The sequence below is a fragment of the Benincasa hispida genome, chromosome 11 (genome assembly GCF_009727055.1).
Source record: "Benincasa hispida cultivar B227 chromosome 11, ASM972705v1, whole genome shotgun sequence".
Lineage (NCBI taxonomy): Eukaryota > Viridiplantae > Streptophyta > Magnoliopsida > Cucurbitales > Cucurbitaceae > Benincasa > Benincasa hispida.
The window spans coordinates 60,958,284-61,030,372 of record NC_052359.1 but is presented as its reverse complement, the minus strand read 5'-3'; the positions used below and the strand labels follow the sequence as shown (position 1 = coordinate 61,030,372).

Here is a 72,089-nt window from a genome sequence, read left to right as displayed (position 1 = left end):
TGATTAGGATCAGACCATCTGTAGCAAGTCACAACACTTGTAACTATTCTACAAAGCAGGCCGCATCTGTAGTGTTACCAGGATAAGGTTTCCCTCCTATATTTATATACTACATACCATTTTGGTTATCACTTAAGACATGATCCACTTGTATGACTCCACATACATGCTTAAGTTACATAATGACAACCAGGGATTTTAATTTATTGGTTTGTGGTAAAGTAAATAAAACATCCAATGTTCATAGATAAGTAGTGAAGAAAATATCATATATTATACATCACAAATGTTTGTTCAAAACCGTGTTTACAAACTACAGGACACGAGAGTTTAGGGCATCATCCCCAACAAATATGATGCCGCTAAAATTTTCTTCAAAAGTAAAAGAGAAGAAAGTTGAAAAGAAAGACAATGGACGCAAACGACGTCGCCTAACTTTGAAGAAGATGCAGGAAAAAGTATATTTGTTTCCTGACTTCGATGTTGCAGATAAGGTAAATGATCCTAACTACTGCAAGTATCACAGGGTCGTTAGCCACCCAGAGGAAAAATGTTTCGTGCTAAAGGAGTTGATTCTAAGGTTAGCTCATGAGAGGAAGATTGAGTTAAATCTGGATGAGGTTGCTTAAACAAACACGCCACGGTGGCAGTAACTCCGAACGCTCTAACATTGGTTATATGTTATGATGAAAGAGATAGTTTGGTCCAGTTTGGGGCCCTCAAACCTGTGGTTTCAACAAGAGATCCAAATGATAGATTTTCAAAATAGAGAAGAACATATTGATAGTGATGATGACGAAGGATGGGTCCTCGTAACATGCCAAAATAAGAGAAAGTTGAGTCCTACCCAAAAAGAGTCGCGCTCCTATCAGAGTTACATAAAAGGGAGAAAAACTCAAAAAAGGAAAGAAAAAAAAGAAGGCTTAGAAACCCAAGCTCGTTGAGGAGGAAAATAAAGACTTCCCTCAACCCAGGTGACATGTGACGTTAGCAGATTTTCTTCTGGAGAACTTCTATGGCTACAATTCAAGGAAAATGCTAGAGGTTATTACATGTCATGCTAACAGCATGACAAGAGAAGAGGATACTTAAGGAACTCTTATATAAGAGTACCTCTGAGTGGAAGCGAGATCGTTCCAAACTCATTGTGACAGAATTACCGCATTTATAATCTACCAGAATAGATATGCAATATTCAACAAATTACCAGCATGCTTTGAAACTTTAATAACAAGAGAACAACAAATACGTACCAGTTGAAGAACCCTTCTTCACAGACAATCTCGTTCTCGCCAAGGACTACTTCTCTCGCTCTCGCTAAGCACATCCAAGAAATCGTCCACTAAATCACCCGGTCGTCTACCCACAAACGGCCTCCACACGAACACAGCAACGGGGAGGACACTACCATTTAGACCCCTCGGTATTTTCGGTATGAGAATCCAGGAGGTGTGGGTTCATTTGGATTTGGCAGAGGGAATGAGGAAGAGAAGATTGTATACAATGACCAAGCAAGTGGGAGAAGGTTGATGTCTATCATATAGACAATGCTTGATCGTTTAGGAAACGATACACGATCGTTTAGTAAATAAGTCGCGATCATATAGACGATCGTTTAGTAAACGCTCGAGTGTGCGATCGTTTAAGAAATAACTAGACGATCGTTTAGCAAATCCTATGCGGTCGTTTAGAAAAAAAAAATGCTCGTGTATAAATGTTGAGCTATCGTGTAGGCCCTCGGTTTGCTATGCGATAGACAATATACACCAAACGTGAGTGAATGACCGATCTCTTTGCAAAATGAAAACGATTTTCATTTTATTCTTCAGTTACGAAAACTGAGTGAAACCTCCCACTATCACACGGTTACGGAGAAAACACCGGCATAATTATCCCATAATTGTCCAAAAATGAATAATAAATATAATCATATTATATTCATTAACCTATGGTTTAATATCACATCATATGTAATACATTAACCATAGTCTTTTCTCCTCCACTAGATATAAATCATATTTATATCATTTTTCTCCAAATAATGTATCTTATACATAATGTTAATCATATCATATATAATTAACCAGTTCAACCATATAATATATAATCGAACTCCCTCTTGTCAATTTGAACACTTCAAACTGACCCAAAAACTTATTCTCAACTTGAAACCATTGAGCTACCAAGAGGGCCTTATGGACCTGTGGCTTGAAGCTCCAATGGTACGTGAATAGCTGACTAGACTTTTTAGCCACGAGATCCACCATCCGTTAACTGCCAAGCATTCCACTAAAGATCGATAACTGAACTCTTCTTACCACAGATATATTTTCGTGTCCATTGGATATAACCAATCAATAGTACGATAACCCTTCAAAGATGCTCGTAAGTATAGTTGGGTCAATTTATCGTTTTGCCCCTGTAGTTACATCTAACTTCTTAAATACCACGGATCCCTCTAATGAACAATACAACATAGTCCTACTATGTATGGACACCTCTCGAGCCATGAGAAGGTGTGTGACGCCACATCGTTCAAGCCTCAGGATCAGCCTTTAAGGGAGCAATCTATCTACTTACCCATGCTTCGGGGAAGAAGGGAATTCCATCTTGTGTAGCTGAGTTCCCAGCTCCTAAATCAGACGAATTCCCAAAGTGGTAGGTTTGAGTTGGCGATCTAGCCACTCGCACCCATGCAAATCAAATGATCGCCTTCAAAGGCAGGAGTTCCCAACTTACTCAGGATTGTGGTCATATTACTTATGGTCATCCTAGTGAAGTGAAGTCTCTATCATGAACGACGTTATATAACGAGACGTTAACACTTCGTGGTTAGGTCTTATACAAACTCTTTGTATAGGACACCTCCGCTCGCATGTCTCCACATGAATGATCAGGATCAGACCATCTGTAGCAAGTCATAACACTTATAACTATTCTACAAAGCAGGGCACATCCATAGTGTTACCAGGATAAGGTTTCCATCCTATATCCATATACTACAGATCATTTTTGTTATCACTTAAGACATGATCTACTTGTATGTCTCCATATACATGTTTAAGTTACATAATGATAACAAGGATTTTAGTTTATTAGTTTGTGATAAAGCAAATAAAACATCTGATGTTCATAGACAAGTAGTGAAGAAAATATCATATATTATTTGTCACAAATGTTTGTTCAAACTGTGTTTACAAACTACAGGACATGAGAGTTTAGAGCATCATCCAAACAGATACTCCTCTAAGTTCATAAAAAACAAGGGAAGAATCAAAAGACTCACCATCGTTTAGTATGGATGACCTAATATCACTCCCTCAAGCAGCCAAGACGGCTCTCATTAACGCATTGTTAGAATCCAATGCATCTAGTGCACTGGCCTCTGCAGCACACGTGTATGCCTCGTGTTGTACGTTCATAGGTTTCTCAAATGAAGACCTACTTCCAGGATCGAAGCTTCACAATAGGCTTTTATACATCTCGGGATACATTCGAGAATAGAAAGTTGGTCGAATTCTCATCGATAATGGATCAGTCATCAATATAATGCCCAAGACGACTATGGAACAATTGTTTCATGCCATAGACTTGAAGACCACCTATAGGTTACTGCTAAGACATCCTTGGATTCATGGAAATGGTAACGTCGATGTTGCATCAATGTTTCAAATTCTATTAAAATGGGATTAAGAAGGTTGAAGTATATTCTAATCCATTTTCAGAAGTTGAGTCTCACTTCGTAGATGAAAAAATTTAATTAAAGAGTGAGAATATTGGTGAGGCAATACCCGTAGAGACTCTGTTAATAAGGGATGGAGGTAAATCCCAGTCAAAATCACAAGCCGATGCAGGGAGAGAAACGAACGACAAGGAATAAGCCTCTGGCTCAAAGGAAATGAGACATCCCCCAACATTACAAAGACACTGGTTTCAAAAGATGAAAAAGCTCTAAGTCCTCCGATCTTGCACTATGTTCCTTTGTCAAGGTGTAAGAAAGGTGAATCGCCTTTTACGGAGTGCTCAAAAGGCTCGAAGGTCAAGGATATTGAAATCTTAAAAGAAAGTTTGTTACACCACTCACGCCGATAATGAAGCAGGAAATCCAGGAATCTAAAGGAGACTTGACGAAGGTAAATTTGCTCGAAATATGAACAAAAGACGGGTTCGATCCTAAAGATTACAAATTGCTCCTAAAGATTACAAATTGCTAGCAAAAGTGAGGTATGACTTCATAACTCACATTGAATTTAAGAGTTGAGCATTTATGAGCGACCCGAGTTTTCTTCAACCCAGAAGAAGCTTTTGATGGGGGGGGCATGCTATATCTGTGTCGAGGAAGGGCATTGGATATAAGTCGTCAGAGCCAGTTTGCATAACCAAAAGAGTGAAGGAAAAAGTGGTCGACAGCAATCATATAACTGCAGAAGAAGTCAATGATGCAGGAGAAAAGAAGGGCAAGGATAAAAGTACCTCAGTCTTCGACCATATCAACCGCCTGTCGCACGCATTTTGGTTTTTAAGAGATTGAGCATGACGAAAGTGGTGAGAGAAAGTCTTGTACTACCTCCCTATTGGGATTGATAACCTAAATCTCGTAGGGTCCTATAGTTTGTAAATGTATTCAACAAACTCATTGTTTATTTAATAAAATATCTGATATTTTATTCAGACTCATTATCTATTTAATAAAATATATGATATTCTATTCATTTTTTTAGTTGCATTAACCACAAACCAATAAACTAACATTCAATGTTATCTTGTAACTTAAACATGTATGTAGAGACATACGGGTGGATCATGTTTAAGTGATAACCTAAATGGTCTGTAGTAGATGAATAAGGTTGGGTACCTTATTTTGGTAACACTACGAGTATGGTCCATTTTGTAGGTGTTACAATTGTTGTAAAGTACTACAAATGATCTGATCCTGATCGTTCATGTATAAACATGTGAGCGGAGATATTCTATACAAAGGAGTTTGTATAAGACTGGACCATGAAATGTTTAGTCTCATTATATAACACCGTTCATAATAGATACTTACATTTCACCAAGATGACCATGATAACATGACCTGAATCCTAGGTGAGTTATGAACTTTTGCCTATGAGGGCGGTCCTTTGATTTGTATGGGTGAGAATGGCCAGATTGCTAACTTAACAAGCCTATCATTTTGGGGATTCGTTTGATTAGAAAGTTGGGAACACAGCTACACAATAAGGAATTCACTCATTCCCCGAGGTCGGGGTAAGTAGATAAATTGCTCCCTTAAGGGTTGATTCTGGGGCTTGAACAATGTGGCACCACACCCTCTCCTGGCCCAAGAGAAGTTTAGTCATAATTAGACTATGATCTATTGTTCATTAGAGGGATCAATGGTACTTAAGAAAATAGATGTAACTATAAGGGCAAAACGATAATTTTGGCCTACATGTACTTATTAGCTATTTGTGAAAGATCATCGTACTATTGATTGGTTATATTCAATAGACATAAAAATATATCTGTAGTGCGAAGAGTGCAGCTGTCGATCTTTAGTGGAGCGCTCGACAGTTAACGGATGGCGAATAATTTAATTAAAGAGTTTGATTAATTATTCATGTACAGGTCCATGAGGTCCTCTTGGTAGCTCAATAAGATTAAATGGGAATCAATTTTTGGATTAATTTGCATTCTTCAAATTAAAAGAAGGATTTAATTATATATGATACAATTAAGTTATTTTAATTATATGTGATATAATTATTATAATGTATTTGATACATTATAGTTTTAGTGAGGAAATAAATATTTGAATATGATTCATATATTATTATATAAATTGGATTCATAATTGTTAAATTTAATATGAATATGATTTATATTAAATGTCATATGAGAGAGAAAATAAACTATAGGTTATATTTTATATGATACAATATTAAAATTATAGGTCATATGTTATATTTGATATAACATATAATTTAATGTGTATATATATTATATATATATATATATATATTATTGATAATTTAGAGGGTAAGAGAGAAACTTGAGTGGAAACAGATGGACCAAATTCTATTTTCATTGAATATAAAATTTACAGTAAACAAATAACAAGATATGCATTTATATCTAAATTACAGCATGCTAGAAAGAATTAAAGGGTTTCATGAAACCTCATCTTTGAAAGAACTTTTCTTCACGTTTTCCCTCGAACAAACTACGAACTCCTTGAAGACTTTTCTCAAGATTAATCTCGAACAAAATCGGACACTACCACAAAAGTTACCTTACTCAGGGTGAGAACCTGAGAGTGATGGGCTTTGATTATTTTGTTAAGGGGAAAAACTTAATGTGTAGAGAAAAAAGCTTGAGAACTCTCAAAACTCAAGACAAAACAAAGAACACTTCTGTATTTTTTCTTTCTCAATCGTCCAACAATAACAAAACAGAAGAAGAAAACCTTTTTCTTTTTATTCTCCTTGTCATAAATAACCACCACCTACTTACAAGATGGAGAGAAAATAATGGGAAGAGAGTTGTAACTCCCTTCCTTATTTATTAAAATAATAATAATAATAATAATATAAATATAAAATATGATAACTAACTTATCATATTATATATATATATATATATATATATATATATATATTAAATTATATGTTATATCAAATCTAATATATAACCTATAGTTTAAATATTGTATCACATATAATATAACTATAGTTTCTTTTCTCTATTATATGGCATTTAATATAAATCATCTTTATTATTAAATTCAACAACTATGAATTCAATTTAATAAAACTTATTTTAAATCTCATTTAATTATTCCTCCCATTAAGCTATATGTATCAAATATATTATGGCAATTATATTCACATATAATTGAAACAAGTTAATTATATCATATATAATTAAATCTCTCTATTAATTTGAACAATTCAAATTAATCCAAAAACTGATTCTCAACTAAATCCTATTGAACTACCAAGGGAACCTCATGCACTGTAGCTTAAAACTCCAACGATACATGAATAATTAATTAAACTCTTCGATTACATTATTCACCATCCGTTAATTGTCGGGCACTCTTCACATTACAAGATATATTTTTTGTGACCATTAGATATAACCAATCAACAGTACGATGACCCTTCACAAATTGCTCGTAAGTAACAGCTAGGCCAAATTTTGTTTTGCCCCTGTAGTTACATATTAATCCCTATAATGAACAATAGATCATAGTCTAACTATGACTAAATCCCTCTCGGACCAGAAAGAGGTAGGGCCAGAAAGGGTGTGGTGCCACATTTTCAAAACCAGGAATCAGCCTTTAAGGAGAAGCAATATCTACTTATCCCTATTTCGGCGAAAGAGTGAATTTCATCTTGTGTAGCTGTGTTCCCAGCTCCTCAATCAGACAAATTCCCAAAATGGTAGACTTGTTGAGTCGTCGATCTGGCCACTCTCACTCATACAAATCAAATGACCGCCCTTATAGGCAGGAGTTCACAACTCACTCAGAGTTCAGATCATGTTACCTATGGTCATCCTGATGAAATGTAAGTCTCTATTATGAACAACATTATATAATGAGACTAAACATTTTATGGTTCAGTCTTATACAAACTCTTTTGTATAGAATATCTCTGCTCGCATGTCTATATATGAATGATCAGGATTAGATCATTTGTAGCACTTTACAACATTTGTAACACCTACAAGCCATACTCGTAGTGTCACCAGGATAAGGTACCCAGCCTTATCCATCTACTATACACCATTTAGGTTATCACTTAAACATGATCTACCCATATGTCTCTACATACATGTTTAACTTACAAAGATAACCTCAGATGTTAGATTATTGGTTTGTGGTTAATGTAACTAAAATATCATATATTTTATAGACAATGAATAAAATATCAAATATTTTATTAAATACATAATGAGTTTGTTCAACAATGTTTACAAACTATAGGACCCTACGAGATTTTGGGCATCAACCCCAACACTTGAAGACACCTGAAGATACAAGAACTCTTCCAAGACTTCAACTTCAAGAAAATCACGCGCTCTGTTTCTTCAAGTCAAGTGTTTGCAATCAATTGAGAGAGAATCAGATGATCAAGTACTAGAGATCGAAGCACATTGCATCAAATCAATATCAACATCAACACCAACTCAAGTTCAACTCCACAAAACAAGTTTCTCCAGAAACCCCGTGCGAACAATAGTGACATTTGGTGAATCTTGAAGATGTATGCATATTGGTGAAAAATTCAAAAAGCTTGGAGAAAAATTCAATACAATTTTAATTTCCTATATTATGTTATTTTATTATTTTGTTTTGTTTTAACATATTATATTATATTTTTTCGATATCCGTGTTGTCGTTTTGCTCTTCATTTAAAATTGATAATGGGATATTTATATTTCAATTAAATTGAAGTATTTATTAAGTCACTAAATTTGAAATTATTTTGTTAATAACTTCAGGGATTTAGAAATTTATATTGTGATATTGGCAATTAACCTTTCAAAAGGAGATTTTTATGAGAAATATGAACCTTCCAATTTCCTATACCCCATTAACACCCATACTCTTTACTCGGACTAAACTAAGGGGTTTCTCTATGAGTGGACCAATATAGGATTCGATATTATACCAATGTTAATAACTTCTAATAAACTTTCAATGTTGGAATCTTTATTATTTAAAAAAAAACATATTAAAAAATACTGAAAAGGAAAAAGATTCTCATAAAATAACTTCTATCTATGTAATTAGAGCTGTTGAAATTTTTGAAAATTGAAAAACAAAAATCCATGAATATAATTTAGAGTAATTATTTTAAATGGTAAATTACTAAAAATATTTACAAATATAACAAAAAGTCATTATCTATCAATAATAAACAGTGATAGACACTAATAAACCTATCGTTAAAATCTAAAAGGAAAATAATGCGTAAAAACAATACTTTGAAGAAAAAATTCTAGAAAAATGAAAACAATATGAAATCAATGTATAAAATTATTTATTTATTTGTTTATTAAAAGTAAAATATTAACCCAAAAAAATCGACGGCTTTGTAATTTTCCATTACCCAAAATAAATAATGTGTTTGAAAATTTGCAACTGACTTTTTTCTTAATAATAAAACTTCCTTGTATGTCCCAAACCTGCTAAATTCAAAATAGTTCATATAATAAAAACAATCAAAACTTCCAAATTAATAATAAAAAACGATAATAACTATTTATGGTAAAGATATTTGATACGATAAAAATAAAGAAAAGATGGGTTTAAAATAATAATAAATAATAAATAATAATAAAATTATTTGAGACATTTTCTAATGTATACATTAAGGTCTAGTTTATATGACTTTCTAAAGGTTAAAACATTTAGCTCATGTGGTAACAATTTTTTTAAAAAAATATTAAGCTTATACATTAGGCTTTCACCTCCAATTTTCTTTTATATTTTCTACATTTTACCAATAGTTTAAAGAATTAAGTTAAAATTTGAAAACTAAAAAAAGTAGACCTTGATTGGTAACCATTTTTTTTTTATTTTTAAAAATTAAGTCTACATCATCCACATTTTTTACTATGATTTGCATGTACAATGATTGAATTCTTAACTAAATTTCAAAAATAAAAGCAATTTTTTTAAAGATATTTTTTTTAGTTCTCAAAATTTGATTTGATTTTTTTAAAATAATATTGAAAAATAGATAACAAATAAAGAAATTTGGAGGTGAAAGTAGTGTCCATATGCTTAATTTTCAAAAACAAAAACAAAAAAGCAAAATGGTTACCAATCGAGTCGTAACTTTTAAAAACTTATTTTCGTTTTTGAAATTTAACTAAGAATTCAACCATTGTATACAAATCATGGTAAGAAATTGGAAAGAAGTAAGCATAATTTTCAAAAAGTAAAAACAAAAAACGAAATACTTAGGCCCCCATTTGGTGACCATTTTATTTTTTGTTTTCATTTTTTAAAATTATGCCTATAGACACACTTCCACCTCCAAATTTCTTTTTTTGTTATCTATTAATTACAAATAGTTTAAAAAACTAAGCCAAATTTTGAAAACTAAAAAAAATAATTTTTAAAAAGTTGTTTTTGTTTTTAGAATTTGACTAAAAATTCTATCATTATACTTAAAAATAGATGCAAATTATGGTAAAAAAATATATATGATATAGGCCTAATTTTCAAAAATAAAAACAAAAAACAAAATCATTACCGAACATAACCTTAATTTTTAACTCACCATTAAAGTTTATACGAAAAAATAACCATCTTTCAAAAAAAACAATAATAAAAAATAAAAAGTCTTAGTGTTGTGTAGTTCTAAGTTGAAACTCAAAAGAGAAACACAAAAGCAACTCTCCAACTTGAAACCTTCGAACCTCCAAAAAGCCTCAATTTCTCTAAAGTTTCTCTTTTGAATTCTCATTCACGGGAGAACCCTTGTTTTATTCAGCCTTCTTCTCACTGCAAAACGATGATCCGATCCCCCCACGTGATCCTCACGTGCTCAAACCTACCCCTTCGTTCATCGCAATGGCTGCCGCTGCCGATCGTCATTTGAACTCTACTTGACCCACCAAACCAAATCAAACAAAACCCATTTCCTAATTTCCCTTTCAACTTTATATAACGTTTCCTTGATCCAATCATCGCCTCCTTCTTCTTCACTCTCTCTCTCTCTCTCTGTTTTACTCTTTCCAACAGAACCCATGTATCTCTCTGTTCCTCACTACCCCTCTCTCAAATTCCCCGCCCTTCAATCTCATAAGGTTTGTTTTCGATCGCCCACAATTCCCTTTTCGAGATTGCCCCAACTATGTGTTTCTGTTTCTGGGTTTGATCTTTGCTACAAATAAGAGCAATGTTCATACCCCTTTTTCCCATTTCAGCTTTATCTTTGGGTTTCTCTTCGTTTTCTTTTCATTGTTTTTGCTGATGTTCTGCTTGTTTTCCGTTTCTTTTAGAGGGATTTTCGAGTGCTTGCTGTGGCTACAAATGAGGCCTCCAACTATTTGCCGGAGGCTCCGATTTTGATTCCTGATGGTCCATGGAAGCAGGTCAGGGACTGAATTTCCTCTCTGTATGCTTCAAGATTTGTTGTTCGTTTGGTTTAGTTTGAGTTTCTGGGGTTGAATGATTACTTTAGTGGTCTTCTTGTTCTTCTGTTCTTTTCTTTATCTAAAGATTTTGTTTTGGTTTCCTTATCTCCTCTACATGAGTTTTTTCAAAATGTCAAATTTTAGAATCTAAAGGACATTTATTTTTGTACAAGTGTTTTTTGGAACATGGTGGCCACCTAATCCTATGAGTTTTCTTGACATACAACTGTTGTAATGGTTTTTCGTAAAAAAGAGTGAGTTTTTTTTTTTTTTTTTTTTTGGAAGTGATAGACTGAAGCAAGAAAGTATAGGTATTCTCAGTTTTCATCCTACTATAAGTTCAAACTAAAAACAAATTAGTTCTAGACAAGACATTGTTGTTGTGTATTCTTAATTTGTTAACTTTTTATAAGTTAAAACCAAAAATCAACGTGTTTTGTAGATTGATGGAGGAGTTACTGCTGCTAAGGGGTTCAAAGCTGCAGGGCTATATGGAGGACTACGAGCAAAGGGAGAGAAGCCTGACCTTGCACTTGTTACTTGTGATGTTGATGCCATTTCTGCTGGTAAGAGCTCACTGTTGACTGTTTAGTTCATCTGTGTTATATAATAACCAGTTTTTGGTTATTATACAGACTAGAGAATGATTGTTACAGGAAAAGTTTTGTTGGTTTTTGGGCGTGTCCTTGGGGATTCTGAACTTTTTATTGTGCCAATTGGTTTGGAATGCGAGTCAAGCATATGTGACTTAGTTAGCTGTACACTCGAGAAACATTCTTTATACTGACTGTGAGTTTGCTCATTTTCATTTCTAGGAGCATTTACAAAGAATGTAGTTGCTGCAGCACCAGTGTTGTATTGTAAAAAAGCATTGGACATTTCACAAACGGTAGATTTTCTTGCATCTCGGGTTGAAGTTATGTTTAACTAGCAGCAGAACATTCAGCTATTATAAAACCATAACTATACAAGTTCACTGATCTTGCTCCTTTTATATGGCCACCCTGGTATTAGCTTGCTATGTTCAACAAACAGTGCTTTTAACTTATTTGCTAACAACAATTTGATCTATTCTACAATTTGTTAGGCACGTGCAGTGCTAATAAATGCTGGTCAAGCCAATGCCGCTACGGTAAGCAGTTATCTTTACCACACCAATTCAATGTTGTTTGGACTTGAAAAGATAAAAGTCTATGCCTGTGTTGGATGAATATTTACGTAGCTAAGAGACCTTTTGTTGCTGTAGGGGGATGCTGGTTATCAAGATATGATAGAATGTGTGAACAATCTTTCAAAGGTAGGCACCTTCATAGGTTCATAACAAATTTATTAATCTATTTTCAGTAGAACTTTTAAGTTGTAAGTAACTTTAATTGCAGATCCTTCAAATAAGGCCAGAGGAAGTACTAGTTGAATCTACTGGAGTGATTGGTCATAGAATAAAAAAGGTACGGAGATGTATTATATTATGTATTGTAATTTAGCTGAAAATTATACCTACTGGATGTCTTGTCTTGAATTTTAAAGTTATCCAACTTCAAATGCAGGATGCACTTTTGAATTCTCTTCCAAAACTAGTCAGGTCCCTTTCATCTTCAGTTGAAAGGTAATCGTCAATCTTTTACTTAGCTTTATTTGTACTTTCTCCGATTACATGTTCGGCTCTATGCTGTGGAGTCTTTTCCTTGCCAACTTTTTGGGCTGTGACATAACTTTATCAGTCTGTTTACAGTGCAGCTTCTGCAGCAGTGGCAATTACCACAACTGACCTTGTTAGTAAAAGCGTGGCAATCGAGTCCCAAGTATGTGAAAACCATTTTATATTTTCCTGTCTGCCTGTGGTCTATACAATAGTCTCGGTCTAATGCCGACATAAAAGGCACTTGCAACATTGCCTTAGGATAAAATCATTGCAGAAAGGATTAACAGTTGATTAAATGCCTAGGTTGGGAGTTCAACCATAAGAATTGGAGGAATGGCAAAAGGTTCGGGCATGATTCACCCGAATATGGCTACTATGCTCGGTGTAGGTATCTTCAAACTTGCCAGCTCGTTCTCGAACAAGTTAAATGGCTGTGATTGTCTTTATTAATGTTGATTTGTTACAATGTGGCAGGTTGTTACAACAGATGCCGTGGTTGCTAGTGATGTTTGGAGAAAGATGGTACAAATCTCTGTTGATCGAAGCTTCAATCAGATTACGGTATGATTGTTTAATGTGTTGACAATTTCACTTGTCTGATTAGTTTTCGTGTTTATTTATTTACTGTTCTGCTCTTTCATAAATTTGCTGAGGGTAAATTTACACATCCTATTACTCGATATAAATCAAATTAAACCAAACTAGCTAGTCTTGAAAATTGGTTCTGAAATGATCCATTTAGTCTGGGTTTGTAAATGGTATATATGGGGAACCTTGTTGTATCCTTTTTTGTAAATTTCAATGAAATTGTGAAGTGACATCTCAAATCATTGATACAATAATGGTATATATGTTTCCTTTTTTCTTTTCTTTTTGATTTTAATTGGGTTTGACAATGTAGGTGGATGGGGATACAAGTACCAACGACACCGTCATTGCTTTGTCGAGTGGCTTGTCAGGATCCAGATCTAATATAATTTCGTCATTGAAAAGCCGAGAAGCAGGACAGCTTCAAGAATGCCTTGATGTGGTATGTATCTCATTGTCAAAATTTTAGTGTATCCTTATGAGATTCGGGACAGGTTCAAAAGAAATTTCAGAAAAAATTGTTAATAGGGAGGGGAAATTATTTTGACATTACAATTTATAGGACTCTTTCTCCTTTCTATTTTCAGGTGATGCAAGGCCTTGCCAAGTCAGTAGCCTGGGATGGAGAAGGTGCTACCTGTCTGATTGAGGTCTGCCACTTCGATAAACAAAATCTTTTACATAATCTATGCATTTTGATATAAAATTACCCAATCTGCCAAATGCCACAGATTACAGTGACTGGTGCAAATTCAGAAGCTGAAGCAGCGAAAATTGCTCGTTCAGTAGCAGGCTCGTCACTTGTAAAGGCACGATTTTCATTCGTAATCATCTTTCTCTCGCACACCTTGTGCAAGCATGTTTCATCGATATCTTTTCATGCTGCAGTCAGCCATATATGGCCGAGATCCAAATTGGGGACGGATAGCAGCGGCTGCTGGATACGCAGGGGTACCATTCGAGCAGATGAAACTCAAAGTGTCTCTAGGAAACATTCTCCTCATGGATGGAGGAGAACCCCAATCTTTTGACAGGTTTAAAAGACTTCACACATTGTTTTTTCTTTCTTTTTTTTTCTTTTTGAAGTTCACATTGTTTTTTTCTTCAATCACCAAATCTTATACAATTTTATTAACCACTTTTTGACTGTTCTAAATTGTATGTTATATCTTGTTTTCAGGGCTGCAGCAAGTAACTATCTCAGAAGAGCTGGAGAAACCCATGATACAGTCAGAATTTACATTTCCATAGGCGAGTTCTTCAAATAACACATTACATTTTCACTTCTTTACTTAAGGTTAAGAAAAGATGATTTCACATATTTCTGAATCACGATATTCAAACAAATATCATATGAAAACTAAAATCAAAAGGGTTTTCTAAAAACAGCCTCATAGCTAAGCTAGATTAGTTGCTTCGATCGACAGGTGATGGGCAAGGAGAAGGACGAGCATGGGGTTGCGACTTGAGCTATGACTATGTTAAAATAAATGCTGAGTATACTACATAGATTGTTGGCAAGGCAGCTAGCTACAACAGAATAAATATATCCTGCAGTCCTTTGAAGAATTGTGTATAGACCTTTATCTATAGATACCCAAGCATGTTTGATCCTTTGGGGGAATTATATTAATTGAAATCAATTAGTTGAGTTAAATTAATTTTTCTGATTAAACTCATCTTTGGACAAGATCTAAATTATACTTGAGTTATTCCAATTTCAAAGCTCCACTGTTCTCTATGTATCTTCTTGTTTCTTGGTATTGTTAGAAAAATGCAGACCTTCCACATTCACTTGGTCATTAACAGCGTTCTAAAACAAATTTCAAACAGGCACCTACTAGAAGCAAGTCAAGCATATCTAAAAATAACATCCAAGAAGCGACAAAATCATATCCATAAACATGGTAACATATGATTTCAGTTGTGTTTATAAAAAGCGAATTTCACCAAACTTCATATAACAAAAAAGGTTTATAAATCCTTGAAATCTCTCGTACCAAACAACAAACGAGTTAAAGTCATACAATTTTTTGGTCCAAGCATCTCGGTCATCAACAATCACAAAAGAAACCAAAACAACGATTTATTTATGTACAGGAACTGTGAGAGAAGATGAAAACTTGGACAAGTAACGCTTACAAGGCTTCAGTAACAGAGTAGTGCACCTTGGTGACCGATGTTTTCAGGAAGATGCTTCCACAGTGAGAGTCGGAGCTCCCGTCGTCAAAACTATCAAACTCATTGAGAGTATTAACCACACTTGGAGAGTTAAATGATCTTTGATACCGATCAGAACTACCAACAGATTTTCGAGCCTGCCTTTTGTCCCTGCCACCACTCCCGCGCGAAGAGTTGCTGCCTTTCTGTCCTTTTTTCCCATTCTTCCTGTTCTTAGATTTCTGCTGTTTCTTGTTGTTTTTGACACAGTGGCACAACGAGGTCTGAGGAGGGTCGTACACATCAGGAGCCCATGTCACAGTCATCTTAGGTGACTCCCCATAGTGTTGTGCTCGACTACCTTTCATCGCAGATATGAGCTTTGCAGGAGCCTGGATGTTAGAAGTTAAATCAGCAAACAGAAGGGGTAAATGAACATTTACTTTTCACAAATTCATCATCTATAATTGAATATAACCACAAGCAACCTCAGAGATGTGCTGTTTTATCAGTAACAAATTCAAATCTGCACTTGGGGTGAATAAACAAAAAAGGCAAGAGAAAATCCTCTTTCTGTTATGCTGCTCGTGAAGACAATGAGAAAACCACGGAACAAAGCAACTACATACATCAATATTGCAAAATGCCACGATTTAGAAAGCAAAGCATACTGGCAACAGCAGAATTGTCTCCACAAGAACATACTAAGATTAAGAGAAAATATTTGTATCAAGGAAACAAATTGATGCTAAGTCACTATATTGGGGAAAAAAATTGGTTTTTACTATATAATCTCTAGGATCATCAATCATGTCAGCCAAATGAGTAAAGCTTGTCCTTAGAAATTCCAATGCCCACACCATATTTGCCTTTGTGACAAAATAATAATAATGATATAAATAGTTTTCATGGAAAAATAAAGATAGAGGTAGCAAATCTACATAACTGAATACAATAATACATAAACACAGGACTCTACATAACTGAATACAAGAATACATAAACACATGACACAACTGCAATTTTTTCCCTTTTTAATTTTGACGAGAGGAAAACTTACTGGTAAAGATATGGATCGTGAAAAGGCTTGATGCATAGTCTCGTTACAAGACACATCACCCACCGTTGTTTTTGGTTTCTTATCATTGTCTGGATAATCTTTAGGTGGGGATGTGGTAACAGGGAGGGGAAAGGACTTGGATTTGCTTAAACACTTCTTAGATGAGTTGTTCTTGGGAATTTCAAGCTCTTTTTGTTTGTTTTCATCATTTGAATTATCCCTGCAATTCACATTACGTTTACATTTTGAACTATGAGTATCTTCAATGCTCAAAGATTTCTTAAAAAATCCATCAAGATCATTAAACAATGCAGCATCAATATCTTTCAAAGACGACTGCAGATCATCCACCACAACGTCTACATCTTGGAGCAACTTCTGATGAATCGAAGCAATGTCCATTCAGGCTTATGTAAGACACAAGAAATCTGCTAGAACCTGCACATGTATCCAAGATATCGTAAAACATGCCCGGAAAGAAACTCAATCCAGGTGCAAGCTATATTATGCCGCCTGTAAAATTCTTAAGAAAATAATAATAAATAAATATATCTATAGCACAATACCTATGCAAAAACCCTCTCAACGAGTAGCCAATCGCCAGTGACTCGCTTTCAGAGGCTTCGACCGCCAAAAAAACCTCAAGATCAAGATGAAAATAATAAACCCTTACCGTACAATTATAATTTCTCTAGGAATTCCAAACCTCGAACGGACCAAAAAGAGCAAGGAGGAGGAAAAAGAAGATTGAAGAATACGAATAGAGCACGAAATGCACTAAAGGAACCCCATGTTAACTAAGATTACCACGCCGATCACCCTTTTCGAGCCGCTTCAGACGATGCGAGGATGAACCACCATGAAAAGAAGTCAAAGAAGGTAGCAGAGGGCGAAGGAAGAGATCAATAGGCACCGAAGGCATACTGAAATGCTCTTCGTAACCCTAATTTTCGTAGGGTCTAACAAAACCACAGATTTGCGAGCCAAGAGCTTGAAGAAAACTTTGTAAAGAAATTGAAAATGTGCGAATCAAAGCACAAAGGTTGAGAACATGAGAACCTGAAATCGTTGATTCAAAAGGAAAACCCGGAAATCATCTGATCCGTAACATGATGAAAAAGATCGGCGGAGAAGCAGTGGCAGCGGAGGCGGAGGCGGATCGGATAATTTTGGGAGGATGAGGTCGGAAATGGTGGCGGAATTGGGATCTTATGGAACTAATCCTTTGGGTCAAGAGAAAGGAATCGGTCGCGTAGATATAGCTGCGACTCCCAATCACAACTCTCCACGTATTTTACCTTTGACAATTCGCTAATTTAATTGTTTTTAGATATTTCCAACCTTACCCTATTGGGCCGGGCGGGCCTGCTTCTTTAAAAGCCCATTTCCAAATATATTTCCTGCCTTTTCTTTTATTTTGATTAGATAAATAATAATTGAAAATTATTTCATATGGCAAAACTATTTATAGATACGGATAGAAGTCTATCGGTATCTATCAGATCGTTGATAGTTCTAAAATTTTATTATATTTTATAAATATTTTGGTTCATTTTTTATATTTAAAAACAACCCAATAATAAATCATGATGCAATGGTTTTTTTTCCTTTTAATTTTCACCTGAATAACACATGGAGAGAGATGAGAAGATGAAATGCTACCTTACCATCCATCTATTCATTTTAACATCTTTCTCTAATACTAAATATATATATATATATATATATATATACTTTTAACCATGAAGGATTCTAAGATATCAAGGAAGAATTCACCCTTAAAATATCATATTTTGTTAAGCTGAATTATAAAAATTACTTCTAAATTTATGGTTTTATGGTCCTGTCTCAAAAATGTCTTTAAACACTAGCTTTTGCACATTTGAACGGATTTCACTTGTTAATAGACTATGTGGCCACCTTCTTCCACAATCCATGACTTGATTTATATGTCATGATTGTTTGGTTCACCTTTGATTCTGATTAGATTTTTAAATTTTTAGAGACAATCTTTGTATTACTAATCACATGTTTGTAGTCCAAATCTCCTACTCTAATTACAGTTAAAAAAAAAAAAAAAACCTATTTTTTAAAGACATTTAAAATTATTTCTAAACATAATATATTTGAAGTGCTACACTAACACAATAATACATCTTTATTTTTAATAAAAAAATGCGGCATGGCTAACTTGTACTTCGTCCCTCACAAATCCCTGAGTAATTTCTAATATAAAACTTTCTTAGGTTTTGAGTTTAGTTTCTATTTAATCTCTAAATTTCAAAATGTTATAGATTTGTATTTTGAATTTCGTCTCAATTTAACTCTAGGGCTTCAAAATGTTACAATTTTATCCATGAGGTTTCAATATTTTATATTTTTAATATTAATATTTCAATTAATATTCACTTTAAATTATTTTAATTAATTAAAAAAAATTGAAACAAAAATTTGAATTTAACTTTAAAAGTAATGAAAAATCATGAAATTTAACTAATTATAAGTCTCTTAATTCTTTTAAATTTATTAAGAGACAAAAAATGAAGACTGAGTGAAACTTCGAATTCAAAAGTGCAAATCCTAAAATATAATCACCAAATTGAAATAAAACTCAAATATCAAAATTAAATGGTAACATTTTGAAACGAGAAAAATTTTTCTATTGATGACCTCTTTCTAAACTTTTATATGGCTTACCTTTTTCACATGTGAAATACCAGATATACCCTTACTTTTTAAAACCAAACAAGCGTCTATTTCATCATCAACAAGCCAACTATTCGCATTCCAATTTGCATTCGAGTACTCCTCTCAATTTTCTCTCAACGCCTCTGTTCGTCTTCGACGTCATTCACTGCTCATCGGTCGTATCTACTCATTTTCGCTTTCGTTTGAATTCCTTCGACACCGTTCCGGTAACCTGAAAGGTACAGTATTCTCGTCTTTCGTCATTTGAAATCGTTCTGTACATGGGTTTGATTGGGATTTAGGGTTCGTTTGGTAAATGGATAGATCGTGTAACTGAGTACAGTCGATCGTATAGCTCTATATAACCAACCGTATGGCTTTATATAAGCAATCATATAGCTCTCTATAACTGATCGCATGGCTTTATATAATCGATTGTGTAACTCTATATAACCGATCACATGACATTATATAATCGATTGTATAGCTTTTAATACTAGATCGCATAGATTCATATACTAGGTCACATATTTATATAATAGAACGTATAGAAAAAGCAAAAAGATCGTATAGATTTATACACCCGATCATATAGATTTATCTACACGATCATGTAGTAAATTCTAAATGATCGTGTAGTAAACTCTATACGATCATATAGCTTTTGTTATACGATCGTTTAGCTTTTGTTATACGATCGTTTAGCTTTTTCTATACAATCGTTTAGCCTTTCATACTCGATATCATATATTTGAATACTTGATCATATATGTTTGCTATATTGTAAATGGTGCACTCAGTCCCAGTTGAGAAATATTTTTCTGCCACCGTAACTTGCTTGGCCCACATTGGCAAGACGAATGCACTAATTAAAAGGAAACTAACAAATACACAGTTGAGTATGTTCCGAAAAGCATGCTTTGGTCCATTATTGGACGTCGATCTTATATTGAATGACCAGCTTGTGCATCATTTTCTTCTAAGGGGAGGTCACCGATTAGAATCCATATGTTGTAAGCTTCAACATCATGGGGAAGAAGGTAACATTCATACAAGATGATTTTAATTTGATTATGAAAAATCCCTGTAAAGGGTGCCAGCGGAAGCGAATCGTCCCAATTCTAAAAAATTTACAGAACACAATTTTACAAAGAAACAAAACGATCATGCATTTAATTAAACAAAACATACAGCATGCTTGAGAAACTAAGAAGAGAAAATGGAATAGAAGACTTACCCTTGAAGAACAAAATCTTCACGATTCCTCTTCACTATGAAAATCACGAACACCAAGAAAAAGTATTGCCACAAAAGTAACCTCGGTATTCTCTGGATGAGAATCCAGGAGGAGTGGGCTTTGACTATTTTGGTGAAGGAAGATATTGAGAGAGGAGATGCGATGAAAAGCCTTAGATCTCAAAACCCTATGAGATTTTTCTGTATTTCTTTCTTCACCATGCAGAAAAGAAGAAAGTGTATAACTAACCCACATACACGATCTGGAAAGAAAAAGGGGAGGGAGTTACAACTCCCTCCCAAATAACATTAATTCAAAAATAAATAAATTAAATTAAATTTATTTATTTATTTAATATATATTCATATGATAACTACGTTATCATATTGTGTTATATCAAATATAACATACCTTTCTCTCACCAAGGTTTTAATATAAATAACATTAATATTAATTTTAGCCATATGAATCCAATTTATATAATTAATATTTGAATCATATTCAAATATTTATTTCCTCTCATAAATACTTGATATTATAATGTATCAAATACAACATAGTAATTATATCTTATATAATTAAATTAAATTAATTATATCACATATAATTAACCTCAATTAATTTGAATCATTCAAATTAATCCAAAAACTGATTCTCATTAAATTTCGTTGAGCTACTGAGAGGACCTCATGGACCTGTAGTTTGAAGTTCCAACGGTACGTGAATAATTAATTAAACTTTTTAATTTAAACTATTTACCATTCGTTAACTGGTGGACACTCCACTAAAGACCATCAGCTGCACTCTTCACACTACAGATATATTTCTATGTCCATTGGATATAATCAATCTACAATACGATGACCCTTCACAAATTGCTCATAACTACAGTTAGGCCAAAATTACCGTTTTGCCTTATAGTTACATCTAACTCCTTAAGTACCATTGATCCCTCTAATGAATAATAAATCATAGTCCAACTATGATCGAACCCCTCTCGGACCAGGAAAGGGTGTGGCGTCACACTATTCAAGTCCTGGAGTCAGCTCTTAAGAGAGCAATTTATCAACTTACCCTGACGTTAGGGAATGAGTGAATTCTCTTGTGTAGCTGTGTTCCCAACTCCTTAAACAGACGAATCCCCAAAATGGCAGGTTTGTTGAGTCGGCGATCTGGTCACTCTCACCCATACAAATCAAAATATCGCCTTCACATGCAGGAGTTCACAACTCACTCAGGATTCAGGTCATGTTATCTATGATCATCCTAGTGAAATATAAGTCTCTATTATGAACGGCATTATATAATGAGACTGAACATTTCGTGGTCCGGTCTTATACAAACTTCTTTATATAGAATATCCCCCTTCACATGATTAATGATCAGGATTAGATCATTTGTAGCACTTTACAATAATTGTTTCATCTATAAAACGGGTCATACTCGTAGTGTCATCAGGATAAGATATCCATTCTTATTCATCTCCTACAAACCATTTAGGTTATCATTTAAACATGATTCACCCATACATCTCTACATATATGCTTAAGGTACAAGATAACCTTGAATGTAGTTTATTGGTTTGTGGTTAATGCAACTAATTTTGAAATAAAATATCGAATATTTTATTACATAAATAAAATGTTTGTACATTACATTTACAAACTATAGAACCCTACGAAATTTAGGACATCAACCCCAACAGACTACTGGTTTGTGGTCAACAGAGGAAAGATTGAAAAGGGATACCAGCTGTGAAAGACTACAACATTTCGTTCTCGGACCCAAGGATGATAGCAAATCAATTCTCTGTAAGATTGTGGAGGCTGCATTTGAAAAGTTCAAATTTTCAAAGGACGAAGATGTTGTGAATGTTGCATTAATATCATACAAGAAATGGTGACGATGGGGAAAGACAAGAAAACCCAATTCGATTTGAAGACACTTCGAATTGTCGATGACACTGAAGTCTTTAGACATTTTGACTAGTCCTCCGTCCTATATAGACAAACATTGGAAAGTTTGAAGAACATTTTGCATGGGAAAAATGAGGTACACGAGTTAAGGAGATAATCAAATCCCAAACACGAAACATGTTACTGCATAAAAGGATTTGCACATGCATTTCAAGTACGTACTGATCCAATTTATTTCAATATCAATTAATTTATATGTTGTATATTAACATTATTGTCTATTCAATCATGTAGGTATGGGCTTATGAATGTCCTCATCTAATAAGTTCGTAGCTACCAAAGTTAGCAAGAATGCAATCCCACACATCTTGAAGTGGACATGTTCGGTAGCACCATCCTAGAAGCTGCTAGAAAGGGATGTCTTCCAACCCAAAAAAGTAAGAATGTATTTTTGTATACTACTAAATCGTTTAGCCTTTACTACCAGATCGTTTTGCTTATACTACTAGATCGTGTACTTACATCTATACGATCATTTAGCTTATACTATACGATCGTTTATCTTATTATAAACGATCGTTTAACATAAGCTAAGCGGTCGTATAGCTTTAAGTATACAATCGTCTATCTTACACTATGTGATCGTGTATCTGAGTAATCTGTCTTGCTAATGTTAGTTATTTTTATATACAGACTATTGTCGTGTCAAAACTTATATTGACGGCGGATAAGATAAAGTACAAAGAGGATCAACTATTAGGGATCGATGGACCCAAGTGCTTGAAGAATGAAGGATCAGGATATATTCGAAGGTGGTGATGCCGGGGCTGATCAACACTCCTCCCACCAACTCTCTCCAATGATGAATTTGAGGATTTTGATCACGGTGAGGCAACTGGACATGGTGATCATGTTGAGCACCAGATGACCAACTCCCCTCAAATTCGTCAGTTTCATATGGAGCAGTCTGACACACACAACAAGATGCAACATGCAAAGAAGCACATAAAATCCTCAAGAAAACATAAGAAAAGCAAGTCTTATAAAGTTATATGTGAGGAATTATCATAAATCCACAACACATTGGCAAACTTAATTAGCATGATTCGTCGATTGGGTGAGAAGCTAACTGAAGTTCGCAATCTTTGCGTCCATAATTTAGGGAAGGTAATAATTGTGTGTTGTGCTATTTACTACAAGATTGATTATATTTATCTAAAAGATCGTGTACTAAACTCTAAACGGTCGTTTAGATTTATCTACACGATTATTTAGCTTTACCTACATGATCATTTAGATTTGGATACATGATCGTTTAGATTTGGATAGTCGATCGTGTATCTTTATCTGAATGATCATGTATCTTTACCTGAACGATCATGTTTCATTTATTTCTATAGGATAACCCCAATGATTGCGATCATGGTGATCGAGATGATGATAGAGATAGTGACGAAGGGACCGGTCATCATGATCATAGTGATGTGGGTCACCAAACAGTTGATGGTGATCAAACTGTTGATGGGAAAACAGTTAATGATGGAGATATTGGATGAACCCCCCTTCACGATCAGTCCATTCCTATTAACAACGAGCAACCCATGTTGAGGGTCGGACTGTTGATGTAGCCAATGCACATGAACGTAGTTGTTGAAGGCCAAACAATTGATGAAGAACGAATGGTGAACCATCAATTTCATCAATCATTGAGGGTCGAGCCATTGATGAACCATTTGTAGTTGAGTATGACAACTAAAGAATATGAAGTCGATGAGACGTCAATTGCACATATACTCAACGAACCATCAATTGGACCGATCGTCCATGAAAGTCAACTTCCTGAACAGTCGTTCAATGTGCAGACCCACTTCGACATGAATTCTCCTATTGAGTTACAAGTCGATGTTGAACGATTGGAAACACAAAAAGAGGTCACTCAAAACAAGGTACGACTGTAGTATCAAATATTGACACACTCAAAACACCATAGTCACTAACTTATAATCTAATTGCAGGAAGAAGTTGAACACCCTGAGCGCCAAAAAAGGAAGGAGCCAGAAAAGTTTACACCTGAAGAGGTGCGAAAGGCAAAAAAAGGAGGTTGACTCTCGAAACCATAATCAATTCTAGATGTCCCTATAAAACCCTAACTATCTTCAAACGAGCCTCACCCACCTGCAAGGGAATTAAAACCACCCATAAGTGTTATAAATCCAAACTCATTGGTCCGATCCCTGAATTTTCCACTAAGATAGTTATGACCCATTGTTCCCCATCTCAGATGTTTTATTGTCGGCATACAAGACATGGAAAGCCAATCAAAAAAAAAAATGGATGGTGGTGTATACATTCTGGACCAAGGATTTCTTCAAAACACTCGAGAAGAACACATGGGTGCTTAGGGATGTGAGTATTTAATAGTTCGTCACTCATTTAACATAAACGATCGTGTTGTTAATCATGTACGATCGTATAGAATGATCTACACGATTGTGTTGTTATTAAGTATACGATCATGTTTGTAATATGCACGATCGTGTAGATTGATCTACATGATCGTATAGTTTGATTTACACGATCGTGTAGATAAATTTACATGATCTCGTAGATTAATCTACATTTATAATTAACTACACCGTTAATTGTTTGTATTAGGATAGGGACGTTTTAATGATGCACGTGCATCGGAAGCTACATATGCAACCTAACCCCTGCCAATATCGATTCACAGTGATGGATTCGAGCTTCATGGTATGGGTTATTTAATTTTAATTACAGTTTGAAACATGATTATGAATACAATATAATATATATGTTCTGTTTTAGGATGCCATCGTGGAATCAAAAGGTATATCAAAGAATATTTATGCAGTTGGTTTGGTAATGGAAGACAGAAACGTGGCACTCTAGATGAATCAAAGAGCACATATGAAGCACTCGGCGAACAGTCAGTTCTTTCTCAACTATGTGCTTAATGTATTCAACGAGTACAAGCCTACGTAGAATGAAGTGGACTTCGTCTTTAGGCTAATCAACATCAGACAACATTAGCTGGTGGCTGCCATCGACTCGTGCAACTGCAAGATAAAGGTGTTCAACTCCATGCCAAACTACATCCCCGATGACATCATGAATGACTATTTGCAACGGGTGGCCAGATCAATACCGTCCATGTTGATAGTCGTTGGTCATAATGAAGGTCATTCAAACTTCAAATATGGTCCGTGAGAAGTGAAACAATTGAAGGTCGTCCTTTAAACAGGAAAATCTCTATGTTGTGGTATTTTTTATGTAAAATTTATTGAATATCTTGTAACGAGAAAAGATAGTAGTAGCTTGCAACAAGAAAATATGCAACTATTTAGGAAACAATATGTTGCCCTATTGTGAGCCAATAAATATTTATGGTAATTTGAAATTCATAGTATCCGCAATAATTACATTTAATTAGTATATTTGGCCTAACCTAAACGATCTCTTAGTATAATTAAACGATCGTTTAGATCTAACTAAACAATCGATTAGATAATACTAAAAGATCGTTTATGTATAATACTAAGAGATCGTTATACCTAAACGATCATTTAGGTTATGCTAAGAGATCTTTTAGGTTTAACTAAACGATCGTTTAGATAATACTAAACAATCGTTTATGTATAATACTAAAAAGATTATTATCCCTAAATGATCTATTAGTGTTATCTAAACGATCATTTAGTTAAACCTATAAGATCTCTTAGCGCAATCTATATGATTGTTTAATTCGATTACATATCGTTTATCCTCGATGGACCCGCATCTGGTGTTATCAGTGGTTGCTTACATGTTATTTTGTTATGTCCTATGCCACCGCATCTTGTGCACCTATGGTCTGTCGTGGCTCCTCCCCAGTATAAGGTATACGAACGGTCTGACGTCGACCAACACTTACTACCTTTCGTGGTGGTAAAATTGTCGTTAAAGCCCGATCGCCTTCATTCTTGCCTATGACAAACTGGGTAAATCGGTTCTACGTATGCAGCAATGACACATTCAACAATAAACCACTTTACACAGAGTTTTGGCATTTATGTGCTGCAATGCAGCCGCAACAAGTGCATGTGAACAAGAATCTCTAAACAGTTGAATTCCATGCAACTACAAGTACGTGCACGAAGATCCACCAACCCATTCAAATGTCCATCATCTACATTAATTACATGCATGTCAATCGGGGAAACATGGTACGTTCTAGATTTCAATTCCTCAAGCTTCGGAATATCAAATGCATAATCATAAACTATGTTTGTGTATGCAATTGCGTCTGTGCGGCTAATATAGAACCAATCCTATAACCACTCACATATGTGCTCCACAACCGCTTTGTGATGAGCAGTTCTTGAGCATCCTTTAGCACTACATTAAAGCATTCTACTATATTTGTAGTCATCTTGTCATACCTTACAGTGGACTTGATAAACTCTTGTCCACCGTTGTACCCCAATTTCTTTGAGATATCTCGTCACACTAGGATATTGTTGGAGCTTGGCCTAATAAATTTCAAAATCGGACATCCTATATGCTTTTGTCGCAAGATAAAAATGTAGGATTATATCTTCATTTTTTAATTGGGTCATCAAGTTATTTCGGTTGTGCATAGCAAAATGCCTCAAAAAATACAGATGCGACCGTTTTTCCAATTGAGATATGACGGTCAGATATAATGACAAATTTAGAAATTCTCTTATTGACGCCTTTAAATTAGTCATTAACCATGTCCAAGCAGCATCATTCTCATCGTCCATAATACTAAATGCAATTGGGTAGATGTTATCGTTGATGCACATTGCTATTAACAACATACCTTTGTATTTCTCATGCAAGTGGATCCCATCAACCACAATGGCGGGACAAATGCAGTTAAAGGATCCCCTAGTGTAGGATCCTAATGCCATGAAGACATATTTAAAATATATGTCATCTTCTATTTCACCCTAAAAAAATACTTGGATTGACAAGTTTAAGTGCTTCACTGAATACCTTAACAAAGGCATATAATCCTTCTAGTGACCTTTGTACATATACCGATGCATATTCTCTTGCGCGACAAGCTCATCCATCGCTTATATTCACTCCATAATCTCTCCGGACATCTTCAATTATACCTATTGGGCGATATGATCGACCGACTTGATCGTATTTGGACGTGATTAAGTGTCCTGTCGATAATTACCACTCCTTATTTCAAGTGCGCAGGTATGTATGCTTGGGTACTTTGTCACCTTAAAGGAATCACTTCCTAGACACGCCATTTACATTCCTCTACTAAACACTGCATGGTTAACAAGCTCTCTGTCGACTTCTTTGCACAGTAGTCAAAATCTTTTCTTATCGCAAGCATTAACAATTTAATAGATAAATCATACTTGAAAAAGAAAATCTAACCAGGGAAGGAACATTGGATCTGAGGGCATCACCATCCGTGGGATTAAAGGAAGAATAAATATCCATATTCAATATGAGTCTGTGAGGTCCATCTCGTTTGGATGTCCCATCTAAGTTTCATTTCTATCTTCATCTCCCAAGTTACATGATTGGATGTCCTCATCTAGTGAAGACGAGTTATGTCTAGATGTAGTCTGAATGTCAGAATCTTGACTAGTTGGCATGGTTAGATTCCTTTGATGGTTAATATTTTCGGTGTATGTTTCCATGAAATATCATGGAGTGTGACTAATACAAACAAAGGCATCCAAGATGCATCACTTCTTTCCAAAAAAACTAAGGTCTTCATCATCGATTAAAGGACTTGTCACAATTTATCATATCTAATCTCGATCAAACATTGAAATTAGGTAACAAAAAATGTGTATACGTGTAGGTTATGATACACAATTGTGTATATCATGTAATATATGATCATCTATACTATTGTATAAGATCGCATTATGCTATGTTATGCACAAGTACACAACATGTACCTAATGATGTAAGTGGAGAATGATCTTCAGAAAAATGTAATAGAGAAGCAAATGGTATACGAGTGAAACTAAAGAGTTGAAAATGAAATTCAGTTAAGATCCAATAGCTTTTGAGAATAAATGGTTGAATTAAATTTGCAAATCAAAGATCAAATAATGGAGAAGAGTAGGAGATAAGCATTTAAAGCAAGGGTAGAAAAATAACCTTTCACATGTGAGAACAAAGTTTTTTTAAAAGAAAAAAAGGAAAAAAAAAAAAAAAAAGAAAGTTTTTTGCTTTTTGAGTTATTTTATAAAATTTTCCTTGAAACCAATCAAAACCTAAAAGACTGAATGTTATAATTAGAAACTAGACCCATTATTTTTTTTCTTATCATCATCTTCCCATAACGAGAATCAAGAGTTACAAAAAACCAAAACCCTAACCTCCTCGATTCTCTCAAGAAACAAATCGCTCTCTTTCGTCACACCTGACAGAATCCTGCTACATGTAAAATGCAATCATAATCAATGGTGATTCTGAATGACGTCAATTCTCATGAATACTGGTTAATGGAGCAAGTTCGATCCGTAAATCAATCTCTGATCAAGAAATTTCACATTTACTCGAAGATCATGTCGATGCATAGGCACTATTAAATAATCGAATCGACAAAATAAGAGAATCCAAAACAGAACTCCGATCAGATCTGCAGAAACCCTAGTTCTTCACGTCGGAAATTCATTAAAAGCGAAATTTAAAAAAAAAAAAAAAAAAAAAAAAAACCTTCATCAGCATTTGCGTAAGAAAAGAGATAAAAATCTACCGAAGAAATAACTTGTTATTTATTAAAACTATTAGTTCGATACACCTATGACCTGATAGAAAGCAGCATCTACACAACAAATTGCCCAAAACGTAACCTAATTCCAAAATTCACCGACTCCGGAATTTAAGAGCTTGTAAATTTGGTTACCGCCTTAGTTCCTTCAGATACGGCGTGCTTCGCTAATTCACCAGGCAACACCAATCGAACAGCGGTCTGGATCTCCCGTGAGGTGATAGTAGGTTTCTTGTTATATCTCGCCAATTTCGAAGCCTCTTGAGCAAGTTTCTCAAAAATATCGTTAATGAAACTGTTCATAATCCCCATTGCCTTGCTGGAGATTCCAATGTCAGGATGAACCTGCTTCAAAACCTTGAAGATATAGATCTTGTAAGTCTCGGTGCTCTTCTTGATCTTCTTCTTCTTCTTGTCGCCACCGTCTTTGGCGATCTTCTTCTCGGCCTTTGGCTTCTTCTCCGCCGAGGAAGGGGCTTTCTCGGCTGGCTTCTTCTCAGCGGGCTTCTTTTCGGCTTTCGTTGGCGCCATTGTTAAGCACGGAAGAATTACAGGAATAAAGAAGGTGAGAGAGCTCTCGCGGGTTGAAGACGAAATGCACGAATTGAGGGGATTGAACGATTTTAAGAAATTGGGCAGAAGAGAGTTTATATAGAAGAATGAAGCGGTTTCTTATTGGCTAGCTGAACTTCACGCAGATCGTTGACGTGGCGCCGTAATCACCGTCGGATTCTATTTAAATGAGTTGCGGTTGAGATTACGTACTGAGTTTACTACTCTTTCCGAACTTCCGACGGACTCGACATCTATTTCAATGGTAAATGGTTCAAATTTTATTTAGATAAAATTATAGAAATTATATTCTTTTTAAATTTAAAAAAAGAAAACACAAAATACTACACTCTAAATAAATCTTAAATTTAATCTCCACTCCTAATGGTTGATTTGTTATAAATTTTTCTTTTTATATAGGAACAATTTTACTATAAATTTTGAAAATATATTTATTTATTGTATTTCCTTACATATAAATATTATTATTATTATTATTATTATTATTATTATTATTTTTTAACTAATTTTGATAAAAATTAACTTGAATAACTAAATTTAAGATTTATTGAAAACAACTAATCTAACATTGAACATACTTCAAAATACAGAACCCACAATGATATTTTAAGAATTAAGAAAAAGAAATCTTAGTTTGAGTTCAGGCTTTGAATAATTTTGTTTATACGCTTCTTGTAGTCGTCAACTTGAATATATGTCACATTTACCAATCAAATAATGAAAATTGGTGTAATCGAAATAAGATTTCATTGATAGATCAATCATAATGAATCACAATCGCAAACATAATTAAATTATTTTTTATCAAATTTACTTAGAATTATGAAGTTGTCACATTTACTAGACATTACCATTGGATCAAATAGTAATCATAACAAAATGTGACAAATTTTGTGATTCTCATGTGGTGACATGAACGTAATCAAATGAGATCACATTTCACCTAGGAACAATGTGGCCATTGTTCAACTAATTTAAGCATACAACTCAACTAATAAGTCAAAAGTTTGAATCTCCCAATTATTGGATATCGTTGAACCAACAAAAGAAAATATACTTTATATAGTCAATTTCCATCATCTTGTACGACCAACAATTTAAAAAAAAAAAAAAAAAGAATTAGAAGTTTTAAGAGCACTTTTACTCATAATACTTCAAAAGTAAATGATATGATAATACTTTAATGGTTTTGAAAAAGGAAAGTTGTTTAATAGATTGTATACTACTTTTCAAGAGTTAAAAATACCGTAACATTTATAGCCTTCCAGAAAAATACAGATGTTTAAGCAAATATGTGAGTTTCTCATAGACAAAAAGGATGAAATTGCAGAATCATTGGCAGATGAGATCTGTAAAACGCAAAAAATTAATCAGCAGGCAAATAATCTTTACAACAAAATGAACTGAAAAGAGCAAAGAGCAAATGTTTATTCAAAATGATGGAGAATAAACTCATCAAACAGATTGAAAGTTAACGAATCTATGTATTCATCTCCTTCACTTTACTTTCAATACACAGGAAGTTGTGTGTCCTAACTGCAGAAACACACAGGTGAAATTTGTAAGACGATAATCCATAGCAGCATCGTTTGGTATCCAAACTTCTTATACTGGTTGAAACAAACCTCTTGTACTGATCGAAAGACTGCAACTCGGCTGACTAAAACCTGTCGATGGTAAAATGTATAATGAAATAGAATAAGTCTACGGGCATCAAGTTAGAACAGCAAACTGATCATCATGACAGAGGAAGTGAGTCAAAGTTTTTGCAGATGTGAATTTGACCCTGTCTCGATATAGTTTAAACAGAGGGAAAGTGAATTGATCTAGCAATAATGGTAATAGCATGAGTCCAAGCCCGAAAGTGAATTGAATCTTCCTTCAAACTGAAGCCAAAAGAGGGGGAAAACCCAAAAAAGAACTCCAAGTTTCTAGCACAATCAAGCAACAATATAACCTTCACATATGGACTCTCAAAGCACATAAGAAACAATTATAAGCAAGTACACCAAAGAGGCTTTCTTTGGCCTTACATTCAGGGTGACCATAAATTTCCTAGAAACTAAACCATGTCCCCAACTTATGCTTCTAGGAGGAGCATCTACTTCATCAGCCATATCCTGCAATAAGATTGTGGAAATAAAGTGGAAACTGGAAAGCTCTCTTGCAATCGTTGCTTCGTTCAAAACATGTTGCAGTATGTAAGTAAATTTATGGCTCTTCTAAATTTCTCACTTCCTAATAAACTATGACTCTTTCTGCTTGTTTTTTATTCATGGTATTGGAAGTACTTAAAATTACAAAATCGATTTCAAAAGTGCACCATATTGAGAGGCAGCGACAACCTGTCTAGGATTCATGTCATTTCTAGGAGATCTACAGATATCTCGTTTCCCAAATATATGGGTGTTCTAATGGAGCTAATTCATCTGTGGTAGATAATTACAATGGGACACAAAGGAAATCGTAATTGGAGGATTCATGTGGATGAGCTTTTACTATGCCAATTTCTACTCAATAATAACAACTCCTCTGTCAAACTATCATTTTAGCCTTTAGATAAACTCCCTTTAGTCTTTTACTACAAAGGTTTCAATATTACTAGTCGACATGTTTACTTCCATAGTTCCATCTACCACCGCATATGAACCTTTAACAATGATGATAACCATAAATTTCTATGCAAACAACCCGGATATTTTTAGTAAGTAACTGAGCTTGAGAGAAATGAAAGAATGTACAAGTGCATAAAAGAAGGGGGGGAGAAAGGAGAGCCCAAGGAACTACAAAAGTGACTCGAGTCCAACAAAATCAAACAAATGTCACAGTTACATAAAGACCTAGTGAACGATGCCCACAAAGGAGTCATTGAACCTTGCCACCTCCCAAACATCATCAAACTACATATATATGATCTGCCTAGACCTTTCCATGTCTAAACAACATCCATTAAATCCTTTACCTAAGCAATGAAAATAGTTCTGTTTAGTGACAGACTGGTGAACCCATGTCTAAACATCCAACAACTACAAGACTTAAGAGAGAAATGTTTTACTCCACGAATTTTACGAAGGGCTATGACATACACTAGCCAAAATCAGGAAAACGCATATATCAATGGCATGTTAGAATAAAAACTAAGGGGCTATTTCGAAACTTCATTGAAGAATATACAAGAACTACAGGACTTGAGAGAGGAATGGTTTACTCCATGAACTTTGCGAAGGGCAGATTAAATCTATGACATACGCAAGCTAATATCACACAATATAGGGCAAAAGTATATATCAATGCATTATGAGAATAAAAACTAAGTGGCCATTTCAAGAATCAAAACTCCATCGAAGCCCCCATGTTTTAATTCTCAGTTTCTGAAATCTTCATCCGAACTATGGAAAAGCAAGATTTGTTTGGAAAACGTTTCCAGAAATCAACCCTCTGATTTTGTTTTAGACACTGCTTTTAAAGACGGCTTCTCATTGATAAGCTTCCTGTTCCCTCCAAATTCACAAGAACTGATTTATTCTAAAGAATTTCATGAAAAGTGACAGTAAACTAATTGCCGAACCTTTGAGAACTGGCGCTGACATTACGATGAAGAATCCGAGCGGCAGTCGAATCACCGCCATCAATCAGCTCCCGAAGACCCAATTTGCCCACCTTCTCCTCTTTTTCATCATCTTCTTCTTCCTCCTCGTCCTCCTCCTCTTCTTCCTCCTTCCGTTTATTCAACTCACGGTTGACCTTCCCCCGAAGCCTCTCAAAGTAATTCCCATATATATACTCCGGCGAGTATCCATCTTCTTCATCAAACAACATGACATGGCCGTGCCATTCCCAAACTCGAAAATCTGAATCCTTCTCCTCGTGAAACGCCACGCATATGTGGTGCTCGCCGATGGTGACGGCCTGGCCGGAATTGGGTTTTAGAGAATCGGTATTTCCGGCGAGAATGACGCGAATAATCTCTTTCTCGAGCTTCGATTCCTCTTTAGCGAGCTGGGTTTTGTTTTCATCGTTGTCATCGTCGGAGAGATTGGCAGCATCGAAGAGAAGTTCTTCGAGGGATTGGGAGAGAAGGGGATTGTTGTGGTTGTTGTTTGAGGGCCGAATATGGAGCCTCTCCATGAGAGTTTGAAGCAAAAGGTTGTCGAAATTAGCGGTGTTGGCGAAGGAATTCATGGTGTTCGGTTCGAGTTTGTGAATCGCAGAGAGTGATTCTTACTGGTTTTCTAGGAATGGATTTTGAAGGGTTTTAGGTGAAGACGGGGAAAATGGCATTGATGCCCTAAAATAAGAGGTTGAATAACAAGAATTGGATACATCTTTTAAAAACATTGAAAAGTAGTATTATGTTTATGTATTGATATCACAAATCCTAAGGTTACATTTACTAAATGGTAATAAATAAAACGCATTTAATCGTGTTTACTTATAATTATAAATCTATCGTATTTATGGTTATCGTTTATTTATAAATAATAAATAAATAAAATTGTACACTTTATTTAAGGTAAATTGACTATAATAAGAAGGGGAAAAAAATAGTGAAAGCACTCAGAGATTTTAGAAGTTAAATGTTTGACCAAGTTGTATGATAGCAATTATGTTAATGATCAAATAATTTGTTTTTATTTAATTTATCATTTGGTATGTTTCAATGGGAGATAATTTTGATTTCGAAATTTTGTGAGATTTTATGTTTTAACTCAAAACTTTAGTTTTTATTTTGGTTGCTAGGAAAATTGTTGTAAGAAATTAAGATTTTAAAAAATACGAGAATAATTAGAGTATCTATATGGAAAAAGTGATGATATCTATATAATTTATTTTTAAATTGGTTTTTTTTCTAACTAAAAAAAAAATCAAAAAATTTGATCATCATACTAACGGTATGAGCATTTTTAAAATTTTATTTTAAAAAATTAGACTTATTTTTGCAATGACGTATTAACAAACTTTGTTCAGATTCTAAGTGATAATTTTTTAACTTTTGTTTTAAGTTTAAGGTTATTTTTTAAACTTTTGAACGTTTTGGGATATTTCTGAAACAAAACTTTAACAGTTTCCATCCAAAACTAATCGTAGGGATACTTTTGAACTATTTTTTAAAGTTTAAGTGTATTTTTTACACAAAGTACAAAGTTTTATGGCATTTTTTATAATTTAGCCTTAATGTTATTATAAGTTAATTAATTTTGAAATATTTGAGATAATTATAATTTAATTTCACTATTTTTAATTTCTATTGAAATTAATTTATAAATTCTACTTCGCAATTATTGAAATTAATTAATAGACACTAACACCAAATACAAAGATATTATTTGGTTAAAAAATTGATGTTAAAAGTGTAGATCTTGAAACTTATTGACCATATAAAAACTAAATCCAAAACTTAAAGAATATAAAAATATTTTTTTCCATAATTAAAAATATCATTTTAGGGATTTTCATATGGATGGGCCTCTTTTAGAGTTATACATGAAAAAACCACCATTTTTTTTAAACTGAGTGTGTGTGTGTGTGTGTATATATATATATATTATATATATATATATATATATATATATATATATATATATATATATATAATGTGGTGAAATCACCCTAACAACTCTACATGTGGTGACCCTCAACAATTGATTCTTGCTACTTTTGATAATTCGACACTTGCACTCACTCTCTGAGATGTACTGAGGTGTACCTGGGGCCGAGAGTTGGGACGTAATTCCATATTCTATCATATAGTTCTGAAATTTAAGGTCCATATACTCTCTACCACGATCAGACCGTAGTATTTTTATCTTCTTATCTAACAAGTTTTCAACTTCAACCTTATACTCCTTAAACTTTTCAAAAGCTTCAGACTTACGTTGTATTAGGTATAGATACCCGTATCTTGGATAATCATCTATGAAAGAGGTGAAATATTCATACCCACCTCGAGCTCAAACACTCATCAAACCATAGAGGTCTGAATGTATAAGCTCTAAGGTTTTCTTAACTCTATAACCTTTTTCAATAAAAGGTCATTTGGTCATCTTGTCTTTAAGGCATGATTCACATACCAGCAAAGAGTTTTCTTCTAAACTCTTTAAAAGTCCACATTTCACCAACTTTTCAATCCTATTGAGGTTGATGTGACCTAACCTTAGATGCCATAGATGGATGTGTTCCTTAGAAGAAACATTTGATCTTTTTGCAGTTGTCGCCGTTCAGAATATTTCAGTATTAAACAAAGCTTTTATGACTAACAGCCTTAGTACATCTAAGTTATTTTCCGTTGAACCAAAACCAATCTCCATACCATTGAAAATAAACATTTTACTATCAGAACATGAGACGGTATAACCTTGTTCGATCAGACAAGAAATCGGGATTAAGTTCCTCTTGATATGAGGAACTACAAATACATTATCCAATAACAGATAACATTTCTTGTCCAAAAATAACTTCAGCCTGCCTACAGCAACAGCTGAAACAACTTCACCAGTACCGACTCGAAGAGTCATCTCTCCATCTTCTAATTTTTTTCAGGAACTAAATCCTTGGTAGGAAGAACTTACGTGATTATTAGCAGATAAATCAAGTATACAGGCAGAATCATCATTCTCTACCAAATACGTCTCCAAGACAAATAAATCACATTTACTATCTTTAGACTTCTTCCTCTTCTGAAGAGTAGTGGGATCAGTATCAGAACCTAAATAAGCTCCAAGTTCCATGTCAGAGAACAATTCTCTTTGATGAACTTTTCAGAGTCAACAATAATTGTTTTCTCTTGTACTCCCTTGACATTCAAGAAAGGCTGGAGATTATCTTTGGAACTGATACTATTGGTTTCTTTGTCATCCATCCCTTTGTGCTCAAAAAGTGAGAATTGATGTTCAAACAATTTTTGCAACGAGTCCATGATCTGATGTACAATGATCATGTTCTCAACCCTTTTGACCAATGCATCGGGTATGCTAGCCAAAATGTGAAGTCGAGCTAACAAGTTAGCCTTCATCCATACCTCACATGCATTACGAACATTTCAAAGTGCATTAAGGGTCGATACTTGAGGACACTCCTCGGCCATGACAAACTCGAGGTGATTTACCACGAAATATGTTTTAAGAGACTATTTCCAATGTATGTAATCGATCAAATTAAAAGAGGCAACTAACGAAAAATCATTCATGTTGTTGAAAAACACAAACACGTTGGTCTACATTAGAATTTAGCAAATACTCTTTTGAAAAACAACATCCAATCAGGTTTAGCAAAACTTAAATGAACCTTGTGTGACATCTAGTTTCACAATGACGCTTCAGTGGTTTAGGATAAAAGCCATCGAAAGGTAGTTAATTTATCCCTCCTCTGAATTGAGACACTCTCAACCAGTCATTAATACCAGAACAATTCTTGTTCTTATAACAACAAGCCACCATTGATTTGGTCAATAAATCATTAACTTGCTTAACAATTTTCCGTAAGTGTGACCTTTCATTTTAGATCTTAGAGTTCTGTTCCAAACAGCCAATCTGAAGGGAAAAAAATCTAATTGGAGCAAAAACTAAAGCGACCCTATCCATTTTTGGAGTTCACCTTGATATTGACCAACAACACAAAAAACATCCGAAGGGGGATGCTCCCAGGGCGCCACGAGGCCGTGCAAGAAGATCTCACGGTGCAAACCAATGAAGGAGACCGCAGGACATGTTGACACACATTTTTCACCCACTTACTATAAAACACTCTCTTCGTCCACCTAGATATTGACTCATGCAAACACCATCCGAAGGGGGATGCTCCCAAGGAACCACAAGGTCAAGCATGAATCTTACGGCGTGAAATTCAGGGAGAAACGTGAATGGAATTGACATATCATATACATCTTTTCCTCCCACTGAGTATTTGATAACCTAGGGTTTAGTTTACTTAGAAAAAAACATGACTAACGATTTTAACTAGGTGACTTTTTAGGTTTACCCAAAAGTAACTCTTACTTTAGAAAGTAAACTCTTTAACGAAGTCTTTGATTAACTATTGCATGCTTGTGGCAAATCTATCCAATTCACGTTTTCAGGTAGGTTCCCAGGTAGGAGTATTCTGTTTCCATCAGCTTAAATACCCTAGTCTAGACAGAACCCGCCTTAGACAAAATATCCCTTATAGATAGATTTAATACAAATTTAATCTTTCATAGAAATCAATTTAATCATATTAAACTGATTCAAAAGATTAAACATAGGTATCTAATCTCATTAGAACCAGAAACTTAGGTTTATCTCAATCAATTTTAAAACCCTTTTAAAACATGAGTTCACCTAAGTTCATGTGCAACTCTTTCTTATTGATTTTAGTTCTAATTTCCATTATAACATTTATAACCGGAAACAACCAAAACCATCCACAATGCGAAGCAACACATACAAGGCATTCATAACTCTTATAAACAAGCCTAAGTGTCATGTTCCATACATTGCTCATTCATTGCTTCTTTTATATAACATTAATATAACAAAACAATGAACCAAGCATATATGCTCTCATACACCCTTATACTATAACTCTTATAATATAAAGATGATGCATGAAAATGTTTAATACATGCATAAATATAACTCTTATATTTCATGATGCATGAGCATGATTTCTTGTAATTTTATCATGCCAATAACTATATTATAACACTTATAATATATGATGTATGAATAAAATGCATAATCTAATGTGGGTTTTAAATCTATATGTCATACACTATGACATATAAACCAACATACATCTCATGTACATTAAATAAAAGTTGATGAACCGGGATAACTAGCCTCAAATCCTAAAAAAAAACAAAGGTAAATATTACAAAGAGCAATGAATCACCGGTTCAAACAGGTGAACCGGGTCTTGAACCTCTGGGTGAAGCTCATTGTCTTCTTGATCGTGTAACAAATCCTTGTGATCATCTACACGACAGATAAACTATTTACTCAATCGTTTAGCAACGTTGTATGAGCATAAACGATCGTTTAACAACGATCGTGTACTTTTGACTATGCGATAAAGCATAAGTTCACACGATCGTGCAATACAAGCCTCACATGATCAAGTAGACGACAACGACGCAGTGAAGTACAATCGTCTAAATGATCACTGAGCAAGCGTAAGGTGTCGTATACCGTGTGATTGTGTAGTCAGTGACTATGTGATGAAGCATGCTGAACTACACGGTCGTTTAGTGCGCACGCCTTTTATTAAACGATGAGCATCAAATACTCTATGCGATCATCTACCTCAAGTGTCCACGCGATTGAACAACCAACGGTATGCGATAGAGAAAACTCTTTATCCCATCGTTTAGCCAATTTTCAACGATTCTTTAGCTTGGGCTACACGATATGACCAACCTTTGGTCTTCTTCCTCAATGAGAACTTCATCTCCATGCTTCGAAACTTCATCACGAACGACTCAAAAAACATCAAACACTTTGAATACATACTCGATTGTTTGTTAATTATGCCCAAAAACGCAAAGGCCCTTGCAAATTAACACTTTGTAATCTTAAAAAAAAAAAAAAAAAAAAAAAAAAAAAAAAAAAAAACTTTAAACGGAGACAATCATCCCGTAAACATCCTTCAACACATCCACAAACACAATTAAGCCTTAAACATATTGCAAAACAAACTTAAAACCCACCAAGACTGTAAAAGAAGTTCAATACAAAAATGGTATTTGGAATAACATAACAACCTAGCTTTGATAGCAATTGAAGGAAATCATAATCAGAGATTTCCATAAGCAACGAAAGTGGATCGTTCCAAATTTCATTTAGATTGAACACAAATAATTACAGTCTAACCAGAAACTAATAAGTTATGCATCAATAAAAATTACAACATGCTATAATAGATTCAAATGATAGAGTATGTGTACCTTTGAAAAATCATTCTTCAAGAATCTCTCGAACGAAGTCCAATGCGTCCAAAATCAACACATGAATACAATGAACAAACTGCGACCAACAACACGAACAACTTGATGCTCCTCGAACCCAATTGAGTCAAACTAAATTCACGAACAAAGTAAGGACACTACCACAAGTGTTACTTTGGTATTCTCGATGTGATAATATAGGAGTTGTGGGCTCTGTATGTTCTTGGATTGAGGAAGAGATGAGATATATGATCGAGTAAGTGGGAGATGAAAATTTGTCTATCACATAAATGATATACTCGATCGTTTAGTAAATGAAGCCTATCGCATAGACTTTGCTACTCGATCGTGTAGCTACGATCAATGAGTAACTATCGCATAGTCAACCCAGCTCGATTGTTTAGACTCTGTCAACGCTATCGCTTAGTAAAACTTTTTTACTTGATAGCTTTTTCCATGAGAATTTTCCGAATGAATTCAACCATAATTTTAAGGGGGGGGGAATTCTTTTTATCTCACGGTCACCATAAGACTTTCGATAACCTCTCACTCAATCTGTTATTAGATAAAAATAAATTAATTATCATATAATCAATATATTATAAATAAATATGATAACCAACTTATCATATTATATTTATAATCTATAATTTTAATATTTCATCATATAAAACATATAAACCATAGTTTTTTTTTTTTTTCCTATTTTGTGGTACTTAATATAAATCATCTTTATATTTATTTCTCCAATTAATGTATTTAATACATCACCACGATTATATCACATATAATTTGAACACTTCAATTCAACCCAAAATCTGATTCTCAACTTGAACCCAGTGAGCTACCAAGGGGACGTTATGGATTTGAAGCTTGAAACGCCAACGGTACATTAATAGCTGACTAAACTCTTTAGTCACGAGATCCACCATCTCTTAACTGCCAAGCACTCCACTAAAGACCGACAGCTGCACTCTTCGTACTATACATATATTTTTGTATCCATATTAACCAATCAACAGTGTGATAACCCTTCACAAATTGCTCGTAAGTACAGCTAGGCCAATTTACCGTTTTGCCTTTGTAGTTACATTTAACTCCTTAAGCACCACTGATTTCTCTAATGAACAATAAGTCATAGTCCTACTATGATTGAGTCCTCTATTCCAAAGAAATGGTGTGGCCATTATGTTAAAGACCCGAAATCAGCCCTTAAGGGAGCAATTTATCTACTTACCCCTGCTTCGAGGAAGGAGTGCATTCCGTCTTGTGTAACTGAGTTCCCAGCTCCCCAATCAGACGAATCCCAAAAAAGGTAGGCTTGTTGAGTTGGCAATCTAGCCACTTTCACCCATACTAATCAAATAACCACCCTCATAGGCAGGAGTTCCCAAATACTCAGGATTAAGATCGTGTCACCTATGGTTGTTTTAGTGAAACGTAAGTCTCAATTATCAACGACGTTATGTAAAGAGACTAATCATCTCGTGGTCTGGTCTTATACAAATTCTTTGCATAGGATATCCTCGCTCACATGTCTTCACATGAATGGTCAGGATCAAACCATTTGTAGCACTTTACAACACTTGTAAATATCTACAAAGCGGGTCGTATCCATAGTGCCACCAGGATAAGACATCCCTCTTTTATCCTTATACTACATACCATTTAGGTTATCACTTAAGGCATGCCCCACTTGTATGTCTCATATACATGCTTAAGTTTACATAAAATAACCACAAATCTTAGTTTATTGGATATGAGTAAATGCAAATAAAATAATATTTATTTTATTAATAACAATGTGTACAAACTGTTTACAAACTACGAGACTATGGGAGAATTAGGACACTAATCCCAACACTACAATCTTCGTGTGCCCAACTTCGACGACTACTGATAGAAATAAAACGGTGGGTTTAATTACCCACCATTTTATCATTCTCACTCTCACCCATTTCCACGCGTTTTTGTTACTCTCCCAACTCCATCAATTACTTTTTTGTTTCTCTCTCTCAGGTTCTTTTCACATTTACTCCCCATCTCTCATATTTTCTCTTATTTCACCGTCTGGTTCGTCTTTCTCATTTTCTCTCTCTTTTCTCTGTCTGACTCGTATGGGCTTTATTTTCCCTTTTCTTTCTCAACTCCTCCTTTCTCTTTTTTGATTTTCTTTCTATGGCTGTTCTTTTAGATCTAATTATTCTTATTCTATTTCAATAATATTACATATGACGTCCTATTATTGTTTCACTAAACAAAAGTTCAATCATCTATCCTTTGGTGTTTTCAAATATTATATAATTCTAATGAAATAGTGGAATTTAAGATTATGGCTTAAGTTTAGTTTAGTTTTTATTTTTTTATTTTTTTTTAAAAAATAATAAAGAATAAAGGTAGTCTGTACACTGATTCAACATAATAGTAGTACACTGATTCAACATAATAGTAGAAAAAATAGACATCAATATTTTTTAAATCATTTATCCGGTTTTAGAAAAAGGTAAATCCATATTCCACGAATTGGTAAAAAAAAAAAAAAAGACTATTGGTTGGTTTTATGATTTAAATTATAAGATTTTTTTTTAAACATTTAAGTTTCATCCCTTATATCTAAAACAATGTCAACAGTTTCATTTGATGACACTAATCCTTTCAGTTCCTTTTAATTTTTACGGTAATTAATGATTAAGTTGAGTTTTTGAATGGAATAATAACTTCTATTTGAGTGTTTAAAAAAATGAATTTAAAATTTTGTGTTCTGTATATGAATGCTTTGTAGAGAATTTATTATGTTTTTGAATGGAAAAGAGTTGGAAGTTTTTTTTTTTAGAAAAATTTATCTTAGAAAAGCTATAAAATATGTATATAGTTGAAAATTAAAATCAATAATAGCAAAAAAAAAAAAAAAAAAAAAAAAAAGACAAAATCAATTTCATTTATAAAAACAATACCAAATACCTCAACTCAACTTAACTTTGCATACCAAAAACAAATAATGTAAATCTCCAGATAATAATTACAACTCAACTCAACTCAATTAACTCTCTGTTTATATTGCATATCAAACGTCCCCTAAGAGTTATGGGAGATCTATAAAATAAATAAATAATAAACTATGAAATTATTTAATAAGGTGTGAGATCCTTTTTCCTATTTTTAGCCACAACCGAAACGACGTCGTACACTCCTGAACAACTGCTCAGAAGAAGTGCCCCTAGAAATGAAGGCGCGGATTCATAGATTCGTTCTCGTCCATCAGATCAACGCAGATATGGAATCGTATGAAAATCCACCGGTCACGGAGTTCTCCCCCCGTAGCCTTAAGACTGAAACCTGGAGCAATTAAAAAATAATAATAAATAAAAAAGAAAAAAGAAAAAGTTTCCGCTCCCGGAAAACGATTTCAACGGCCGTTCGGTACCGCCGTACCAAGCGACGCCATCCCCCTCGTCGAATCTCTCATTGCCATTCTCTCCAGATCTTGTAGCTGTCCTTTTCGTTCTTCTCAATGGCTGCTCCACCTGCACGAGCTCGAGCCGATTACGATTATCTCATCAAGCTTCTGCTGATCGGCGACAGCGGTGCGTTAATTTTGCTCTCTTGCGTTGTTCGAGTTGCGATCTCGTGGTTTCGTTAGATTTAGAATCACTAATTGTGAAATAACTGGTTGTTAATCGGAAATTTACTTTTGTATGCGAATGTTCGATATCGTTTCATTAATATAGACGATTTGAGTATTTCTCTGTTGGAATCTAGAGTGCATATTAGTTGTTGATGAATCAGCGGTGAAATTTTTCGGAATAATTTGTCATTGGTGTGATTAGAGAATGTTGTTATAGTTTTTGTTTTGTGGCAGTCGTGTAATATCGATAGGAATTTGTTTTTCTGCTTGGACTCCTTAATTATAAGCTCACGAGCTTTTTCTTGTGATTGTGATATGATGAGAGGAGTTCAAGATTAGAATGTATAATAAGCTGCTGATGGATTGGCGGTGAAGTGCCTGAAAGGATTCGTCATTGACTCATTTGTAGGACAAGAGAATGTTGTTTTAGCTTTTGTTTCGTGAGAGTTGTATTGTACCGGTAGGATTTCGGGTTTCTACTTCGGCTCCTAAATTACAAAATCACAAGCTACTTCTTCTGACATGATAAGGCAGGTGTGGGAAAGAGTTGCCTTCTTTTGCGGTTCTCGGACGGCTCCTTCACCACTAGTTTCATCACAACCATAGGGTACGTGCATTCTACATTGTGATATCGAAATTAATTTTATTTCTCCTTTACTTTATTTGCCTGGCCTTCCTGATCTCGCTTTGGTTGTACTCGAACAGCATTGATTTCAAGATTAGAACCATTGAGCTTGATGGAAAACGAATTAAATTGCAAATTTGGGATACTGCTGGTCAGGAGCGGTTTAGAACAATTACAACTGGTCTGTATACATTTTTATCGTCTACTCTTATTAGCATTATTGGAATATGCAACTGTAGAATGGTTCTAGAGGTCCTTTTCGTTTCTTTCTACTTTCATCCTATGTTCTTTTTCATGCAAATCTTAAAATTTCTGCACGATTGCTCTCATATAAGTGTTTGCAATCCTTGATCTCCATCCTTGTTTTCAGTACCTGATGAATGGGGACATATTCTTTTTTCCTTTCTTAATTGTATTATTATCGATGTGATACTTCTTATGTAGATCTACATGCTGACTAAGTTTCAGACACTCGATTTTTTATAAGGATCTGATCTCATTTGTGTAGTTTTCATATGTAAATGTTTCTGCTTTTTTTGGGAGGTTTACTAAGTTCCAAGCAATTCTTTATTTCTGCAGCTTACTATCGTGGAGCCATGGGTATTTTGCTAGTGTATGACGTCACGGATGAATCATCATTTAACAGTAATTCTTCTCTATCTTAAACCAAAGGTTAAAAATCTGAAGATGCTTGTTGCTCTTCTAAGTTCATAGTAGGAAGCCTAGAGTTGGTTCAGATATTTCTCCGTCGAAGATACTTGTATTAGAGTAGCATTTGTAATCATTTATTGCGTTGAGGAACATCTCTCTCTCTCTCTCTCGCTCTCCTTCATGGCATTATCTTTTTATTTTTATTTTCAAGATCTTCGTTCCTGTCGAGGTATGATTATTTTCCTCTTTCCTTACTTTCTTTCTTTTAATTAATTCAGACATTAGGAATTGGATTCGCAACATTGAACAACATGCTTCTGACAATGTCAACAAGATACTGGTGGGTAACAAGGCTGATATGGATGAAAGCAAAAGGGTATGCACTTTTTCACGGTTTTGTTACTTCAACTTGTGTGCTTGCACATCTACTTCCCTCAGAAATCTATGAATGTTCAAGTCTCAGTGAATTGGTAATTGAAAATGGAACTTTCATTCAGGCTATTCCTACATCAAAAGGTCAAGCTCTCGCAGATGAGTACGGCATCAAGTTTTTTGAGACTGTGAGTAAAATAGTTGACTGTTCTTGAATTTGTTTCCTCCTGAATAGTAGTTTAGACTTTAGATCACATGTCTTGAAGATGTTGTATTGTGTGTGTATATATTTTGAACTCAAGATGTTTTATATTTCAGAGTGCAAAGACAAATTTGAATGTGGAAGAAGTTTTCTTCTCCATAGCTAAGGATATCAAGCAAAGGCTTGCTGACAGCGACTCCAAGGCTGAGGTATGAACCTTTTTAGGTTTTATGGCCCACAATTTCTTCTGTTGATTTATTATGCGATGCTTTGTGCATGAATCTGTTTTGGTTGTCCATGTACTGAGCCTTTCTCTCCCCCCTGTTGGGAAAATGCAGCCTCAAACAATCAAGATAAACCAAGCGGATAACGGAGCAGGGGCTTCTCAAACTGCTCAGAAGTCAGCTTGTTGTGGATCTTAAGACAGCTACACTAAAGGTGGTTTATTTGCAAGGCAATACAATTAGGTTACTCGTGCTTCATTTTCTGTCATTTTTTTTCACTAGTACTATAATAGAACTCAATTTGGGAGTTCATAGTAAATCCTTTATCTGGAAATTAATTATATGGTTCATCTGCCCCGTATTTTATTTCAAACTGCAAAAGAAGTTTCATATTTTAATGTAAGTCCATTTCGTAGTTGAGTTTACAAGTGTTTCATAAACTGAATCTCTTTAATTAGTAATGGAAGTTGCAGGCTGAGTCTACTCCATCTCTGTACCCATTTTCTAAATCAGTTCTTTTTCTGTGGTTGGAATGAAAACCATAAAAGACGATGAACTTTCAGTTAGTTAGAATATGAACATATACTTGTATGAAACTTGCCGTTAAATATAAACATGTTAGAATAGATAAATCCAGGGATGCAGTCATCATTCTTCCCATTTCCCATTTTTTCTAGCTTTCTTATATACTTCTGCTGCCCACCCAACTTTTTATCATTAACATTCCCAATTATATATCTACAAATTTCTCAAAAAACTATATCAAAATTTTGAGCTTGACGCCCACATCTTGCTTGATTTGATTCCTTTTCCTTAAACAAAATAAAAGAATCACCAGACTGAAATGTATGGTTGACCCACAAGCACGATTTATGTGCTTCATAGCTCAAGCACTTGAGATCTATCAGTCACCACGCCTACTGTTGATTGGTCGATGGCGGCCAGATTGGCTATAGCCTTAAGCTTGCAGCTTTCAGTTTTCAGCTGTTGGAAACTTGGAAATCAAATATACATTGGTTACTTTCCAAGACTAGTTACGGTTACTGAAGGGAGGTGTCAGTCGTTTCCGCCCTGAGCAAGAGTTCTTCAGCTTGGATTTTGGCTGTACATAAAGATGACAAGGCAGTGTCGATTGACGGTTTTGTTGCAGCAGCAATGTTAGAGTTGGCAGTTGCCAGATTTTTGTTTGCCAAGTCAACTTGGACTGAAAACAGTGAATAAACAGGTCTGTGATCTGAGAATCTAGACTCCCCTCTAACATACCACATCTGCTTCATTCCTACCCCTCTCCATAATATCCGATCGCACCTATCAAGTGTTCGATAAAAAGAAACCAATCAGAAATATTTACCCTTCTTTGCAGGTTAATAAGCTTCATCTTTTGCAGGTGAGATTTTGCAAGAATTGACAAAACATACCAAGCTGGAGTGCGGCGTTTCTCTTTGGATGGCTTGGAGTTGGAGGTCAATGCAACATAATGGTCAGAATTGGTGATATATTTGTAAGTTGGAGCAAACTGTATTCTTCCTTCTTCCCACCCTTTAAACACTCGACCAGCTCGTTGCTCTAACCTTAGCTGCCAAACATCAAATAAAAAGAAATCAAATTTTAAAGTTCAGAATCTAGTTGATTCAAAGTTTCCATCCGGAATCAAACTCACCTGATCTTTCTCTAGAAGTGCCTGCCAATCGTTTTTTCTAAGAAGCTCGTGTGTTTCCCCACAGCCAGTCAAAAGCCGATAGTTCAGATCCCCAAGCCAGATGACCTTGCTGCATATACATTGTTGTTAGAATCATACGAGCGGTTTGATTTGATCGAGTTAATAGGAAAAGAAGAAAGGGAAGGGAATTTACTCATGATCCAATATGGTCTCAGGAGGAGGTGGCTGTGCTCTAGTTGTAGCTCTACAAGAATGTGAAAACCTAGTTTTCTTCAAAATTTCACTCACATCTGAGTTTCTTTTTACTTCATCACCTTCCTTCTCCCCAGAGGTCAAATGGGTGCATACAAAGCAAAATGTTGTTTGGTTCAATGTCATGCTAATGGACACAGATCCCTATCAATGCACCACAAAACATCATTCGGGTTCGACTTGAACTCGATTACTCCGAGTTTTTTTATATATATACATAATTATAGCTTACCTTGTTACCAAGAAACCCCATAACGCCTCTTCCGACGTTGGAGACCTTCAAATTCGAGACGTGTTTATAAAGATTCGCTCGAACCCACACACACAAGAAAATGCCCACCATCTGTTTGCTTGCTGCAAGACAATACCGTCGCTGCATTGGGTTACCGGGCGAAAACACCCCGGTTTCATTGTCGTCTTCTAAAGCGAGCAAGTCGGAGAAACTATGCCTCGGCTTCTGGGGCGCTTGCTGCTGGTTTTTTGATGTCGGAGAATCAACGTCGTCGGTGTTGAGGGCTTGGTGGATGAGGGATAGCCACTGGGCAGCAGGGCCACTATCTCCCGCCCCAAGCACATTGCCTGCATTTAGGGGCACGATTTCTTGGAACCTATTAATAAATATTACAGAATTAACTTACAAAACATTGTTGACTTTCAATAGCAATCTCTCATGAAGAAGTCAAATTTTAAATTCAATTTATTAATTTTTAAAATTCATTATTAGGATTTCCACAATAATTAAACATAGTCTACATCCTACAAATCTTATTTTCAAAGCATTTCATTTTCAGCCGACTCTCATTTTCCTTTTTTTTTTTTTTTTTGCTCTGAAATGCCCCTAACATATGAATTAATTCAAAGATCTAACAAATCTTCCCAAAAAAAAAAATGTCATTTTATTTTCTTTTCAAAGACAGAGTGACAAGAAAGTCTTTTCCCCTTTTAAACAAAAAACTTCCCTAGTTTTACATTGTTTTGAGACTTTGAGTTTCAACCAAAAACAAAAGTTAGAAAGAGAAAGGCACTAACAAAATGGGAAGTTCAACTAACTAAACAACAACCGCTCACGGTGGCGCGTGAGCAGCTAGAGAGATAAGGAGAGGAAAGAGGGTTGGTGGGCAGTAAGTTAGTGATAGGCAATATATTGAAATGACTCTTCAAGTACACAATTCTAGGGAATCATTATACTTTATTAAAAAAAACAAATTACCCACTTTTTCAATGTTAAGGGTGTGAGTAGAGGCTCGGTTTTGAGTAAATTACAAAGCCGAAATTTAGAGGTAGAGTAGAAAAGTTTAACGCTTCATTTTGGGTTGTCATAGTTTTTAAAATAATTGTTGGCAACTATGTTTTTAAAAAAATCAGTCATGAAAATGTGTATGTTAGAGTGTTTGAAAAATAAATACAAAATATCTTATTTTAGATACAATAATGAAAAATAAATACAAAATATCTTATTTTAGATACAATAATGAAAAATAAATACAAAATATCTTATTTTAGATATAATAACTAAAATAGACTTATAATATTTTTTAATTTAAAATTTAAAATAACTGTTTAATATGATAAAATTTGTTCGTTATAGATCAATTTTTAAATATTAAGAAAAATAGCTTTATTTTAAAAAAAAATCAATATGGTATATTTTTTTATAAAAAATTGATACATTTAACTTATAAAAAATAGAAAACATATTTGATTATGTGAGAAATAGATAAATATATAAAATAAATCTTCTTTTTAAAATATAAAATTGAAAACTAAATATTAATTAAAAATAATACTTGATTTTAGGAAAATCTAGAAATTAGTAGGATATTGCTTTTAAAGTAGACGTAAAATTAACGTTTTTTAAAGTGATTTTAACTTATTTAATTAAATATGTTTTACCAAACGCAAAAAACTATTAAGATTTTTTTTTTCAAATGACTTTTTGATATAGCTAACCAAACGTAGGCTAGTCTCGTTTCATAATAGTTTATTTTTTCGTTTATTAAAATTAAATTTGTAAACACTACTTCAACTCATAGATTTATTCAATTTGTTATTCACTTTTTTCCGATACTTTCAAAAACAAAGTTAAGTTTTAAAAACTAAAATCAGTAGTTTCTAAAAATTTGCTTTGTGTTTTGAATTTTGACTAAAAATTCAAATCCTCATATTAAAAGGTGATAACAATAACCAGTAACAAAAAAAAAATAAAAAATAAAAAATAAAAAATTGTTAATGAATGAAACTTTAATAAATCATGTTGCAAGAAGTTTGAATAGGAAGGATGCAAGTTTAACAAGTCAAGCCTGAGCTTGGTAAACCTTTGCCTTCAGTCAAGAATTAGACTTAAGAAGTCAATTCATGCACCAAAGTCCTCAAATAATATTACCAAATTAGAATTTGCACCTCAATTTTTTTTTTATAATGACAAAAGGTTTAAGTGTTTTTTTTTTTAAAAAAAAGATCATCGATAGATTGAAAAGAAACAAACACAATTTTCAAAAAATGAGAAAGAGAGAGCATACCCAAGAACATAAATGTCAATTGAAGTTGGAGAGTTGAGCCAATCCCTCAAGTTCAAGCCATCCTTTGGTGACTTTCCTCCCACATTCCATGTTCCCACCAACATCCTAATTCCCCCAATTGAATCCAAAAACAATAATCTTAGTGCGTCGAGAAAATTTCTAATACTACAATCATATCATACGATTTCATATTATATTTATCGAAATTTAAAGTATCAACACATACAATTCCGCTTTTTAAAAAAATACAGAAATTAAAATTATCCTATCTATTTCGATTTATAGATGTATCATATGTAAATAGATAGAATTGTTTGATTCTTATATATTTTTTCGAAGGAAAAAAAAAACCCTTCTATATGATGATACAATTTTTTTTTTAAAAAAAAATGTCCACTTACTATTTTTAATTTTATTAAACAAAAATTATTAGAGAAACTAAAAACAAATACTAAACCCTAAAAAAAGTTAAGAAGCTAAAAAAAACATGAAGTATGAAATTCAAAAATTAGAGAAGCAAATTAAAGACTCATTTTCTTTTTCAAAAAATTTGGTTACAAAGCACTTTTAGTCCCTAAATCTTGGTGTATAACAATTTAGTATCTATCCTTTAAATTTTGTAATAATTTAATACATGAACTTCATAATGTAACAATTTAGCCTCTATACTTTGAAATTTGTGACAATTTAGTTTCTATTAAAAACTAAGAATTTAATGATTTCATGCATAAATACATCATTAAACTAATTAGAGACTCAATATTTTGTAAAATATAAAGTTTACATCATGAAATATTAAAAGTTAACATCTAATATTAATAAATTTTTTACGTGAGAAACTAAATTGTTAAAATTTTGAAAGTATAAAAATTAAATTGATACATGAAATCACTGTAAAATTGAAAATACAGATACTAAATCGTTACAAACTAAATTTCAGAAACAAAATTGTTCCTCTCGAAAAAGGCTCAACATCAAAAATGATTTTTAACCAAGAAAAAATTAATTACCTCAGGTCAAGAGATTCACTGTGGGGCTTAGCTTTAAGTCCACTTGTCTTCTCTATTGTCCACCTTTCGACTAGATATTCAAGAGACCCAATCAGAAACAAACACGTGGAACTTACATATAAAATAACAAAAACCCTAGAGCCTATACTCTGCAAAAGTCAGGACTACACACTAAGTCTTGCACCCGAATCCTCCACCGTCCACGTGGCACAGATCCCAAAGACGGCAGAGTTTTTCAACTCTATTTTTTTTCATGATGGGTTATTAATTAAAAGTCTTTTCTCTTTATTGTCCACTGATCAAATCAGGTAAATTGATCTGACGGTTCGGAAGTGCCTGAGATCTGTAGAAAATTATTATTACTGCGACGCTGCACAGTAAATTATTTAAAAGAAAAAAAAAGTTACCTCCGATATCTTCTTCCGGCACGACGGCGCAGCGGTCTTGATCGGAACAGCTCCTCCTCTCTATTAAACAAAAAACCAAAACGACAAATCTAACTAAAAATTTATTTAAATCGAACCGATCAATCTAAAACCCATTAGAAATTTTATTAGTGTAACCATTTACACTGTTGTGATTCGATTCGATAACATTTTCGTTTTTGAATTTTGTGCTTGCTTACTTCAATTTTTTTTTTTTTTTTTTTTTTGTTATGGTTTCAAATTAAATTTTCAGCTAAATTTCAATTAAAAGAATAATTAAACTTAATTTCCAAAAACTACATAACTAAATCGTTATCATTTCTAGATTTATTCTATTTTAATTTTTACAATTTTAAGTGTTTTGTACTTGTAAATGTATTTGTTCGTTTGAAATTCATCCGTACATGACTTGTAAAAACTACACGAAATCACAAGTTTATTCATTAAACTTTAGAAATGGCATCTATTTCATCCCATTCGCTTCAAGTCATTGAATTTTTAATTATATATTATTGTTTTAAATTCAATTGAGGCATGAAATTTAAATTTAAATTTATTAAACAATTAATTTTTTAAAATTTCGAAAACATTAGAAACCTTATAGGCACGAAATTAAAAGCCCAATCATAAAGGCATAACAGACACAAATCTAAACTTTTCAAAACTAAAAATAAGTCTCTGTTATTAATTTGTGATTATCTTTTACCAAAAGAAAAAGGCTAACATATAAATTTTTTTTTTTTTTTTTTAATCAAGATATTCACTTAAAGCTTTTTTTTCTTGAAAACTCACTTAAAGTATTTTTGTTAACAGAAATTTATTGTTGTTATTATTATTGCTATTATTATTATTATTAAATTGGGAATTATTTTTATTATCTTAAAAATACAAAAATTAAATTTATTCATTTAAAAATATATAGACTAAATAAAACAAATCTTAAAATACAAAAACTAAAATAGTATTTTGAATCTAAAAATTACTCTTGTGGAGCATATTTTTAAGAAACCATCAGTAACGCAAATTTCAAACTTAAATTTGAAAATATGATTAAAAAATTGTTGAACGAGGCCCCAAAATTCCCCAAAAGACAGCTTCAAAAGCTGTCATTGACTAGATTTTACATATCAAGGTAATGCAAAATGTGAATTTTATTAAATTGTTAACAGATAATTTTGAAATTATTAAATTTATCATTTTAAAATTAGTCCAAAGCTTAATTTTAATTGTTTGTAACTTTTAAAATTGCAGTAAATTTTTTTACAGATGTAGCAAATGTACAACTATTTAAAAATTTAAAAAAAAAACCAGATTAAATTTTACTATTTTATATAAATAATTTATCTGATTTTTCTATTTTTAAAAATCCCCTAAAATAAATTATAAAACTAAATATTAAAGTCATACAAAAATAATTTAAACCTTTTCTAAGTTTCAAACATGTCCTAAAATCAGTTAAAATTCTCTTATATTTACTTTTAACATGAAAAAATTAACCTCAAGTCTAAGTTAAAATTCTCTTAAATTTACCTTGAGTGACGAAATCGGACTGAAAACCATGCTTGTCGGCCGGAAAATTCAGCCAGTTTCTCGCAACAACCCTGGGCCACGACGACTACGGCGGAGAAACAAGTCGACAAAACATCATAAGCAAAACCCAAAAAACGACATGTCGGAAAATTATTCAATCTCCATCCTTAAATAACAATCTCTTACCTTAAAGATCTTCCCTCGTTTCATTCCCATTGCTCCGTCGCCGTCAACCGAATCTAAATCCTTTTTCTTTTTTTCCGGCCAAAAACCGCCGACTAAAACGGCGGAGGCCAATGATTGCAAAAATATCCAATTCATAAATTAGTAATGAATGGTAATATATTTTTTTCCTTTAAAAAAAAAAAATCTAAAAGTAAGTAATTAAAAAAAAAAAGAGTAATTAAGTGGTTGATTAATAATAAAATTGCAACTGGGGTTTGAAACAGACTTTAATTATTATTGTTTTAATTAACGTTTTCAACGGTAATATAAAAGATCCAATTGCAGGAAAAAATGGAGACAGCCAGCCTCCGGCAAACAACCAAAAACAGAGAAAATGAAATATCAATAAAATAGTACACAAAGAAATTTAATTAAATAAAATTAAAATTTTTTTAATTGAATTTTCAGCAACCCATTTCAGATCTTATGAAGATGCTCAAATCCCAGTTCCCAAAAAGTTATATTTTTTTCTCGGAATTCCAACTGGGATTTTCTCGGGAAAAGTTCCTGAGAAAATTCCTTCTATTGGAAAATTTTCTAAAAGAAAATTATGGATTGCAATAAAATTTGACTGTATTTATGTAAAAAAAGAAATTGCAACTCAAGAAAATGATGGGATTGGTTAAAATGGTGAGATCAGAAGAGGAACAAATAAGTAAATAAAATTAAGTAGAGAAACTAATGAAGGTAAAAATTAGGAGAATTGGGAGTGGGAAATTAATTAATTACTTACCGAAGAAAGAGGGTAATTTTTATTTCAAGAAGACATGGTGGTTGAGATGGAGATTAGTGGAAAAAGAGGGGTGGTGCGGCGGCCGGAGGAGGAGATGGGGGCGGAGGAGAGGGCGGAGGAGAGGAGGTTGAAGGCGGGGATTTGAGGTGTAATTGTAAAGTAGAAAGAAAGGGGAAGTAGTTGGTGTTTGTTAACAAGTATTCTAAAAAAATGGTTTTGTTTGTTTTGAAAGAGAACTCCCACTGCTGCTTCTCTTCTACTACCTTTTATGCAAAGGCGACGCCTTATTTTATTTTATTTTTTTTAAAAAAGAGACATTATGATATTATATATACATACATTGAATGGTTAAATATTTTTTTTTATCAAAGTTTTAGATCTAGTTTTAATTTGATTTGGAGAAGTCTAGAAGTTTAGATGATTAGTTCTTAGGTTTTTGAGTTAAGTTTCAATTTAGTATCTTAATTTTAAAATATTATAATTTTCCTCTTAACATTTGAATTTATTTCAATTTAGTTATTAAGATCAGAGATTTACACTTTTAACCTTGATTTTCATTAAATATTCATTTTTTATTGTTTGTATTAATGTATATTAATAAATTTTAAACAACTTAATTAATTAAGTTTCACTTTTTTCTACATTTTTTTAAATAGAAAAATTTACTTCATCATTGTTTTAAACTAATTAATAAACATTGACACCAATGATTTAAAATGAGTATTTACTGAAAATTTTAAGTTAAAAATGTAAAACCTTGATACTTATGGACCAAATTGAAACAAAACTCAAATTTCTATGGTAAAATTGTAACATTTTGAAACTTATAGATTAAAATGAAACCAAAATCAAATCTTAAATATTAAATGTGTAATATTTTGAAATCTCGAGACCATATAGAAACTATACCCAAAACCTATGACCAAAAATGTATTTTCCTTAAATATTTTATAATAACATGGTTTAAATATTGATTTAGTTCTTCTATTTTTTTTCTTTCGGTTCATTTTGGTTCTTCTTGTACTTTCAACTTCAATTCATTTTAGTCTTTAAACTTTCAAAGAGTGATTATTTTAATCTCTAAAAAATAAATAAAATTGAAAATGAAAGGAGCAAGATGGTTACTTTTTTCAAAGTACAATGACCAAAATTAACATTTTAAAAGTACACGAGTCAAAAAGAACAAAATTTGAAAATGTAGAGACCAAATTGGTCACTTTTAAAATATGGAGAACAAAGTAGTATTAAATCTAATTACATTTATAGTGCCAACATGAGTATAACTGAAGTATAGTATTTATATTGTTAAATTTGAAGTTAGAAGTCCAATTCTAGCTATTTGTCAAAATAATAACAATAATAACATTTATAGCTTTGTTTTGGAGGTAAAAATAACTAAATTGTTAATTATCTTTTTCATTAAAATTGTCATTGACATTGACCTTTCGATATATTCATAAAATTGAAAAATCAATATTCTAAACTTGCTTTTAAATTAATGACATGTCTTCGTATTTTTTGTTTTCAACTATATTTAGTTTTTAAGGTTTGAGTTTGATTTTAATTTAGTTATTAAATTTCAAAATGTTACTAGTTTACTCTTAAAATTTAAGTTTTATTTCAATTTGGTCCATAGGATTTAAAGTTTACACTTTTAACTTTTAATTTTTCACTCAAATACTCGTTTTATGTCTTTGCCGTTGATGTCCGTTAATTAGTTTAAAATAATTTTAAAGTGAACTTTCAAATTTAATTTTAATTACGATAAAAAACAATGAAACTTAATTAATTATAATTATAAGAGTTTTTTTAATTAATTAATAGACATTAACACTCGAGACATATAATTAAAATTTAGTGAAAATATGAGATTAATAGTGTAAATCGTGAAATCTAAGGATCAAATTAAAATAAAACTCAAATCTCAAATGTAAAGCTACGACATTTTGAAATCGAAACTAAAATAAAACTAATCTCACAATCTAATGATTAAAAGCATAACATTTTGAAACTTAGACCAAATAAAAACTAGGCCCATAATCTATGAGATATTTTTTCTCCAGATTTTAATTATAGTATTCCATACGTTTTGGATAACTATAATTGTTTTATATTTTAGTAATTATGAGAATAAGAGATTGAATTTTCGACCTCATTCGTTTCATTTGTAAATGATCGTTCTATTTAAAATCTTATCACAAAAATAAAACAGTGAAAACCACGTGCAAACTAAACTAAAATGGAAAGTACACACATAGTTAACTAGAAATTCTGACTTTCTTTCTTTTTTTTTTCTTTTTAAAAAATTATTATTATCAACCAATCTTTAACATTTACCAACGAAAATTGTATAATTGAAAAATATGAAACAAAAAAATAAGACTAAATTTAGAGAAACACATGGGACTAAATTGAAAGGTAGTACGAAATTAAAAAAAAAAAAAAAAAAAAAAAAAAAAAAAAAAAAAAAAAAAAAAAAAAAAAAAAAAAAAAAAAAAAAAAAAAAAAAAAAAAAAAAAAAACAAACAAAAAAAAAAAAAAAAACCAAAGCATATATAAACTATTGACTTTTATGTGAATAACAATGTTGTTATCCCTTAATTTTATATATAATGTTGTAATCATCATAATTAGAAATAAGTAGCAATAACAATTTAAACTTTAATATATATATAACAATTATATATGTGAATACGAGTCTAACTCAATAATAATAGACATGTATCCTTTCATAGAGATTGGACGTTCAAATCTACATACTTCACATTTAATTCACTAAAAAAACAATTACATTTAAAAATAAATTTTATGTTTGATCGATTTATCGATATTCACACCTTCATGAGAGTTTCTAATTAAACTGTAAAGCAATAAAGTTTAGAGTTAATAAAATCAAGTGAGTATAAATTAATTATATAAAGAACTAAATCGTTATGTATAGTAATTTTTTTTAATGACATGTAGGGTGAGAGAATCAGATCTATAATCACGATAATATATGTTTCATGTTAGTTGATTTATGTTTGTGTGGACTTATTCGTAATTATATAATCAAGAAGAAGTTTAAACTTTAAAAAAAAAAAAATTAAAATCAAACTTAGGCTCAAATATAGTGTAAATTAATACACTAAGAAAAGTCATACAAATGCTGTATTTGAAAAATGGAAAGAAGGTAAAATCTGTGATTTTTTTTTTTTAAAAATACATATTAACTATATATGTCATGAAATGATATTTTTCTATAATTAATCAATCATTATTAAGTTTAATATTCGTTTTTTCTACATTTTTTTTTGTCTTGGCACATCATTTTATTTTTATTGAATCCAATACAATTTTGCAATTAGACATAATTGTTTTTTTTTTCCCTTTTTAAGAATAATTTTGCATCACTCTATCATTGTCAGCATTTCCCTTTATATGTATCAAAGAAAATAATTATTTCACTTTAAAATAAAATAATTTAAAACAAAAGAAAATTGAATGGCTTTAAATCAACAAGTACCATATGATTTACAATAATGATTATAGCACTCTCTTATTTTCATTCATTACCCAAATGTACTTTCAGCCTCATATAGTTCTTTAATTATTACTTTATATTTAAAAAAATTGCAAGTGCAATAAGATAAATTTGGAAAATAAAATCCAACGAAAACATAACGTTTCAAAAAATATCTATATGTTCAATAGTATGCGATTGTTTTTAGTCGAATATTCCACTAAACTCATTTTAGATATTATATTAAAGCTAAAGTGTTGGTCCTTAGGGGAAAAAATAATAGTACATCTTATGAAGGGGAAAACACTACATTGATATAAAAATTGCTTTTCATGCATTTTGTCTTTAAATTGAATTTAAAGACAATGCATGAAAAGCAATTTTACCAAGTCAAAATTTAAAGACAAAATGTATGAAAAGCAATTTTACCAAGTCAAAATAAATTAAGTCAATGTTTGTCGTTGGCGGTGCCTTAAAGTCATTTAGAAAAAAATCTCCATAAAATAAATATATTAACATCATTAAAAAAAATAAATTAATTTCACGTCTACTTTAAAAATATTCTACTCCTAAAATCAAGTAGGATTTTTAATTAATATTTATTTTTCAATTTTATATTTTAAAAATAAGATTTATATTATATATTTATTTATGTATCACATAATTAAATTTATTTTTCTATTTTTTATGAGTTAAATGCATCAATTTTTTTTTTTAAAATGAAAATTTAATTTTATATATAGTACATGTTGAATTTTCCTTTGAAATGTACTAACTTTCTGGTAGAACAACACTGAGAAAAGATAGTCAACAAATAAAATTGTATTTTAAATATTATAAATATTATAAAAATAAATAGATCTTATTGCTCAGTGTCCTAAAAATCATGTGTTAATTTTTATTTTATCTATGTGCCTTGTAGTTATTCACTAATTTTCATATTATTAAATTTTCATTAGTTATTTTATAATTTTAATTTATTATTATATTATATTATTATATATTTATTTTATTATTATATATTTTTTCTTCATATCCATTATGCTCCATTGTGCTCCTCAATTTCACAACACATTATCAACACGAACTCTTGTTGCTTCCATCGCTGAAGGTGGATCCTAAAGATAGGTCGAGTTTTTTTTCCCTCTTTATTATAATTAATAAATTAAATATTATTTTTCATATTTTGTACATATTAAATATCTAATATAAATATAATATTTTGTGATAGTGTTGTCATGACAAACCTTACGAAATTAGAATTTGTAGTCATTGACAATAATGACAATAATTATTTGACATGAGTGCTCGATGCTGAAATTCGCTTGGATGCTATGAACATGGGAGAAACAATTAAAGAAAGAAATACGACATCCAGTTAGGACAAAATAAAAGCTATGATTTTCCTTCGTCTTCATCTCCACAAAAAATAAAAAAATGGAGTATCTTATAATAAAATATCCCCGTATCTTGTGGAAAAATTTGAAAGAAATGTATGATCATAAAAAAAAAAAAACAGTTATTCTTCCTAAAGCTCATTATTAGTGGATGCATTTAAGGCTATAAGATTTTAAATCAGTAAGCGATTACAATTCCACATTATTTAAAATCAGTTCAAAATTATTGTTATGTGAAGAGACAATTACTGATGTCGATATGTTAGAGAAGACATTTTTTATATTTCATGTCTCGAATATGCTCATACAAAAACAATATCGAGAGAATGATTTTAAACAATATTTTGAACTAATTTCATGTCTTCTCGTGGTCAAACAAAATAATGAGTTATTGATGAATAACCATAAATCTCGACTAACTGGAACAACACCATTCCTTGAAGTGAATGTTGTGAATGTTAATAATCGTGGTCGAGGTCGTGGTTGTGGTTGAGCTTGTAACCATGTCAGAGCAAGAAATAATTATTATTTTCGTGGTGGTCGTTCTAATCTTTCAAATTTCAAAAGAGCCACACAAAATGATGATCACAAAGGAAAAACTCCACAAGATAAAAGTTAAAAAAATGTTAAAAATAAATGCTTCCGACGCGGAATAACTAGGCATTGACACATACCTATCATACGTCAAAACACTTAGTTGACCTCTATCAAGCCTCCCCGAAGGAAAAAGAGAAAAATGTGGAAAAACTTTGTATACTAGGATAATGATATATTTGACCCATCCCATATGGCAAATTTGGATGTAGCGGATTTCTTTGAATCTCCCAAATAGAAGATTGACACAGTTGATGGATTTTTTTTTTTTAATTTTATTTTTTACTTTGAGAATATCTAGACTTAATGTTGTTGTTGTAGGTTTTTTTTTTTTTAAAAAAAATATATATATTTTCATGTTTTCTAGTAACTTTTGTATATTTTAATTGTTGTTTTCCTTATTTTCTTTTAATAAAGAAACGTGAATTGTTTTCATATGTTGGGTGATTAAAAAATGGGCAAATAAGATCTATGTCTACCTAACAATGCAACCACTCATACAAAACTTACAAATAAAAAATACTTTTCTAAATCGACAATGCTGAAAACAAAAGTAAATACAATATCAAGTTCTGCAAACTTGATCGAAGGTTTTGGAAAAACAAAGATTATTTTGCCTAGAGGAACAAAATTTACAATTTACATTATATTGTTCTCTAGTTAATCAAAGAGAAATCTTTTAAGTTTTAAAGATATAGTTGCAATGTTTATTATATTGAGACCGATAGTAAGAATAATGTGGAATATCTATATTTATCTCTATTGTCTCAAATGAAAAATGTATATTGGAAAAGTTGCATGCTTTATCATTTGGATTGTATTATACTCATGTACGGGTAATTGAAACATACGCAACAATGAACCTGAAGTTCATGAATCCACATATATTTACTATTTGGCATGATAGATTTGGTCATCCAGGGCCTATAGTGATGAGAAAAGTCATTGAGAATTCAAGTGGACACCCATTGAAGAGCCAAGAGATTCTTCAATCTAATGAATTATCATGTGATGTTTGCTCTCAAGGAAAATTAATAATTAGACCATCAATAGATAAAGTGGGAACTGAATCACTTGCATCTTTAGAACGAATTCATGGTGATATATGAGAACCTATTAACCAACGAAGTGGATCGATTAGATATTTTATGGTATTAATAGATGTATCTAGTAGATGATTACACGTGTGCTTATTATCAAGTCGAAATCTTGCAATTGCAAGATTACTTACTCAAATAATTAAGTTAAGAGCACAATTTTCTGATTATATAATTAAGACTATTCGTCTTGATAATGCTGGTGAATTTACATCCTGAGCTTTTGATAATTATTGTATGTCAATTGGGATAAGTGTTGAACATCCTATAGCTCATGCTCATATACAAAATAGTTTAGCAGAATCATTTATAAAACGTTTACAATTAATTGTAAAACCATTACTTATGAGAACTAAGATTTCTTCATTTGTGTGGGGACATACTACTTTGCATGCAACATCACTTGTACGCATTAGGCTAATAGCTTATTATAAGTACTCAAAATTATAGTTAGCTTATGATCATAAGCCAAATATTTCCCATATGAGAATTTTTGGATATGCAACATATGTTCCAATTGCTCCACCATAACGCACTAAGATGGGTCCTTAAAGAAGGTTAAGAATATATATTGGATATGATTCTTCATCAATTATTAAATATCTTGAACCCCCGACAGGTGATGTATTTAACAATTTGCTGATTGTCATTTTAATGAGACAAATTTTCCAACACTAGGGGGAGGAATTAAGAAATTGGAAAAAGAAATTATATGGAACGCATCGTTATTGTCCCATTTAGATCCCCGTACAGATCAATGTGAAATTGAAGTTCAGAAAATAATTCATCTGCAAAATATAGAAAATCAATTACTAGGCACATTTATATATCCAAAGAAAATAACTAAGTCACATATACTAGTTGCAAATGTTCCATAAAAATTGATATCACAATACAAAAAGGTGTCATTAATGAGTTTGAAACACGCCAGAAGCGTGGTAGACCAGTGGGTTCCAAAAATAAATATCCTATAAAACAAAAAAAAACAATTAATAGTAAAAAAATATTTGATTGAGGATATAAATACCCATGAAGAAATCCTTGACATGACTTGTGAGGAAGGTGAAATACCTAAAGATAATAATGAGATTTCAATAATTTATGTCATGACAGGAAAAAAAATGGAATCGAACTAATGTAGTTATTGACAACATTTTTGCGTATAATGTTGCTCTTGATATTATATATGAAATTGAGAATTTTGAACCAAAATCTGTTGAAAAATGTCGACATAGAAAAGATTGGCTTCAGTGGAAATAAGCAATCGAAGCATAATTAAACTCACTTTCAAAACTACAGGTTTTTTGACCAGTAGTCCAAACACTAGAAGGTGACAAACCTATGTGATACAAATGGGTATTTGTGAGAAAAAGAAATGAAAATAATGAGGTCACAAAATATAAAGCAAGACTAGTTGCATAAGGGTTTTCACAAAGACCTAATATTGATTATGAGGAAACATATTATCCAGTGGTGAATGCAATTACACTAAGATATTTAATTGGTCTGACTGTGTATGAAAGACTGGATATGCATCTCATGGATGTAGTCACATCATATTTGTCGGGGTTGGTGCCCTATATCTCGTAGAGTTTTATAGTTGGTAATTTTATCGTACAAACATCTTATTTATCTTATAAAATATGTGATGTTTTACTTGACATTTAGTTGCATTAATCCACAAATCAATAAATAAACATTCAAGGTTATCTTGTAGCTTAAACATGTACGAGAGACATATGGGTGTATCATGCTTTAAGTGATAACCTAAATAATTTGTAGTAGATGGATAAGACTGGGTATCTTATCCTGGTGACGCTACGAGTACAACTCGCTTTGTAGATGTTACAATTGTTGTAAAGTGCTACAAATGATTTGATCCTAATCATTCATGAAGAGATGTGTGAGCAGGGGTATTCTATACCTTGTATAAGACCAGACCATGAAATTTTTAATCTCATTATATAACGTCGTAAGTAAATAAATTGCTCTCTTAAGGAATTCACTCCTTCCGCAGTGTCGAGGTAAGTGGATAAATTTCTCACTGAAGGGCTGATGCCGGGGCTTGAACAATGTGCGCCACACCCTCTCCTGGCCTGAGAGGGGTTTGGTCATAGTATAACTACAGGGACAAAACGATAATTTTGGTTAAGCTGTACTTACAAGAAATTTGTGAAGGTTCATCGTACTATTGATTGGTTATATCCAATGGACATAGACATATATCTGTATTGCGCAGAGTGCAGCTGTCGGTCTTTTAGTGAAGTGACTGATAGTTAACAGATGGTGAATACTTTAATTAAAGAAGTTAATTAATTATTCACATATTGTTGGAGCTTCAGAGGTTCACAAGGTCCCTTCTATAGCTCAACGATAACTAATAAGAATCAATTTTTGGATTAATTTGAAATTGTTCAAATTGATTGAGAGAATTAATTATATGTGATATAATTAATTTAATCTAATTATATATGATATAGTTACTATATATATTTTCATACATTATAATATACAGTTTATTAGAGAGAATATAATATTTGATTATTATTCAAATATTAATTATGTGAATTGGATTATATAATTAAATTAATATAAATGTGATTTATATTAAAATCATTGGTGAGAGAGAATTAAAATTATAGGTTATATTATATTTGATACAATATAGAAATCATGGGTTATATGTTATATTTGATATAACATATAGTTTGATATATATATATAATATATATATATATAAAGAAGGGTAGTATTAAGGTCTCCACACCACCCAAAACCCTTTCATCTCCTTTTCCAAAATAATAACAATATATAAATATATATATTAATTGATTTATTAAAAACATATTAATTTTATTTATTTTTCAACTCCCTCCCGCTCTTTTTTCTCCTCAATGTGATATTGGGAAGGGGTTTCAATATGTTGATTATTGATTCATCTTCTTCTTCCTAAAATTTTTTACAGAAAAGGTCCTGTAAGTTTCGATTTTTCCTTCCCAATCTATTGCTTTCATCTCTCTCAATTCTCTCTTCCAAAATAGTCAGAGCACACACAAACTCCTAGATCTCACCCAAAGAATATAGAGGTTTCATCGTGGTGGTGACCTTTTTGGTTCGAGGGTTTTCTTTCTTGGAGAAAGGTTCATCAAAGGTAAGGGTTTCTAAACCCTTTTTTTAGAATGCTGTAATTTAATTAGATGCATAATTTCTATATGTTTTTACTGTAAAATTGTTGTTCTGTAAATTTTGGATTTGTGTTCAATCCCGTTTTCTGCTTAAGGACCTTAAATGGTTCCTTCAATATTTATATGGATTTCTTGATAATGATACTTATATGAGAATCTCATAAGGATTTAAAGGTACCTGAAACATATTCATCAAATTTATAGGAATTGTATTCAATAAAGTTACAGAGATCACTAAATGGATTGAAACAATCAGGATAGATGTGGTACAATCGCCTGAGTGGATATTTATTGAAGAATGATGTCAAAATACTCCAATATGTCCGAGGGTTTTTATAAAGAAATCAAAGTCAAAATTTGTTATTGTAAATTTTTTTTCTTGGTTTGCAAAGCACCATATCTTAGTATAATTGATGCACTTATGTATCTTGCTAATGATACAAAACCAAACATTGCATTTTTAGTAAATTTATTAGCTAGATATAGATCTTCTCCTAGAAAAAGACATTGGAATAGAATTAAGCATATACTTTGTTATCTCCGAGGAACAATTGATATGAATTTGTTTTATTCAAATAAATCAAATTTTGACCTAGTTGGTCATGCAGGTTCTAGATATTTATCTGATCCACACAATGCTATATCTCAAACAGATTATCTGTTTACATGTGGAGGAACTGCCATATCATGGCGATTGGTGAAATAGACCATAACGACCATTTCTTCAAATCATACTGAAATTCTTGCAATTCACGAGGTTAGTCAAGAATGTGTATGACTAGGATCAATGACTCAACACATTCGTGAAACATGTGGCTTGTCTTCTAATAAAAATCTTCCAACAATATTATACGAAGATAACACACCTTGCATAGTCCAAATAAAAGAATGATATATTAAAGGAGATAGAACAAAACATATTACAACAAAGCTTTTCTACACTCACGATCTTGAAGAAAATGACGACATCACTATACAACAAATTTATTCGAAAGATAACCTGGTAGATTTATTTACAAAAGCATTACGAACCACAACTTTTGAAAAATTAGTACATAACATTGGAATGCGGCGACTTAGAGATCTTAAATGATGTTTTAATGAGGGGGGTAAATATATTGTATTATTTTAGGAGTATATATTATATGAAATATGTACTTTTTTTTATTCACTAGGATTTTTTCCCATTGGATTTTTCCTAATAAGGTTTTAACGAGACATATTTCATATATACATGGACATCTAAGGAGGAATATTATAAATATTTTAAAAATAAATAGATGCTTATTGTTTAATGTCCCAAAAGCTATGTGTCGATCTTTATATTACCCACGCGCCTTGTAGTTATTCATGTTTGGTATCCATGTACAACCAGATCCTACTTGCCACTTAGCTTATAAATAGGGACACTTGGTGGATATCACACATATTGATGAGAAGTCCACTTCAAATTTTCACTAAAATTTCATAATATTAAATTTACATTGTCTTAGTTGTTTTATTATTTTATTATATTATTATATTATATTTTTCATATAAGTCGTGCTTTTCAATTTCACAAATTGACTTTATTTATTAATTTTTTCCCTCTTACTTGTCTATCCTACACGTGATTTCAATTAAGGGCATGTTTTAGTATAAATTTCATTTTTTCTAAAGCAATATTAATGTAAAGTCCAATCTCCGGTGGTATAGTATAAAATAGACTAAAATATAATTCCAATCAACATTTTTAGCTTAATTCCTAGTTTACCCTCTCTATGTTTGTGTATGTGTTTGTTTTGTTCAAATTTTATAAATGAAAATACTTTATATATACATTTTTTTGAAGTAGAAAGTACTTTATGTTTTATAAAAAAAATGCTTAGTTGTTAAATCTTGTTTTTTTAGCCTACATCTCAATTTAAACAAATTTCTAAACCCAACATAATAGAATCAACATATATAGTTAAAAATATAAACAAAACATAAAATTTAGAACTATAAAGTTGAAAATTTTGTATATAGCAAAAAAGTTTAAAAAGTGATTTTTTCCCCTTTCTTTTTGAAAAGGAGTTAAGAAAGTATGAAACTTTTAAACAATTAACTTTTGTTGGGTTGTTGGAGAAAAAAGCAATAATGAAAATAATAATAATAAAAAATAATAAAAGAAATAGTCTAAATTGATTTAGTAAATGAATAGATAATAAGAAGATTTTTATTGATAGAAAAAATGTTAAACTATTTACAGAAATAGTAAAAAAATAAAAAATTTATAGATACTAATAGACATCTATCAGTTTTTATCATTAATAGACACTAATAGATTTTTATCAACCTCTATCAACAAAGATTAAAATTTTTCTATTTTGTAAAAATAAATTTTCTTATTCTTATTATTATTTTGTTTTTGAAAATTTTCATGGATAATATTCCAATATATTTGTGGTGAATTCTCATCCAATAATGAACTTTCTACAAAGGTTTCCATCTTAAACTATTATTTTCAATCTTTAAGCCATTGGCCAAAAGGATTGGGAATTGCTTCAAAAGAGGGGTATATAGTCCCAAAACTTCACAAAAGCATCCAAAATATCCTTTTGGATTCTATTATTCATTTCCCTATACATTATCAAAATTATTGATAAAGAAAGCTATAGTTCTTCAAATTTGTGGGTAAGACAAATAAGAAAGAACGTTTTTTTTTCTAAGTACTCGTCCTTAGATAAGTATGTACTTTTTTTTTTTTTTTTTTTATTTTTAGTTATAGTCGATTTCTGTCTCTATTCAATCGACGTTGAATTTGAATTATATCCCTAATAAAGTTATTGTTTGTATATATATTTTACTATCATCAATGAACCATCCCAACCCTATAAATTAAGGTTGTGACTCAATCGAGGGCGGATCTATTCAGAGACCAAGAGAGCACATGCTCCCCTCAAATAACGACTTTTTATATATATATATATATATATATGTATGGTTTTTCATTAAATATAAAATATATGTAACCTTATTTTAGCATATCATTAATCTGTTTCTTTTCATAACCAAAGTACTATGGTTGCTTTAGTGGTTGTAAACGACATCTCTCTTGCCCAATAAACCTTCTAACCTATATTTTATAGTCTCTAAGTTTTGAAAATTATGACTATTAAATCCTTAATTCTTTTACTTTTATAGTAAAAAATTGTCTAATAGATCTTAAGGTTTCTATTCTATATATAATAGATCTAAAAAAAATAGGAAGATGTTTAAAAATTAATTATCTATTAGACAAAAAATTTTGTCTGATTAAACCTTAGATTTTTTTTTTTTTTAAAATGGTCGTTATATATTATTATTATTATATTCTTTTTTTACATTTTTTTAATATGCAAGAGACTCCATTGGATGGAAATTTTATATTCTAAGAATCTAATAGATGCAAAATCGAGATTCAAATCTATTAGATATTTTAAAATTCAGTAACTATATTTGACACAATTTAGAAGTTCATGTATAAATTTGTAACACTGTATAAATTTGTGCTCTTATCATGAAGTTCTCGATCCACCATAAGTTACATGTAAATGGACTTGTACCCCTCCTCACATAAAACTTTGGATCCACCACCGGACACAACCCTTAGATTTGGGCCAGTTCATTGAATACTAATTGTTTAACCATTATAAAAAATCATTAATAACATAATTATATACAATATTATGGTGGGTTATTTATATTAAAATTACTAATGTGCGTGTATATATAATAGAGAGAGTAAACGATACAACAATTGAGAGTGGGGAATTTAAACATTTGAACTTTTAATCGATAATATGTTTAATTAGTTCAACTATGCTAAGTAGGCATCTTTACTTTCTTAGTTATATAGAATAGAGGTAAATGATGATTTATCTGGTAAAGATTTGAACATGAATTTATTTAACAAAATTTAAAGATTAAATCGTATACTTCAAATGCTTGCATCGTGAATCTATCTTTAAAAAATAATAATAACAAATGAGTAAGAGATGATATTAAACAATCATAAATTTTCATCCATTTTGAAAATGTCGATCAAGAAAATCTTATTTATATGTGAAAAGTGAATACAACTAATATAAAATCTCTATTGAAAAATTAGGTTATCTAACACATGACTAAACTTGTCACACAAGATGTTACAGCATTTCCAGAAACATCATAAATAAATGCAGAAAACTAAAACCAGAATAGAACACAGAGTTTGATAACCCAGTTCAGTGCAATACCACCTATGCTTGGGGAGTATTGTTCTCGTGGAAAGATAAATTCATTAATATAAAGTCAAAAAATTACAAAGATATACTTATCTGTAAATAAACGGTAATTATAGTGACACTAAATAGTCCAACTTAGATAATGATCACTTACACTCCCCTTAAGTGTGAGATTCCCTCTCAATGAAACTTAGGCTCCTCTAAGTGTGATATCCCCTCAACTTCAATGTACTTAGGCTCTCCCTAAGTATAAGAATATTAGTGAATGATCACTAGGCTCTCCCCGAGGCAGTGACTCTATCCTTCTCTACTAGTATCTTTCCACCTTCTTGTGAATATTTCTTCACGTTATGAATTTAGACTCCTCTTAAGTTAGAGAATTTCTTCTCAAGAGATGATTTGTTAGGCTCCCTCTAAGACTAACTAATCTTCTCACGAAGCACGCTTCAACATGAACAACGACACAACTTCAACATCAACAAAGATTCAGAATCAGAATTCAACCACCACAAGGATGGAACTCATTTTGAACAGATTAATAAGATAGAATCACTCATGTCAACAATGGCAAAAACTTCACAATCTCATAGATTGACACACTTGTGTTTTTTGGACACAGACAAGACAATGACTTGAATATTCTTCAAAACGACCAACCCTAAAATTGAACAAAAGCCTCATATATATTTGGGTAGGGTTGAGAATATATTCAAGGAAAGAATAAATCAACTCTACAAAGAAAAATAAGTAGATTACAAAATTTGGAAAATCCAACCAACAAATTATAAGGAAAAATTGTTCGACAGATTTTTCTATTTGTCACGTAACGATGTCATAGATAATGTCACTGCATGTTATATGACATGTCGCAAAGGACAAGAAAACACACTAACAAGTATGCATTACACATAACATCTAAGGAACCAAACTCAGGAAAATTTAGCACGACACGGTACGTGTTACATAAATATGTTGTTCAAGTTTTGCCTATAATAAATAAGTCAATCATATTCTAATAACAAACACCCTAACAACTATATTAGAGATTTGAACCTCTACCATGTTAGAATTTAAAAAATAATTCATTTATGAAAGAATTTATTTTTGCCATAGTTCTAATGACAGAATATTCCATTTGTTTTTCTGATTAAAAACAGAATATTCAAATCGATACCTACATTATTCGATCAATAACGAAAATTTACATATTGAAATAGAAGCAAAAAAATCATTTTAACGAAATTAATTTATAAACGAAGAAATTAATTATTTAATCCGAAACATTAGCATTACACTGGCCATTTGGCTGGCGTTAAGGTCAAAATTTTGGAGAAGAAACACGCAAAGGCAATTAAGTATATTAATTTGACCGTGTGAGTGCGCCACACCCGATCACGTTCTCCATAACATAAACAACCAAATTTAAGGTTTATTGTTTTTGTTTGGATTAGGCACTTTTTATATGACAGACCAATAGGAGAGATCCATATGTCCCATTTAATAAGAAATTTCCACGTGGACGGCTGTGTTGCCTCTTGGAGATCCTGAAGATCTTGCCTGTGATTAACCTAACGCAACTAGAGGTGGTAACAATTCAGCTCATAAAATCATACTGTGATGAAATAATTTAGAAATTTCTTATTATGTTGATAAGTTTTGAAAGAGATTATCTAACCTAACACAAGTAGATGCTAATTACCATTATACTTCTTCTATGTCTGGTTGAGGTTGGAGTCTCAAATTCTCATTCAAATCATAATTGTTGCGTTAATAAAATAATAATAATAATAATAAGATGAAAAAGAGAGCTTTTGTGTAATAATTCTTTTTGAAAATATATTTAGATACATCTTGAATTGCACACATGTTTGTGTAGCCATTCAAATGTCTAAATCAAAAGTTATCACGTGACAAGTTTTTATGTCTTAAAAATAAATATTTTTTAATAGTTGATTTCCTTTGTGATTGAAAAAGATGCATAACGTTGAGTTGCACTTAAGTATTAGTCAAGTTTTTATATCTCTACTATTATATTATTTTAAAGAAAGATAGTAATTTAAAACTACATTTGAATATAGAATTTGCTATGATTACATCTTCAAACTTTAACTTGAACTATCATATCTTTAAATTAGTGAAACTGTCTCAAATAAAAATTTTAGATTAAATTGTAAAAACTACATATATAGTTGAGTGCTAACCTTAACCATTATTATTATTATTATTATTTTTTTTATTTTTTTTTTTAGTTTAGGAATGGTTAAACATTTTGCAAAATTTAAGAGCTCAATCAAACTTTTGCAAGCTTTTAAGCAAATTTTAATGAATATTCTTTATATAGGCTATATATTTACATATCTCTAATGTTTTTAAAAAACTGACTTGTTGGAATCATAAAAGTTTAAAAGAGTAAATTAGAATATATTTACATTGCCAATGTTATTTTACCATAGAATATATTTACATTACCAATTTTATTTTATCATCAGGGCTGTTAGGAGCCAACATGAGATGGTATATCCTCACATCCTATATCATCTCAGTGTTTGGAAGCCTATTATCCCATCTCACCGATTTTAATGGTTTGTGGGCCCATTTTTAGAACGTGTTTCATATCCCACCGTCATTTTCCTTCCGTGTATCGTATATCATCTCAATGCTTGAACATACTTGATCAGAACTCTTCAGACATCAGAACTTTCCACATCCTATATCATCTCCGCGTCCCAAACAGCCCTAAGTCATATGAAATATATCAACCAACGCGAACATATTTATAGCAAAAGAAAGCGAAACATTTGAACATTGAAACATAACAAAACAGATTTAATTACGTAAATTAATTTCATTGTTAGAAATTTCTAATTGGATTAAAACTATCAAATTAAGATAATATTTCATGTACAAATTTAACATATATGAAAGTTAAATTTATAGTTTTTTCAAATTGATTGATGATGTTTATTATTGATACGTGTACGAGTTATACTAGCTAATAAAATATTGGATATATATGTATCAAAATGAATCTAAAACTTTGAAAAAGTTCAAATTTTTTACGCATTGATTTGCTCTTTTTCACCCATCAAGCAACCTCATCCCAATATAAAATGATTAAAAACATAAAAAATGAGTTACTTTTGTTGACTCAAGGATCTAACATTAATCTTCCAAAAGATTAGAAAAATGAAAAATACATAATTAAATCATGTTTTTACGGACACGTACCAATATTTATCATCTGTTTCTCGGAAAACCTTTTTGACTTTCCCATTAGCCAAACAGGAAATAAGATAGAGAAATAATGATATTATTTTATTTTGTTTTGTTTAGTGCATTGTTATGGTAATAGGGAGCTATATATGAAGGTCGGTCCAAAGAGATTAATAATTTTCATTATCCTTAGAAACTTCCAATTATGTGTCACAAATTTAAATCTCAATAAATCAATAATCACATCTCTAATCTGTTTTTGTTTTCTTTTTCTTAGATTAAGTAAATTGTGATGTTAATCCATAACTTGTTTTCTTATGTCATAATTATTTGTCCAATCATCATGGGACCCTCCATATATTATCCTAATTAATTAGTTGTATCCAACTAAAATGCGATGATGGAAAAAAAATAAACCAAAGTTTAATGGATTCTAGAGTATATTTAGAAATGTTTTTGACATCACATTCCAATTCCCTAGTATAAAATAAGTAAACTATTTAAGATATCTTTCCTTGTACATGTCGAGTGTCACGGTCATGCTTGTCCAAGGTGTATTGTCCATGGTCACATGACCGCTTCCACCTCTTTTTACTATACTTTCATCTTATGTATTTCATTTTGCTAGGTAGTTAGGTTTATATGTACTTTTCTTAGTGAGTAACCGCTCGCTCATTTCCATATGCGAGGGTAGCGGATGTGTTTTTGTTTAGAATGCACTATATGGGGATAAGACTAACTATCACTTCCCCATACCCGGAGTAGTATGTTATAAAGTTGTTGTTGTTACTTATTGCTTTCTAGCCTACTACAATCTTTCTCTTCTCTATTCTTACAATCAAACCGTTTGCGAAAACATTTTCTCCAAACCCGTTTTCTCTAAAACAGAGGTGGAGGTTGCGAGAGGCACCCGGTGTACCCTCGGCGTTCCGTATTTGAATGGCTGACTTATTCGTGGGCGGGAAGAAGTGTCGCACAATCGCTAAGGGAAGCTTCAGAAAGTGCGATTGTGACACTAAGCGACCTTATTTAAAATCTCAATTCCCTAGCATAAAATAAGTAATCTATTTATTTATTGTTAACGAGATATGTAATATCAAATAAGCCTCTATAAAG

At 32.2% G+C, this 72,089-nt stretch overlaps 6 protein-coding genes across 9 annotated transcripts; 2 read left to right on the top strand and 4 right to left on the bottom strand.

Moving 5' to 3' along the window:
- Nucleotides 1–10,430: 10,430 nt before the first annotated feature.
- Nucleotides 10,431–15,103, top strand: LOC120090338 (arginine biosynthesis bifunctional protein ArgJ, chloroplastic). 2 transcript variants are annotated; one of them, XM_039047924.1, is made up of 17 exons: nt 10,431–10,812; nt 11,008–11,100; nt 11,585–11,708; nt 11,958–12,031; nt 12,230–12,274; nt 12,389–12,439; nt 12,522–12,590; nt 12,690–12,748; nt 12,875–12,944; nt 13,088–13,168; nt 13,259–13,345; nt 13,686–13,814; nt 13,960–14,022; nt 14,104–14,181; nt 14,261–14,406; nt 14,553–14,669; nt 14,800–15,103. In XM_039047924.1, exons 1-16 carry the CDS (start codon nt 10,753–10,755, stop codon nt 14,638–14,640), a joined length of 1,317 nt encoding a protein of 438 aa, XP_038903852.1. In that variant the 5' UTR covers nt 10,431–10,752; the 3' UTR covers nt 14,641–14,669; nt 14,800–15,103. The 2 variants fall into 2 exon arrangements, with proteins under 2 accessions (XP_038903852.1, XP_038903851.1); XM_039047923.1 differs by having other exon boundaries at nt 10,753–10,812; nt 14,553–14,623.
- A 174-nt stretch (nt 15,104–15,277) lies between these two features.
- Nucleotides 15,278–17,828, bottom strand: LOC120090339. Its single transcript, XM_039047925.1, has 3 exons — nt 17,159–17,828; nt 16,593–17,030; nt 15,278–15,924 (listed from the first exon to the last, which is right to left on the bottom strand). Exons 2-3 carry the CDS (start codon nt 16,992–16,994, stop codon nt 15,511–15,513), a joined length of 816 nt encoding a protein of 271 aa, XP_038903853.1. The 5' UTR covers nt 16,995–17,030; nt 17,159–17,828; the 3' UTR covers nt 15,278–15,510.
- An 11,368-nt stretch (nt 17,829–29,196) lies between these two features.
- Nucleotides 29,197–29,844, bottom strand: LOC120090089 (probable histone H2B.3). Its single transcript, XM_039047578.1, has one exon. The coding sequence runs from the start codon at nt 29,743–29,745 to the stop codon at nt 29,326–29,328; it is 420 nt and encodes a 139-aa protein (XP_038903506.1). The 5' UTR covers nt 29,746–29,844; the 3' UTR covers nt 29,197–29,325.
- Nucleotides 29,845–31,130: 1,286 nt separating this feature from the next.
- On the bottom strand, nt 31,131–34,108 carry LOC120091436 (AT-rich interactive domain-containing protein 4B). 3 transcript variants are annotated; one of them, XM_039049462.1, is made up of 3 exons: nt 33,356–34,106; nt 31,413–31,454; nt 31,131–31,323 (listed from the first exon to the last, which is right to left on the bottom strand). In XM_039049462.1, the coding sequence occupies exons 1-2, from the start codon at nt 33,967–33,969 to the stop codon at nt 31,448–31,450; spliced, it is 621 nt and encodes a 206-aa protein (XP_038905390.1). In that variant the 5' UTR covers nt 33,970–34,106; the 3' UTR covers nt 31,131–31,323; nt 31,413–31,447. The 3 variants fall into 3 exon arrangements, with proteins under 3 accessions (XP_038905390.1, XP_038905389.1, XP_038905388.1); XM_039049461.1 differs by having other exon boundaries at nt 31,133–31,454; nt 33,356–34,104; XM_039049460.1 differs by lacking the exons at nt 31,131–31,323; nt 31,413–31,454 and adding an exon at nt 31,464–31,907 and having other exon boundaries at nt 33,356–34,108.
- Nucleotides 34,109–42,977: 8,869 nt separating this feature from the next.
- On the top strand, nt 42,978–45,830 carry LOC120091167 (ras-related protein RABE1a-like). Its single transcript, XM_039049058.1, has 8 exons — nt 42,978–43,290; nt 43,866–43,938; nt 44,037–44,137; nt 44,536–44,601; nt 44,886–44,983; nt 45,105–45,167; nt 45,298–45,390; nt 45,520–45,830. The coding sequence occupies exons 1-8, from the start codon at nt 43,218–43,220 to the stop codon at nt 45,601–45,603; spliced, it is 651 nt and encodes a 216-aa protein (XP_038904986.1). The 5' UTR covers nt 42,978–43,217; the 3' UTR covers nt 45,604–45,830.
- Nucleotides 45,831–45,991: 161 nt separating this feature from the next.
- On the bottom strand, nt 45,992–54,020 carry LOC120091166 (type I inositol polyphosphate 5-phosphatase 8). Its single transcript, XM_039049057.1, has 11 exons — nt 53,760–54,020; nt 52,988–53,079; nt 52,802–52,886; nt 51,254–51,313; nt 50,847–50,916; nt 49,837–49,941; nt 47,550–47,925; nt 47,259–47,461; nt 47,066–47,174; nt 46,824–46,981; nt 45,992–46,713 (listed from the first exon to the last, which is right to left on the bottom strand). The coding sequence occupies exons 2-11, from the start codon at nt 53,015–53,017 to the stop codon at nt 46,446–46,448; spliced, it is 1,464 nt and encodes a 487-aa protein (XP_038904985.1). The 5' UTR covers nt 53,018–53,079; nt 53,760–54,020; the 3' UTR covers nt 45,992–46,445.
- Between the last annotated feature and the right edge of the window lie 18,069 nt (nt 54,021–72,089).

What these genes read in the sequence shown, in the direction of transcription:
- LOC120090338 (XM_039047923.1), top strand. Translation starts at nt 10,753, where the DNA reads ATGTATCTCTCTGTTCCTCACTACCCCTCTCTCAAATTCCCCGCCCTT. An exon ending in CATTGGACATTTCACAAACG is followed by an intron (nt 12,032 to 12,229) that starts GTAGATTTTCTT and finishes ACAATTTGTTAG; the next exon opens with GCACGTGCAGTGCTAATAAA. An exon ending in GTGCTACCTGTCTGATTGAG is followed by an intron (nt 14,023 to 14,103) that starts GTCTGCCACTTC and finishes CAAATGCCACAG; the next exon opens with ATTACAGTGACTGGTGCAAA.
- LOC120090339 (XM_039047925.1), bottom strand. Translation starts at nt 16,994, where the DNA reads ATGGACATTGCTTCGATTCATCAGAAGTTGCTCCAAGATGTAGACGTT. An exon ending in CACGATCCATATCTTTACCA is followed by an intron (nt 15,925 to 16,592) that starts GTAAGTTTTCCT and finishes TCTAACATCCAG; the next exon opens with GCTCCTGCAAAGCTCATATC.
- LOC120090089 (XM_039047578.1), bottom strand. Translation starts at nt 29,745, where the DNA reads ATGGCGCCAACGAAAGCCGAAAAGAAGCCCGCTGAGAAGAAGCCAGCC.
- LOC120091436 (XM_039049460.1), bottom strand. Translation starts at nt 33,969, where the DNA reads ATGAATTCCTTCGCCAACACCGCTAATTTCGACAACCTTTTGCTTCAA.
- LOC120091167 (XM_039049058.1), top strand. Translation starts at nt 43,218, where the DNA reads ATGGCTGCTCCACCTGCACGAGCTCGAGCCGATTACGATTATCTCATC. An exon ending in GGATGAATCATCATTTAACA is followed by an intron (nt 44,602 to 44,885) that starts GTAATTCTTCTC and finishes TAATTAATTCAG; the next exon opens with ACATTAGGAATTGGATTCGC. An exon ending in GCATCAAGTTTTTTGAGACT is followed by an intron (nt 45,168 to 45,297) that starts GTGAGTAAAATA and finishes TTTATATTTCAG; the next exon opens with AGTGCAAAGACAAATTTGAA.
- LOC120091166 (XM_039049057.1), bottom strand. Translation starts at nt 53,017, where the DNA reads ATGGGAATGAAACGAGGGAAGATCTTTAAG. An exon ending in AACGAGGGAAGATCTTTAAG is followed by an intron (nt 52,887 to 52,987) that starts GTAAGAGATTGT and finishes TCTCCGCCGTAG; the next exon opens with TCGTCGTGGCCCAGGGTTGT. An exon ending in ATTGACATTTATGTTCTTGG is followed by an intron (nt 47,926 to 49,836) that starts GTATGCTCTCTC and finishes ATTTATTAATAG; the next exon opens with GTTCCAAGAAATCGTGCCCC.